This window comes from Salvelinus alpinus, chromosome 29 (assembly GCF_045679555.1).
Source record: "Salvelinus alpinus chromosome 29, SLU_Salpinus.1, whole genome shotgun sequence".
Lineage (NCBI taxonomy): Eukaryota > Metazoa > Chordata > Actinopteri > Salmoniformes > Salmonidae > Salvelinus > Salvelinus alpinus.
This window is the reverse complement of record NC_092114.1, coordinates 11640794-11712882: the sequence shown is the minus strand read 5'-3', so window position 1 is coordinate 11712882 and position 72089 is coordinate 11640794. Positions and strand designations below refer to the sequence as shown.

The window sequence follows — 72089 nt, the reverse complement described above, 5'->3', positions numbered from 1 at the left end:
AACATATCCTCCTGCCCCCTATCCATCTTTAGTGCAACCGGATTACGGATCAATTGAGCCAGGATCACCAAGATATCCTGGCTTAATCCCTTATCCTAGTTTTGTGCAACAGGCCCCTGGTCAATCAGACAGGAATCACAACACAGCCCACACCTGGTCAAACAGACAGGAATCACATCAACAACAGCCCACACCTGGTCAATCAGACAGGAATCACATCAACAACACAGCCCACACCTGGTCAATCAGACAGGAATCACAACACAGCCCACACCTGGTCAAACAGACAGGAATCACATCAACAACAACCCACACCTGGTCAAACAGACAGGAATCACAACACAGCCCACACCTGGTCAATCAGACAGGAATCACAACACAGCCCACACCTGGTCAATCAGACAGGAATCACATCAACAACACAGCCCACACCTGGTCAATCAGACAGGATTCACATCAACAACAGCCCATACCTGGTCAATCAGACAGGAATCTAATCAAATCCTGATGTATTTAACTGGGTTCAACACAGAGTCTCTGTATTAGAACTGTAGTTTTTTAAAAGAAGTAATAAAAAAATAAAAGAAAGAGTCAGCCCATACCTGAGAGCCAGGCATCGATATCACCGCTTCTGTGAAGACGATGAACGCTAACCCAGTACCAGACGCACTCTGGAGGGAGGATGGAGAGAGAAACAAGACAACCAATTAGATTATGTTATGCAGCGAGGGTAGGTTGAATAACAAGACAACTTGACTCAACCCATGTTTGCCCTGAGGTCGTTAAACTCCTGACTATGGTACCTGATCCAAGAAGGTTTGCAGGTCGCATGTCTTCAGGTTGAGATCGGATACTCTAGATGGATGTGTCCCATTTAAAGAGTCAAACCACTGCTCGTAGTTTTCAACCGTTATGTTCATGTCGCTAATATCAAACTCATTGGTCAGAGCTAAGATGTTACTGTAAGTTACAAGAGAAACATATTGGTCATTTGTTTTGGTTGAGTTTGCATCTGTTTTTTTCCAGAGGATATGAAACACACAAGGTAGAATATAAAGGTTTAACAACTTGACTGCAAACTAGTTTCATGATGTAGCAAATGTTGCCAAATAAACGTCCATTTTATCACACCTACCCATTCAGACAGGTGACATAGTTGGTGTGGGCCTTGAATCCCAGGATGGCAAAGATGGGGATGGAGGCATAGATAGATGTAGCACTGTTTATAACCCCCACTAAAACAGCATCCCTTTCACAGTTATTCCTGACCAAACACACAGACAAGAAACAAAGTGAATGCAAATGATTGGTCAATGGTGGAACAGCGAGGGAGGCTTGTCCAGGGAGGTGAACGATATGGCAAATTTAAAAGTCTTGGGGGACGAATGACATGCTGGACCCATAAAGGTTGATGTTACTAATAATGATTGACCATTGGGCTTACTTCTGGCTGTTGTAACTGGAGAATGAGATGAGTCCACCAAAGGCCACTGACAGAGAGAAGAAGATCTGAGTAGCAGCATCCAGCCATACCTGGGGGTTCTTCAGGATCTCCCACTGATGTGACGCACAGACAGAAACACATATTATAGGTTGGAATATATTTTTTACATCATTACAAATGAGGTGGATTGTCAAGACATGTCACTTTCAATCTGTCTCTCCCTCGCTCTCTCTGTCTCTCTAACAGACAGACAGACAGACAGACAGACAGACAGACAGACAGACAGACAGACAGACAGACAGACAGACAGACAGACAGACAGACAGACAGACAGACAGACAGACAGACAGACAGACAGACAGACAGACAGACAGACAGACAGACAGACAGAGACAGAGACAGACAGACAGACAGACAGACAGAGGACTCACGTCAGGTGTGAACAGGTAGATTAGACCTTCAGATGATCCAGGAAGGGTCAGGGCTCTCACCAGAAAGATGGTTAGTACCAGGTAGGGGAACGTTGCTGTGACGTACACAGCCTGTAGGAAGACAAGAAATTAAAGGGCATGTTGTTTTGAGCCGCAACAAAAAAATCCCAGAAATATCATAATTACAAAGTTGGCCGAAGTAATTCGATTTTATTTAAAGCCAGTCTGCCATAGCACAATGCCCAAAACAAAGACCAACACAATCTTATTGCCTTAATGAATTATCAAGCACGACCGTTTAATAATATTTACATTTTTTTCCTCTAAAATACTGGCACAGATCCGAGTAGCACTTTCCCCCCCAGTCCTAACTTTACCCCCCCACAGTCCTAACTTTACCCCCCCTCCCCAGTCCTAACTTTACCCCCCCAGTCCTAACTTTACCCCCCCCCCCCAGTCCTAACTTTACCCCCCCAGTCCTAACTTTACCCCCCCCCCCCAGAGGTAAAGTGCAGCACACTGTCTGCCTCTCACCTTGCCGATGGTCTCGATGCCCCTGATGAAACAGATGTAAATGATAGACCAGGCGGTAGCTAAGCTGACCACCAGCCACCATTGTAGAGAGCCACTGGTCTCCATGTTAGGAGTGATGTTCAGGGTCTGGCGGTACCAGAAGTAGTTGACCGGTGTGCTTTCTACACACTCCTTCACGTACCCTGGTTCAAATGATCACTTACTTTGGTCAAATTACATAATGTACACTTGCTGTTCATTCTTCAACTATGGTCAAATCTACAAACATGGTCCCTGACAAATGAACAAATAGCTTGAATAAACTAATAATAACAACAATAACAATAATAAGAATTGATTGGATTTATATACAGTTGAAGTCGGAAGTTTACATGCACCATAGCCAAATACATTTAAACTCACTGTTCAACAATTCCTGACATTTAATCCTACTAAAAATCCCCTGTTTTAGGTCAGTTAGGATCAACACTTTATTTTAAGAATGTATAATGTCAGAATAATAGAAGAGAGAATGATTTATTTCAGCTTTTATTTCTTTCATCACATTCCCAGTGGGTCAGAAGTTTACATACACTCACTTAGTATTTGGTAGCATTGCCTTTAAATTGTTTAACTTGGGTCAAACGTTTTGGGTAGCCTTCCTCAAGCTTCCCACAAAAAGTTGGGTGAATTTTGGCCCATTCCTCCTGACAGAGCTGGTGTAACTGAGTCAGGTTTGTAGGCCTCCTTGCTCGCACACGCTTTTCAGTTCTGCCCACAAGTTCTTTAGGATTGAGGTCAGGGCTTTGTGATGGCCACTCCAATACCTTGACTTTGTTGTCCTTAAGCCATTTTGCCACCACTTTGGAAGTATGCTTGGGGTCATTGTCCATTTGGAAGACTCATTGGCGACCAAGCTTTAACTTCCTGACTGATGTCTTGAGATGTTGCTTCAATATGTCCACATCATTTTCATTCCTCATTATGCCATCTATTTTGTGAAGTGCACCAGTCCCTCCTGCAGCAAAGCACCCCCACAACATGATGCTGCCACCCCCATGCTTCACGGTTGGGATGGTGTTCTTTGGCTTGCAAGCCTCCCCTTTTTCCTCCAAAGATAACGATGGTCATTATGCCCAAACAGTTCTATTTTTGTTTCATCAGACCAGAGGACATTTCTCCAAAAAGTACGATCTTTGTCCCCATGTGCAGTTGCAAACTGTAGTCTGGCTTTTTTATGGCGGTTTTGGAGCAGTGGCTTCTTCCTTGCTGAGCGGCCTTTCAGGTAATGTCGATATAGGACTCGTTTACCTGTGGATATAGATACTTTTGTGCCAGTTTTCTCCAGCATCTTCACAAGATCCTTTGCTGTTGTTCTGGGATTGATTTGCACTTTTCGCACCAAAGTACGTTCATCTCTAAGAGACAGAACGCGTCTTCTTCCTGAGCGGTATGACGGCTGCGTGGTCCCATGGTGTTTATACTTACGTACTATTGTTTGTACAGATGAATGTGTGTCACGCCCTGGTGTGATTTGGGGTGGGCATTCTATGTTTTTTTTTCTATGTTTCTTTATTTCTATGTTTTGGCCGGGTATGGTTCTCAATCAGGGACAGCTGTCTATCGTTGTCTCTGATTGAGAACCATACTTAGGCAGCCCTTTTCCCTCCTTTCAGTGTGGGAAGTTATCTTTGTTAGTGGCACTGTAAGCTTTACGGTTGTTTTTCGTTTGTTGTTTTGTTTGCGACATTTTAAAATTATAGAGAAATGTACGCTCACCACGCTGCGCTTTGGTCTTCCTTCAACGACGGCCGTGACAATGTGGTACCTTCAGGTGTTTGGAAATTGCTCCCAAGGATGAACCAGATTTGTGGAGGTCTACCAATTTTTTTTTTCTGAGGTCTTGGCTGATTTCATTTGATTTTCCCATGATGTCAAGCAAAGAGGCACTGAGTTTGAAGGTAGGCCTTGAAATATATCCACAGTTACACCTCCAATTGACTCAAATGATGTCAATTAGCCTATCAGAAGCTTCTAAAGCCATGACATAATTTTCTGGAATTTTCCAAGCTGTTTAAAGGCACAGTCAACTTCGTGTATGTAAACTTCTGATCCACTGGAATTGTGATACAGTGAATTATAAGTGAAATAATCTGTCTGTAAACAATTGTTGGAAAAATTACTTGTGTCACGCACAAAGCAGATGTCCTAACCGACTTGCCAAAACTATAGTTTGTTAACATGATATTTGTGGAGTGGTTGAAAAATTAGTTTTCACGACTCCAACTTAAGTGTATGTAAACTTCCGGACTTCAACCGTAGCGATTTTCTACCAACTGTTGTACTCAAAGCGCTTCATACCTGTGTTGTTGTGGTTGAGGGGACATTGGCTCCAGGGCAGGGGGTCCTGGAAGGAGTTGAAGAGGTACCAGAGGACCCAGGCCACGATAGTGTTGTAGAACAGACTCACACAGAAGGACACCACCATTGAGGCTACACCTGATGGACATGGGATAGTAGATCAGAAACATCAAACAGCAGCTAGTAGAGCATGTTCCCTGTCTGGGTGTTTAGTTTTGGCCACCCACCTACTCCTGAGAAGAAGACAAAACTGCACAATTGAATGACTCCGATGAAATAATTGATTTATACCAACGTTTCAACAGCTAAGCTGTCTCCATCAGGGTTTCATCACCTACCTACTCCTCCCAGGTAGGGTGATATGGAGTTCCAGACTCCGATGCTGCCCATGCGGAGCCTCTGTCCTATAGCCAGCTCCAAGTAGAGCAGAGGCAGACCCTGAAACACCAGGGCTATCAGATAGGGGATCAGAAACGCACCTAGAGAGAGGGGACACGGGTCAAACAATGGTTAATGTGGAATCAGGTCAGAGTAGAATGATTTTGCCCCTAGGTTTTTTTAAGTGTCCATATAGTAAACCACTTTTGACCGTTTCCCATAGGGAATAGGGTACCGTTTGGAAAGGAGCCTTTGATCTGTGATCACGGTAACATTTCCCTAAATATATGCTTGGTTTGTAAATGTTCAACTAACTGTCAACAACATTTCAACTAATTAGCCATGCCTAACCTTAACCCTAATCCTAATCCTAACCCTAAATTTAACCCTAATCCTAACCCTAACCTTAACCCTAAATTTAACCCTAATCCTAACCTTAATCCTAACCCTAAACTTAACCCTAATCCTAACCCTAACCTTAACCCTAATCCTAACCCTAATCCTAACCCTAACCTTAACCCTAACCCTAACCTTAACCCTAATCCTAACCCTAACCCTAACCTTAACCCTAATCCTAACCCTAAACTTAACCCTAATCCTAACCCTAAACTTAACCCTAATTTTGTAATTCATGGGTATCCTTGTGCCTGATACGACAACTCCGGCCCGGAACAAGGTCACTGGCTGCCACAAGTTTAAATAGAGCTTTAGTAGCATCCCTGGGATTGGACGTTTACTATTTCAGACTTTATTAAGAGCTCCAGTGTCACCAGGGAAATGTTTGATTCTGGAGCCCTGATTTACACACCGGACCCAGATCCAATACAATGTAAGATATGCAGTTCAATAGGTCACAGGTAGAAGTACTGTAGGGCAGTGCTTCCCAACCTTTTTTGGACTGCGGCACAATTAAAATGGGATACAGAATGATGTGGCACACCTACAATGAACCTATTATTTATTTAGTGGTAATGACCTCCGTCTCATCTGATCCGTGCTGCAAATAATATATGTATATTTTTTTTGTGACAAACATTCTTTATAGATTAAATAGGGTTTATTTGCACTATTTTCATAGTCGTTTACTCGCGATGATAATTTGTGTGTACCACTTTAAGAGTGTCCCGCGAATCCATTCTAGAAAGAATTGTCTTTTGCTCCACTAAAATATGTCTTTATTTTTTTCTCTCACGGTTTTGGGCTAGAGACGAGCGTTTTTCTGCATAGTAAACGTGCAACCACGGACACCAAACCATGTTCCGTTTGTTTCTATGGCAGAAGCTGTGGTACGGTTACGGTCTACCCAGACTCGCTCGTGCTAATGGTTGTGGTCCTCACAGGCGAGATAAAATGATACAAATGACTTTGATCGTGATGCGCGCCTTTCAAAATGATACAACTGTAACAGCCCGAGCGCACCTGACGTAGATACTGATGTCATCACTGCTGTCGGGAAAAGTACTGTACAAATTGTCTGCAAAGTGTCATAGTTACTATTAGTGCCCACTACAATGTATACTTCACAGAACCACACCAGATATATTTTCAAATAGAAACAGAACAATAATTAAAATAAAAAAATGGACATACACTAAAAGTGTATGGAGGTAAAATGTTATGTAAATTACGTTAAAATCGAGTAAACACAAAGCAAAAAAAATGTTAAATATTAAATAAAGTTAACATGTTGAATGGAGTTAAAATTTTAAATTGTTAATTAGGAGTTAAAATGTTCATGTTAAATAAGGATATTGTTAAATTTTAGCTTGAATAATGGTGTTAAGGTTTTTTTCTAACATGTTAGTGTTAGAGGTTAAACAATGGAATTTAGTTAAACTGAGTTAAAATGATAGAATTTCACCAAAACATACAACCACTCAGGTCTCCAGAGGACTTGTTTAAACATGAACGAAGTTGGAGGGAAAAAAGAAAAGACGCATCATTACCCCCTCCGTAAATCTGGCAGAGGTAGGGGAAGCGCCACACGTTGCCCAGACCCACTGCAAAGCCAATGCAGGTCAGCAGGTACTCTGCCTTGTTGTTCCACTTGGGTCTCTCCTCTCTCCCCTTGTTGTCCTCCATACCCTCCTCTGGCATGCTCAGATCTCAACAGTAGTTTAGCTCAGTAGTAGATCAACCTCTGGTTTTCAGTTTAGTCCAGTGTGTTTTAGCCCGAGGTTCTAGCACTCTGAACCAATGCTTATTCTGTAGAGGGAGCACAGTTATTCTGTTGTCCACTTGAATTCACTGGTTGGGTGTTGGTATCTTTACTCCAGTGTCTGATCTGAAATCCTCTCTCAGGTTTGATGCTGCTTCAGTGTAGCTCTTTAATGTGGTGATCTGAATCGCTTCTCTGTCTCATTGCAGGTTGCCGCGGAGGTCCTTCAATGATATCCTATCCTGCACTATCCAGTGCTATGATCTTCTCCCTGATTCCACCTCAGTGGATTGACTTATCTGTCTGTCTGATGCTTCCCCTCAGATGTAAGAGCCAGTATCAGGGATGTCACTTGTATATATTTTTGGGGGAGGGAGCAAAGCCAGCTAGGCACGAGGAAGAGAGTGTGAGAGTGATTTGTCATCATCATTTAACGTTCTTTGTTGTTTGCTTAGAATCAGATTGTAGAAAGCTTCCTGTCTAATGGATAACCTGGTGACGATGCCACGGCGCAGGTCGATCCCTCAGGGTAACTAACCACCGTCCCAACCTCTTTAACCTATCTACCAGTCAATAAAACAACTTCATTGTCAGAGATGGGGTCATGGGGTCACAGGCTGTAAACAATTTACAAACCATATTAGGTTTTTTATATGGAATCTGGCGTCAGTTTCAGATGGGAACACAGACAGAACCAGGCAAAGTTCAGAGGTCGTGGAAAAACAGAAAAGATTGTGAAGAGAGATACGAGGCCGAGATTGTATCACTTTTGGGGTTCGTTGCCCCTTAGACCCCAATATTTATGGAAGCAATAGTTGAACGTCATTCAGTTTGTACAATGATGGTTAAAGTTTTAGACTTTCTCAGGTTCTATTGATAATACATTGATAGTGGAGCTTTTCGTTTTACAGACAATAACATCAAAATGCTTTGCTTCTTTAGAATAAATACAGTATGTATGCCAGTATTTTATACAACGTTGTTTATGTATGTTTTGTGCGTTAGTAAAAGGGTTTTTCCTGTTGACGAGGTTTTACCTTACAATTGCCTCTTAGAGAATGTTAATGATGTGAGAGTGGTAGTTCCTTAGTAAAGTAATGTTAATCATTAAGAACTGGTAGTTCCTGAAAGAAACAAGGAAGAAATAGCTGACAATATTCTCTCATGTCTTTTCTGTGTGATAAAAGACACAAAATGTCACACTATATGACGATATAGTAATGACTCAGGCCATTGTTATTGTACAGAGAGGTTGGTCAACCCAACATCCACTGGTCCTCAGCTCTTATTTAACAGGTTGGTCAACCCAACATCCACTGGTCCTCAGCTCTTATTTAACAGGTTGGTCAACCCAACATCCACTGGTCCTCAGCTCTTATTTAACAGGTTGGTCAACCCAACATCCACTGGTCCTCAGCTCTTATTTAACAGGTTTGTCAACCTAACATCCACTGGTCCTCAGCTCTTATTTAACAGGTTGGTCAACCTAACATCCACTGGTCCTCAGCTCTTATTTAACAGGTTGGTCAAAACAACATCCACTGGTCCTCATAAAACAACAGTAGTTGCAGTAGCCTAATCATCAGTTGCTTTGTATTGTATTCAACATCACACCAATTGTAAAAATAAACAAACAGAAGACTTTTAATACCGGAATCACACAAAATCAGTATTTTTCTTCAATAAATACATTGAAACTAAATAGATAAAATATACAGTGCTTTCGGAAAGTATTCAGACCCCTTGACTTCTCCCACATTTTGTTAGGTTAGAGCCTTATTCTAAAATGTATTAAATTGTCCCCCCCCCCCCCTCATCAATCTACCCCATAATGACAAAGCAAAAACAGGGTTTGCAAAATTATATATTTTTTAAACCCTGAAATTTCCCATTTACTTAAGTATTCAGACCATTTACTCAGTACTTTGTTGAAGCACCTTTGGCAGCGATTACAGCCATGAGTCTTCTTGGGTATGACACAACAAGCTTGGCACACCTGTATTTGGGGAGTTTCTCCCATTCTTCTCTGCAGATTCTCTCAAGCTCTGTCAGGTTGGATGGGGAGAATCACTGCACAGCTATTTTCAGCTCTCCAGCGATGTTCGATCGGGTTCAAGTCCACTCGAGCAATCAAAGACTTGTTCCGAAGTCAATCCTGCATTGTCTTGGCTGTGGGCTTAGGGTCGTTGTCCTGTTGGAAGGTGAACCTTCGCCCCAGTCTGAGGTACTGATCGCTCTGGAGCAGGTTTTCATCAAGGATCTCTCTGTACTTTGCTCCGTTTATCTTTCCCTCAATCCTGACTAGTCTCCCAGTCCCTGATGCTGAAAAACATTCCCACAGCATGATGCTGCCACCAAGCTTCACCGTAGGGACGGTGCCAGGTTTCCTCCAGATGTGACGCTTGGCATTCAGTCCAAAGAGTTCAATCTTGGTTTCATCAGACCAGAGAATCTTGATTCTCATGGTCTGAGAGTCCTTTAGGTGCCTTTCGGCAAGCTCCAAGCGGGCTGTCATGTGCCTTTTACTGAGAAGTGGCTTCCTTCTGGCCACTCTACCATAAAGGTCTGATTGGTGGAGTGGTGCAGACATGGAACTCTGGAGCTCTGTCATAGTGACCATCGGGTTTCTTGGTCACCTCCCTGTCCAAGGCCCTTCTCCCCCGATTGCTCAGTTTGGTCGGGCGGCCAGCTCTAGGAAGAGTCTTGGAGGTCAAAACTTTTTCCATTTAAGAATGATGGAGGTCACCGTGTTCTTGGGGACCTTCAATGCTACAGAAATGTTTTGACACCCTTCCCCAGATCTGTGCCTCGGCACAATCGTGTCTTGGAGCTTTACGGACAATTCCTTTGACCTCATGGCTTGTGTTTTTGCTCTGACATACACTGTCAACTGTGGGACCTTATATAGACAGATGTGTGCCTTTCCAAATCATATCCAATCAATTTAATTTACCACAGGTGGACTCCAATCAAGTTGTAGAAACATCTCAAGGATGATCAATGGAAACAGGATGCACCTGAGCTCAATTTCCAGTCTCATAGCAAAGGGTCTGAGTACTTACAGTACCACTCAAAGGTTTGGACACACCTACTCCTTCAAGGGTTTTTCTTTATTTTTTACTTTCTACATTGTAAAATAATAGTGAAGACATCAAGCAATGAAATAACACATATGGAATATATTATATGTATACTGTATATATTTTATATTTGATATATATTTGATATTCTATATTTGATATTTGATATTCTTCAATGTAGCCATCCTTTGCCTTGATGACAGCTTTACACACTCTTGGCATCCTTTCAACCAGCTTCATGAGGTAGTTACCTGGAATGAATTTCAATTACCAGGTGTGCCTTCTTAAAAGTTCATTTGTGGAATTTCTTTCCTTCTTAAAACTTCTTAGCGCTAGGGGTCAGATTTTTTATTTTCTTAAAATAACGTTCCCAAGGTAAACGGACATTTTTTCAGGCCCAGATCGTAGAATATGCATATAATTTACAGATTAGGATAGAAAACACTCCAAAGTTTCCAAAACTGTCAAAATATTGTCTGTGAGTATAACTGAGGAAATCTAACCCGTAAGTGATTTTTTTATTTTTAAATCTGTGTTTCCTGGCCCGTCTTTCTTCCATTTAAAGGGGTATCAACCAGATTCCTTTTCTAATGGCTTCCTCAGGCTGTGACCAGGCTTTAGACATAGTTTCAGGCTTTTATTTAGAAAAATTAGCGAGATTTTTCAAAACTAGTCAGGTGTCCTCTAATTAGTTCCTGCGCGCCAGAGGGGTAGCTCTCCATTTTCTTTCTCTCTTTTATTGAATAGGTTACGGTCCGGTTGAAATATTATCGATTACGTTTGTTAAAAACAACCTGAGGATTGATTATAAAAAAACCTTTGACATGTTTCTACGAACATTACGGATACTTTTTGGAATTTTCGTCGAACGGAACGAGGCTTTGGTTTTCTGAACATAACGCACAAACCAAATGGCGTTATTTTGTTTTAATAGTAATATTTATCGAACAAAAAGAACATTTGTTGTGTAACTGGGAGTCTCGTGAGCGCAAACATCCAAAGATTATCAAAGGTAAGCGATTCATTTTATTGCCTTTCTGACTTTCGTGACCATGCTAATATAGGGCTAGCTGTTGTAGCATTGATTGATACACTCACAAAAGCTTGGATTGCTTTCGCTGCAAAGCATATTTTCCAAATCTGACACAATAGGTGGATTAACAACAAGCTAAGCTGTGTTTTGGTATATTTCACTTGTGATTGCATGATTATAAATATTTGTAGTAATATTTTTGAATTTGGCGCCCTGCAATTCAGCGGTTGTTTAGGAAAATGATACCGCTAACGGGATCCGTAGCGCAGTGAACTTAATGCGTTTGAGCCAATCAGTGGTGTTGTGACAAGGTAGGGGGGTATACAAAATATAGCCCTATTTGGTAAAAGACCAAGTCCATATTATGGCAAGAACAGCTCAAATAAGCAAGGAAAAACGACAGTCCATCATTACTTTAAGACATGAAGGTCAGTCAATATGGAACATTTCAAGAACTTTGAAAGTTTCTTCAAGTGCAGTCGCAAAAACCATCAAGCACTATGATGAAACTGGCTCTCATGAGGACCGCCACAGGAAGGGAAGACCCAGAGTTACCTCTGCTGCAGATGATAAATTCATTAGAGTTAACTGCACCTCAGATTGCAGCCCAAGTAAATGGTTCACAGAGTTCAAGTAACAGACACATCTCAACATCAACTGTTCAGAGGAGACTGTGTGAATCAGGCCTTCATGGTCGAATTGCTGCAAAGGAACCACTACTAAAGGACACCAATAATAAGAAGAGACTTGCTTGGGCCAAGAAACATGAGCAATGGACATTAGACCGGTGGTAATCTGTCCTGATGAGTCCAAATTAGAGATTTTTGGTTCCAACCACCATATCTTTGTGAGAAGCAGAGTAGGTGAACGGATGATCTCCGCATGTGTGGTTCCCACCGTGATGCATGGAGGAGGAGGTGTGATGTTGAGGGGGTGGTTTGGAAGTGACACTGTCAGTGATTTATATAGAATTCAAGGCACACTTAACCAGCATGGCTACCACAGCATTCTGCAGCGATACACCATCCCGTCTGGTTAGCACTTAGTGGGACAATCATTTGTTTTTCAACAGGACAATGATCCCAAACAAACCTCCAGGCTGTGTACGGGCTAAATGACCAAGGAGAGTGAATGAGTGCTGAATCAGATGACCTGGCCTCCACAATCACCCCGACCTCAACCCAATTGAGATGGTTTGGGATGAGTTGGACCCCAGCCAACAAGTGCTCAGCATATGTGGGAACTCCTTCACAAACAACAGCATCAGACAGCTGATGACCATCCAGCAGATCCTCCAGAACAGGTGTATGTTCTTTCATGAACTCCCAGTTGAACCTACGGAGACAGAAACAGTTCAGAGGAGGCTTGAAAAACAACATGTGAATGTATTCAACCATATTCAGTCCTGTGAACCAAGGCCCCAAAATAGCTGTTTTCAAGAACATGACCGAGAACTTTATCTTCAGTTGGACCATGTAGCAGTAAACACTCTATGGATTGAATCCCAGCCCACAGGCTGTAAGTCTCCATACATCATAACCCGAGGGTGTTCACAGTTGTTCAAATGTGGCTGGACATACATTTTTTTTGTATCTCAATATTGTGTTATATGTTGAAATGTCTAAGAAACAAATATATTGTAGACATTAATAATATTATTTTGTCAGAAATTCATGCCAATGATACAGGTGTGTACTCTATCGTCCGCCCTGCTGATCCTGCTCTATCTGAACTACATTATGCTTTCATCATTTTGCATAAAGTCTTTATTGATCTTAAATTATTATTGAATACATGTTAAACTAAGTATATGTTGTTTTCTCGAGTGTTATGAAAATTATTCTAATGATTGAAGTGTATGTACCTAGTATGTTGTATTAGTATAAACGTTAAGCTGACTTTGAAAAAACATATTGATGAGTTAGTTCATTAAGAAGCTAAATATAAAAAAATGTGGCTTCTGGGTCAGGCCTCTTGCTCAATAGCACACAACAGATCATTCAATAATGGGTACATGTTCAGTACACATCCCTGCATTCTCTATTATAAAGTAGGTTGTCCGTCTTTGAGGTCACGTAGGTCAATTTGTTGCTCTCTTTGCCTTTATACATCTCTTTGACCTACTGTAAACTCCCTCGGTTGTTAACATCTACAATAAAACCGGAATATGAAATGATCTTTATGATCTTTCTTACCACTATTACGTTGGGTTCTAATCCCCCATCTTTCAGAATCTCCACTGTGAACAAATCTCTAACGTTCACGATCCTTCAATATGTTTTAACCCTTAAACCTCCCGCAATAACTGTTGTTAGTCTCAATGATCTTACTGACAATATCAACGTTTTTATACATAGATAAATACATTGTTGGAGACAGTTTTCATGTCTTTCATTATGCAAACATTTGTTTATTAGATTATATTTCTCATTAAGAATAATGTTGTTTTAATTCTATATGGGTCATGCTTTGCTGTGATCCTGTGTTCTCTTATGGGTCAATGATTTTAATTACAATATAGCAATTGTGTTCTCGGCTCAATTACTTAGAAGGGCTTGTGGTCCCACCCCTCCCGTGTGTTTCCCGGGTCCTTATTTGGGAGCCCCGATACATTCAGGATGTAAGGCTTACTAGTTATGTCAAATGTTAGGAAGACCTGTTGGTTGTAACAAAAATTTAATTTGACCCCATCTTTTCACATACATTTTATTTGGGTCTTTTTAATTTAGCCTGTTGCTTGGCTCCAGCCACTTGGAAGCTCGGTGCATCTACAAACAAAAATAACACAATTCAACCGTTGATGGATGGTTGCATAAATAATGACAATGCAGTCCTGCTAAGGTTTTCAATGTTTTATTGTCTGAGTTTTATGGTTTTGCATATGACTGTGCATTATATGATGCCGTAATAGGGAAGAGGATCTGATCACGCCTATTGTTACTCTTGATCAATTATTGATCCCAAAAAGACACACACCTATTACGGGGTTAATTCCACATCTGTTTGCATGGCTCGGTAGTGTATTAGCCTGGAATGAGACAAGATAAATAATACAATTTAAGTAAAGTATAAAATAAACAGTATTATCCTAAATTGAGAGATGAATAAAACATGTGTTATCACATCAACATCCTAATCTTTCAGACTGTACCTGTTTTCAGTATAGAATGACATGTACACAGATTATATTACAACTTGTTGTGTTTTGTCTTAGTGATTGTTCTTCAGTAAATAGGAAACTCAACAGTGTGTTAGTGATTGTTCTTTAGTAAATAGGAAACTCAACAGGGTGTTAGTGATTGTTCTTTAGTAAACAGGAAACTCAACAGGGTGTTAGTGATTGTTCTTTAGTAAATAGGAAACTCAACAGGGTGTTAGTGATTGTTCTTTAGTAAACAGGAAACTCAACAGGGTGTTAGTGATTGTTCTTCAGTAAATAGGAAACTCAACAGTGTGTTAGTGATTGTTCTTTAGTAAATAGGAAACTCAACAGGGTGTTAGTGATTGTTCTTTAGTAAACAGGAAACTCAACAGGGTGTTAGTGATTGTTCTTTAGTAAATAGGAAACTCAACAGGGTGTTAGTGATTGTTCTTTAGTAAATAGGAAACTCAACAGGGTGTTAGTGATTGTTCTTTAGTAAACAGGAAACTCAACAGGGTGTTAGTGATTGTTCTTTAGTAAATAGGAAACTCAACAGTGTGTTAGTGATTGTTCTTTAGTAAACAGGAAACTCAACAGGGTGTTAGTGATTGTTCTTCAGTAAATAGGAAACTCAACAGTGTGTTAGTGATTGTTCTTTAGTAAATAGGAAACTCAACAGGGTGTTAGTGATTGTTCTTTAGTAAACAGGAAACTCAACAGGGTGTTAGTGATTGTTCTTTAGTAAATAGGAAACTCAACAGTGTGTTAGTGATTGTTCTTTAGTAAATAGGAAACTCAACAGTGTGTTAGTGATTGTTCTTTAGTAAATAGGAAACTCAACAGTGTGTTAGTGATTGTTCTTTAGTAAACAGGAAACTCAACAGGGTGTTAGTGATTGTTCTTCAGTAAATAGGAAACTCAACAGTGTGTTAGTGATTGTTCTTTAGTAAATAGGAAACTCAACAGGGTGTTAGTGATTGTTCTTTAGTAAATAGGAAACTCAACAGGGTGTTAGTGATTGTTCTTTAGTAAATAGGAAACTCAACAGTGTGTTAGTGATTGTTCTTTAGTAAATAGGAAACTCAACAGTGTGTTAGTGATTGTTCTTTAGTAAATAGGAAACTCAACAGTGTGTTAGTGATTGTTCTTTAGTAAATAGGAAACTCAACAGTGTATTAGTGATTGTTCTTTAGTAAATAGGAAACTCAACAGTGTGTTAGTGATTGTTCTTTAGTAAATTGGAAACTCAACAGTGTGTTAGTGATTGTTCTTTAGTAAACAGGAAACTCAACAGTGTGTTAGTGATTGTTCTTTAGTAAATAGGAAACTCAACAGTGTGTTAGTGATTGTTCTTTAGTAAATAGGAAACTCAACAGTGTGTTAGTGATTGTTCTTTAGTAAATAGGAAACTCAACAGTGTGTTAGTAATTGTTCTTTAGTAAACAGGAAACTCAACAGGGTGTTAGTGATTGTTCTTTAGTAAACAGGAAACTCAACAGGGTGTTAGTGATTGTTCTTTAGTAAACAGGAAACTCAACAGTGTGTTAGTGATTGTTCTTTAGTAAATAGGAAACTCAACAGTGTGTTAGTGATTGTTCTTTAGTAAATAGGAAACTCAACAGTGTGTTAGTGATTGTTCTTTAGTAAATAGGAAACTCAACAGTGTGTTAGTGATTGTTCTTTAGTAAATAGGAAACTCAACAGTGTGTTAGTGATTGTTCTTTAGTAAATAGGAAACTCAACAGTGTGTTAGTGATTGTTCTTTAGTAAACAGGAAACTCAACAGGGTGTTAGTGATTGTTCTTTAGTAAATAGGAAACTCAACAGTGTGTTAGTGATTGCTCAACCAACTAACTTTAGTAAATAGGAAACTCAACAGTGTGTTAGTGATTGTTCTTTAGTAAACAGGAAACTCAACAGTGTGTTAGTGATTGTTCTTTAGTAAATAGGAAACTCAACAGTGTGTTAGTCCGAGAAACATTATTTAGATGGTTGTTTTATTGTTGTTGAAAGCTTGAAATGTACACAATGAGAAGTGATATTGTAACAACCGTTTTTAAACGGGGGTAATTGTATCAAATATATATCTTTGCATGTTTGAATTAAGCTCCTTTAAAATGTTTTCATCACCGCCTGGTAAACACATTCTTGTCACGCCCTGACCTGAGATATCTCTGTTTTCTTTATATTTTGGTTAGGTCAGGGTGTGACTAGGGTGGATTACGCTAGTTTTTATATTGTCTAGGGGTTTTGTATTGTCTAGGGTTTTTGTATGTCTAGGGCTTTGTAGGTCTAGGTATTTGTATGTCTATGGTGGCCTGATATGGTTCCCAATCAGAGGCAGCTGTTTATCGTTGTCTCTGATTGGGGATCATATTTAGGTAGCCATTTTCCCTTTGGTGTTTGTGGGTTCTTATTCTATGTTTAGTTGCCTGTCTGCACTATTTCATATAGCTTCACTTTTCGTTTGTTTTGTTGTTTTGTTAGTTTGTTCAGTGTTCTTTCTTTAATAAAGAAGAATGTACGCATATCACGCTGCACCTTGGTCCGATTCATACGACGAACGTGACAGAAGAACCCACCATAAATGGACCAAGCAGCCTGTTCAGGAGGAATGGACCTGGGAGGAGAATTTGGATGGAGCAGGACCCTGGACGCAGGCTGGGAAGTGTCGCCTTCCGAAGGAGGAAATAGAGACAGGGAAAGCGGAACGGCGATATTACGAGGAGTTATACCAACGAGGTAGGCCACAGAAACCCCAATAATTTTTGCGGGGAGGGGGAGCGAACCAGAGCCGGTCAGGGAGTTGGATGAGGAGTTCGACGCAAGATTCCGGAGAGAGGTGCTAGCATTGAGAGCGCTGCAGAGCGGGCATGCTGAGGTGCGTGTCATCAGCCCGGTGCTGCCTGTACCGGCACCATGCATCAGGCCTCCAGTGCGCTTCCACAGTCCAGTACGGCCTGTGCGTCTTCCTCAGCCCGGTACCACCAGTTCCGGCACCACGCATCAGGCTTCCAGTGCGCTTCCATAGTCCAGAGCTTCCGGCGACAGTTCCCAGTCCAGAGCTTCCGGCGACAGTACCCAGTCCAGAGCTTCCGGCGACAGTACCCAGTCCAGAGTTTCCTGCGACAGTACCCAGTCCAGAGCTTCCGGCAACAGTACCCAGTCCAGAGCTTCCGGCGACAGTACCCAGTCCAGAGCTTCCGGCGACAGTACCCAGTCCAGAGTTTCCGGCGACAGTACCCAGTCCAGAGCTTCCGGCAACAGTACCCAGTCCAGAGCTTCCGGCGACAGTACCCAGTCCAGAGCTTCCGGCGACAGTACCCAGTCCAGAGTTTCCGGCGACAGTACCCAATCCAGAGCTTCCGGCTACAGTACCCAGTCCAGAGCTTCCGGCAACAGTACCCAGTCCAGAGCTTCCGGCAACAGTACCCAGTCCAGAGCGTCCGGCGACAGTACCCAGTCCAGAGCTTCCGGCGACAGTTCCCAGTCCAGAGCTTCCGGCGACGTTTCACAGTCCGGAACCTCCAACGACAGGCCACAGTCCGGAACCTCCAACGACGGGCCACAGTCCGGAACCTCCAACGACCGTCCACAGTCCGGAACCTCCAATGACGGTCCACATTCCGGAACCTTGTTCAGTGTTTTTTCTTTAATAAAGAAGAATGTATGCATACCATGCTGCACCTTGGTCCGATTCATACGACGAACGTGACAATTCTTGTAAGTTGTCTACGTTGACATTTCTGGGTATGTCTCGCATGTAACATAATAATAATAAAGATTATGATAATAATGTTATATTATTTTTATTATAATATATATCTGCAAACCAAATGTATTTCTGAAAACCCCTTTTTTGCATCTTCAATAGTTATAACCGTTACTGTTGGATGCCTCCAAATCAATTATTCCCGGTCTCAACTGAGCATCCTATAGACGTTTTAAATCATTGAAAGGTTAGTTGAATCTGTGTTGGTGGCTGGACAGGTAGTATGACTGACAGTGAAGGTGAACAGGTTCCAGAGGAATGGATGAGACTGTGGCCTGAATTCCTTTAACCATAAAGTGGTATATTTACTGAATAGTCTGTGCGGCCTAACAAATGAAACAGAATAACAGGTATCCTATCAAATTCGTAACATGTATCCTATCAAATTCATAATCACAAAGATCAAATCCTAACACTCATTATTAACAATCGTTATTAATATGGCTGGGATCCCGTTAACGGGATCGATATGACAACAGCCAGTGAAAGTGCAGGGCGCCAAATTCAAAACAACAGAAATCTCATAATTAAAATTCCTCAGAAATACAGGTATTTTACACCATTTTAAAGATAAACTTGTTGTTAATCCCACCTCAGTGTCCGATTTCAAAAAGGCTTTACGACAAAAGCACAACATATCATTATGTTAGGTCAGCACCTATTCACAGAAAAACACAGCCATTTTTCCAGCCAAAGAGAGGAGTCACAAAAAGCAGAAATAGAGATAAAATTAATCACTAAACTTTGATGATCTTCATCAGATGGCACTCATAGGACTTCATGTTACACAATACATGTATGTTTTGTTCGATAAAGTTCATATTCTTATCCAAAAATCTTAGTTTACATTGGCTCGTTATGTTTAGTAATGTTTTGCCTCCAAAACATCCGGTGATTTTGCAGAGAGCCACATCAATTTACAGAAATACTCATAATAAACATTGATAAAAGATACAAGTATTTACATGGAACTTTAGATAAACCTCTCCTTAATGCAACCGCTGTGTCAGATTTCAAAAAAACTTTAAGGAAAAAGCACACCGTGCTATAATCTGAGTACAGCGCTCAGAGCCCTTAACAAGCCATGAAGATATCCACCATGTTGTGGAGTCAACAGATGTCAGAACAGCATTATAAATATTCACTTACCTTTGATGATCTTCATCAGAATGCACTCCCAGGAATCCCAGTTCCACAATAAATGTTTGATTTGTTACATAAAGTCCATGTATGTCCAAATACCTCATTTTTGTTCGCGCGTTCAGTACACAATCCAAACTCACAACACGCGGGCAAATCCATGCGAAATTTCAGACGAAAAGTCATATTACAGTTCGTAGAAACATGTCAAACAAAGTATAGAATCAATCTTTAGGATGTTTTTAACATAAATCTTCAATAATGTTCCAACCGGAGAATTCCTTTGTCTGAAGAAATGCGATGGAACGCAGGTCTAACTCTCACGTGAACGTGCCTGGTCAGCTCATGGCACTCTGCCAGACCCATGACTCAAAGAGCCCTCATTCCCCCCTCCTTCACAGTAGAAGCATCAAAGAACGTTCTAAAGACTGTTGACATCTAGTGGAAGCCCTAGGAAGTGCAAGATTACCCATATCCCACTGTATATTCAATGGGGCTGAGTTTAAAAACTACAAACCACAGATTTCCCACTTCCTGTTTGGATTTTTTCTCAGGTTTTTGCCTGCCATATGAGTTATTTTATACTCACAGACATCATTCAAACAGTTTTAGAAACTTCAGAGTGTTTTATACCCAATACTAATAATAATATGCATATATTAGCATCTGGGACTAAGTAGAAGGCAGTTTACTCTGGGCACGCATTTCATCCAAATGTGAAAATGCTGCCCCCTATAGACTCCAACCACCCAATGGTCTCTCTGCTTCCGCACGGCAAGCGGTACTGCTGCATCAAGTCTGACACCAACAGGCTCTTGGACAGCTTCTATCCCCAAGCAATAAGACTAATTAATAGCTAACAAAATAGCAATGACAGATCTCGAAGAAGTTTGAAAATAATAATGTGCAAATACTGTAGGGTACAAAGCTCTTAGAGACTTACCCAGAAAGACTCACAGCTGTAATCGCTGCCAATGGTGATTCTAACATGTATTGATTCAGGTGTGTGAATAGTTCTGTAAATGTTGGTGAGAAAAATATATTTTGAATCCATTTCAAATTCAGGCTGTAACACAGCAACATGTGTAATAAGTTAAGGGGTATGAATACTTTCTGAAGGCACTGTACATATCTACCTCAATTACCTCGTTCCCCTGCCTATCGACTCAGTACTGGTACTTCCTGTATATACCCATGTTAATACCTCGTACCCCTGCATATTGACTCAGTACTGGTAATTCCTGTATATAGCCATGTTATTACCTCGTACCCCTGCTCATCGACTCAGTACTGGTACTTCCTGTATATAGCCGAGCTATCATTACTCATTGCTATCATAGATGTATTTATTCCTTGTGTTACAATTTTTTTCCCTTATTATTATTGTAATTTTTGTATTGTCTTCTGTATTGTTGGGAAGGGCTCTTTAGTCTACACATGTTGTTTACGAAGAGTGACAATTTAAATTAGATTTGATTTGATTTAAACCAAGAGAAGTAGGGCTAATGTGTAACTTTAAACACTTCCCATAAACAGAAAGACGTAGTGCTGACGTGTAACTTTAAACACTTCCCATAAACAGAAAGACGTAGTGCTGACGTGTAACAGAAAAACATAGGGCTGACGTGGTTTATTGGTTACATATTCTGTGTTCTGTAGCTGCCTGCAGCACCATGTACAGATACATATAGCTAGTATTCTAGTGCAGTGGTTCCCAACTCCAGTCCTCCAGTCCTCCCAACAGTACACAAACACACCTGATTCAACTTACCAACTAATCATCAGGTCCTCAATGAGTTGAATCAGGTATGTTTGTCCCGGGCCGCAACGAAAATGTGTGCTGTTGTGGGGTGGTGGGGGGGGGGGGGGGGGTCTGGAGGACTGGAGTTGGGAACCACTGTTCTAGTGTATATATGTTGATGATACAATGTATCCATTACATGTACTGGTATTGTGTGGTGTGCCATGCAATATACTGTTCCAATATAATATACTGCTCCAATGAAATATACTGCTCTGATGCAATATACTGCTCCAATATAATATACTGCTCCAGTGCACTATACTGCTCCAATATAATATACTGCTACAATGAAATATACTGCTCCAGTGCAATATACTGCTCCAATATAATATACTGCTCCAGTGCACTATACTGCTCCAGTGCAATATACTGCTACAATGAAATATACTGCTCCAGTGCAATATACTGCTCCAATATAATATACTGCTCCAGTGCAATATACTGCTCCAGTGCAATATACTGCTCCAATGAAATATACTGCTAAAATGAAATATACTGCTCCAATGAAATATACTACTACAATGAAATATACTGCTACAATGAAATATACTGTTACAATGAAATATACTGCTCCAGTGCAATATACTGCTCCAATGAAATATACTGCTACAATGCAATATACTGCTCCAATGAAATATACTGCTCCAATGAAATATACTGCTCCAATGCAATATACTGCTACAATGAAATATACTGCTCCAATGCAATATACTGCTCCAATGATTTTCTCACACATCCTTTGAAATATACTTATTCATGTCACTGAGGGAAAGAGGGGAATGTATAACACTCTGTCCGGATATGTTATTGTCAGACATCAGGGATCCTCTGGGAGGAGAAGAGACACAGTCTGGTACCAGTCACCATGACAACCGTGAGTTGGGGAGGAGAAGATGGGGGGGGGGGGGAGGTGGGGGGGGGGGGTACTGGAGGACTGGAGTTGGGAACCACTGTTCTAGTGTATATATGTTGATGATACAATGTATCCATTACATGTACTGGTATTGTGTGGTGTGCCATGCAATATACTGCTCCAATGCAATATACTGCTCCAATGAAATATACTGCTCTGATGCAATATACTGCTCCAATATAATATACTGCTCCAGTGCAATATACTGCTCCAATATAATATACTGCTCCAGCGCAATATACTGCTCCAGTGCAATATACTGCTCCAATATAATATACTGCTCCAGTGCAATATACTGCTCCAGTGCAATATACTGCTACAATGAAATATACTGCTCCAGTGCAATATACTGCTCCAATATAATATACTGCTCCAGTGCAATATACTGCTCCAGTGCAATATACTGCTACAATGAAATATACTACTCCAATGAAATATACTGCTACAATGAAATATACTGCTCCAATATAATATACTGCTCCAGTGCAATATACTGCTCCAATGAAATATACTGCTACAAAGAAATATACTGCTCCAATGAAATACACTGCTACAATGAAATATACTGCTACAATGAAATGTACTGCTCCAATGAAATATACTGCTCCAATGAAATATACTGCTCCAATGCAATATACTGCTCCAATGAAATATACTGCTACAATGAAATATACTGCTACAATGAAATATACTGCTCCAATGCAATATACTGCTCCAATGAAATATACTGCTCCAATGCAATATACTGCTCCAATGAAATATACTGCTCCAATGCAATATACTGCTCCAATGAAATATACTGCTCCAATGAAATATACTGCTCCAATGAAATATACTGCTCCAATGAAATATACTGCTCCAATGCAATATACTGCTCCAATGCAATATACTGCTCCAATGAAATATCCTGCTCCAATGAAATATACTGCTCCAATGCAATATACTGCTCCAATGCAATATACTACTCCAATGAAATATACTACTCCAATGAAATATACTGCTCCAATAAAATATACTGCTCCAATGAAATATACTGCTCCAATGAAATATACTGCTACAATGAAATATACTGCTCCAATGCAATATACTGCTCCAATGATTTTCACACACATCCTTTGAAATATACTTATTCATGTCACTGAGGGAAAGAGGGGAATGTATAACACTCTGTCCGGATATGTTATTGTCAGACATCAGGGATCCTCTGGGAGGAGAAGAGACACAGTCTGGTACCAGTCACCATGACAGCCGTGAGTTGGGGAGGAGAAGATGGGGGTGGGGGGGGGGGGGGGGGGTACTGGAGGACTGGAGTTGGGAACCACTGTTCTAGTGTATATATGTTGATGATACAATGTATCCATTACATGTACTGGTATTGTGTGGTGTGCCATGCAATATTCTGCTCCAATGCAATATACTGCTCCAATGAAATATACTGCTCTGATGCAATATACTGCTCCAATATAATATACTGCTCCAGTGCAATATACTGCTCCAATATAATATACTGCTCCAGTGCAATATACTGCTCCAGTGCAATATACTGCTCCAATATAATATACTGCTCCAGTGCAATATACTGCTCCAGTGCAATATACTGCTACAATGAACTATACTGCTCCAGTGCAATATACTGCTCCAATATAATATACTGCTCCAGTGCAATATACTGCTCCAGTGCAATATACTGCTACAATGAAATATACTGCTACAATGAAATATACTGCTACAATGAAATATACTGCTCCAATGAAAGATACTGCTCCAATATAATATACTGCTCCAATGAAATATACTGCTATAATGAAATATACTGCTCCAATATAATATACTGCTCCAGTGCAATATACTGCTCCAGTGCAATATACTGCTACAATGAAATATACTGCTCCAGTGCAATATACTGCTCCAATATAATATACTGCTCCAGTGCAATATACTGCTCCAGTGCAATATACTGCTACAATGAACTATACTGCTCCAGTGCAATATACTGCTCCAATATAATATACTGCTCCAGTGCAATATACTGCTCCAGTGCAATATACTGCTCCAATGAAATATACTGCTACAATTAAATATACTGCTCCAATGAAATACACTGCTACAATGAAATATACTGCTACAATGAAATGTACTGCTCCAATGAAATATACTGCTCCAATGAAATATACTGCTCCAATGAAATATACTGCTACAATGAAATATACTGCTCCAATGAAATATACTGCTCCAATGCAATATACTGCTCCAATGAAATATACTGCTCCAATGCAATATACTGCTCCAATGAAATATACTGCTCCAATGCAATATACTGCTCCAATGAAATATACTGCTCCAATGAAATATACTGCTCCAATGAAATATACTGCTCCAATGAAATATACTGCTCCAATGCCATATACTGCTCCAATGCAATATACTGCTCCAATGAAATATACTGCTCCAATGAAATATACTGCTCCAATGCAATATACTGCTCCAGTGCAATATACTACTCCAATGAAATATACTACTCCAATGAAATATACTGCTCCAATGAAATATACTGCTACAATGAAATATACTGCTCCAATGCAATATACTGCTCCAATGATTTTCTCACACATCCTTTGAAATATACTTATTCATGTCACTGAGGGAAAGAGGGGAATGTATAACACTCTGTCCAGATATGTTTTTGTCAGACATCAGGGATCCTCTGGGAGGAGAAGAGACACAGTCTGGTACCAGTCACCATGACAGCCGTGAGTTGGGGAGGAGAAGAGACACGGTCTGGTACCAGTCACCATGACAGCCGTGAGTTGGGGAGGAGAAGAGACACAGTCTGGTACCAGTCACCATGACAGCCGTGAGTTGGGGAGGAGAAGAGACACAGTCTGGTACCAGTCACCATGACAGCCGTGAGTTGGGGAGGAGAAGAGACACAGTCTGGTACCAGTCAACATGACAGCCGTGAGTTGGGGAGGAGAAGAGACACAGTCTGGTACCAGTCACCATGACAGCCGTGAGTTGGAGAGGAGAAGAGACACAGTCTGGTACCAGTCACCATGACAGCCGTGAGTTGGAGAGGAGAAGAGACACGGTCTGGTACCAGTCACCATGACAGCCGTGAGTTGGGGAGGAGAAGAGACACAGTCTGGTACCAGTCACCATGACAGCCGTGAGTTGGGGAGGAGAAGAGACACAGTCTGGTACGAGTCACCATGACAGCCGTGAGTTGGAGAGGAGAAGAGACACAGTCTGGTACCAGTCAACATGACAGCCGTGAGTTGGGGAGGAGAAGAGACACAGTCTGGTACCAGTCACCATGACAGCCGTGAGTTGGAGAGGAGAAGAGACACAGTCTGGTACCAGTCACCATGACAGCCGTGAGTTGGAGAGGAGAAGAGACACAGTCTGGTACCAGTCACCATGACAGCCGTGAGTTGGAGAGGAGAAGAGACACAGTCTGGTACCAGTCACCATGACAGCCGTGAGTTGGGGAGGAGAAGAGACACAGTCTGGTACCAGTCACCATGACAGCCGTGAGTTGGAGAGGAGAAGAGACACAGTCTGGTACCAGTCACCATGACAGCCGTGAGTTGGAGAGGAGAAGAGACACAGTCTGGTACCAGTCACCATGACAGCCGTGAGTTGGAGAGGAGAAGAGACACAGTCTGGTACCAGTCACCATGACAGCCGTGAGTTGGGGAGGAGAAGAGACACAGTCTGGTACCAGTCAACATGACAGCCGTGAGTTGGGGAGGAGAAGAGACACAGTCTGGTACCAGTCACCATGACAGCCGTGAGTTGGGGAGGAGAAGAGACACGGTCTGGTCCGAGTCAACATGACAGCCGTGAGTTGGGGAGGAGTGAGGAATTTGGGGCAGAGGTCAGGTGAAGTGAGGAAGAACATATATCACTAATCTTCTGGACAGCAACAGAGGTGTATTGGCTGTTCAGATGTGTAAGGAGGGGCTCAGCATAGGGGAAAGGGTTAAATATCAGTGCTCGTGTGAATATGTTCCTTGTCTTATGCAGCTGTATCGATCCAACTGGGGGAATAAACTTGGTTTGAGCTTAAGTAAGTTTTAATAGGTTAATTTAGAACCTAACAAATCATAGGCAAACAATGTATTTCACTTGAAAAAATGAAAGGAGACTCACACTCTAGGAGCTCAGATGCAATAATTTAATAAATTAATATCCAACGTTTTGGCAGACAAGCGGTCTTCGTCAGGGTATAATGACAAACACTGCGGGGTGACTAGTGTATATAGTGTCAAAGGACACACACAGGTGTCTGTAATCATGGCCGGGTGTGGCCTGATATCATTGGTTAATATGTTAAAATAGCATACAAAAAAACAATGTGCCAATATTTGTTCTAAATATGTTTTGATAATCTATTATAATAACACTATATTCACATGAATTAATCTGTACATTCTGCACCATAATTCATAAGAACATGTCATTCCAGAATGCAAAAATAAGACAATTCTACCATGATCTGATGTTATGTGGGTGTTTCGTTGCACCCGAAACCCAAAACAAAACAACAAAACCCCTCTCACAGAAATACCAGTGAAATTACAGATGATCACATAGAGAAATACAACTAACAGTGTCATTGCACTGGTGTGGTCTTTGTGGAATGACCAAGAGACATTGCAGACAATTTCACGGTATATTCCTGGATGTTCTTAAAACGGTTCCCTTTGCGTGTTATGTTCTCAAATAATCGTAAGGTATGCTTTCGCCGTAAATAATTTTTTAAATCTGACACCGTGGTTGGATTCACAAGAAGTTCATCTTTAAACCATGTAAAATATGTTTTGTTTTCTGAATTTTTAGAATGAGTATTTCTGTATTTGAATTTGGCGCCCAGCAGTTTCACTGGCTGTTGAAGCGGTCGGACGCTAACGTCTCACGTGCCCAAGAGAGGTTAAAACGGTTCCCTTTGCGTCATAACCTAAAAGGGTTACGGTTGATCCCATTTCAATTCGGTAAATTCAGGTGCCCATTTATAAAACGTTTTTTTTTCTTCCAATTCTTAAATTTACTGGATTGACTTAATTAAAATGGAATTGACCTCAAACCTTTTTTTGGGGGGGGGACCAATCATTTTGGATGTTTACTCTACTTTTTTAAACTCCAGTGTTGTGTCATAGTGTTGTCCCATATGATGTTGGCTGTGTGGTAATTCTACGACATTTCCGTAGTATACATCTGAACTTTGGCAGAGACCGTGTCGACTTCTGCTCCGTAGACATTTTTGTCGGAGCAACGTCTCTGTACGAGTTTGAATAGGGCCGTGCCTGGCACCACCAGACTGGGGACTCCTGCCAGGATAAAGATGATGACGTAAATCCAAGCAGGATACTCCAGCACCTCCAGAGTGGGGAAGTCCTCCTGCAGGTCACAGAGATGGGAAATAAGTCTGTGAGAAGGACGCTCTAGCATACTACACGTTGGTAGTGGATGAGGGGAGTTTCTCCTCTTAAAGCGGTTTGACATCTGAAAAAGCACTATATTAATGCTATCAGTTATTATTATTAATATCGAGAAAGAAAAAATATACTACTATATGTGACAAGTTTAGTTCCCCTTGATTCCTGTTTCAAACCAAGGGGGTGGCGTAGTCTAGCAACACCTAGTGTTCAGTTACACAATAGGTTATCATCTGGGAGGTATTAGAACTTGGGTCCATATTCATTAAGTGTCTCAAAGTTGGAGTGCAGATCTAGGATCAGCTCCTTCCTGTACATGTTATCGTGTTTGTTGTGATCTCAAAAGGTAAAACTGATCATTGACCAGTAAACCTACTCTGAGACGCTGTATCAATATGGCAAACCAGATTTGAACGTAGTGGAGAAACATTACCGAGCTTGGATTCCAGGCGATGTAGGTGACGTTGGAGCTGACTTTGGTGACGAAGTAGAAGACGAAGATTACTAAAACGATTAAAGGGCTGACGAACCTCCAGGTCACCTGCCAGAACAGATTGGGCTTGTGACCAATCATGAACTCGATGTCCTTGTTAAACCTGTAGAAGAAGACTTAATTAACTCATGGAGGAAGGACATGTGTCTCCTGCTGTACTCAACCCCTCTGATACAGACAAATGCAGACATGTTGGAGAGGCTGGGGGGCTTTAGGGGGGACGAGGAGAGACAAAACGTACGCATCAGTTTCAGACCTCTCTTGAAGCGATCACTGTTTGACACTCATCAGGAACACAAGCAATTGGGTGCAGCATTAACCTTTGGTTACTACATTTACATGCCAACTTTGTAGCCTCGTTAAACCAGCCTTATCTTGGAATCTCACATTTTGTTTCACTTCACGTTTTAAGAGAAGTGGAACAGAACATGAGCTTGCAAGATCAGGCTGGGTTAATGAGGCTACCAACTTTGGCATCATTAAGATGGACATACATTAGTTAGTTAGCTGTTGTCAAAATACACAGCTACTTGGATTGATTTCTGTGGTGGCTATTGCCTCAAAAAGGTTGTGGTGGATCAGGGAGGAAGAGGAGGCGAACACTCACCTGTCTATGCCATAGATGTAGACCACAGCTATCATCTCACAGAAGGCGATGACTAGGAGAGGGATGGAGCCGGCAAAGCTGTCGAACAGAGCCAGCCAGTAGTTACCAGAACTCTGAGCAAATATCAGGGCTATGATGAATGACACCAGACAGACAATACCTGAAACAGAAGACACAAACGCTGAGTTATTTCTTCAAGGAACATTTGACCAGTGGTCTTCATCAGAGATGGAGACCCCTTCATTGGAAATGTATATTGCGCCATGCGTCCATCGATATCCCGGGTCTCAATTGATTCGAGCAAAGTTATTTACCAGTGATCGCCTCCTTAGGCCACCGTTTAGGGAAGATGTTGAGATCCTGAAGAGGCACCACCGTTCCTTCTATGCTGCCAAACATGGTGGACAGTCCCAGACAGAAGAGCATGATGAAGAACAGGATGGACCAGAGAGGAGAGACAGGCATCTTGGTGATGGCCTCTGTGAACACGATAAAGGCCAGACCAGTTCCCTCCACACCCTATTGAAAGACAATGACTCACCATCAGGGCAAACATGACTAAAAACAGATCCATAGATAAACAGTAAAGAGTTTGGCATACTATTCTCTATGTTACTATTCTCTATGTACTATGTTGCCATGACTAACATGTGAAAGGCTTTTGATTTGTGGTGACCGACCATACATCACTGAGGAAAGTTTGACATTTCAATACCTGACTGAGGAAAGTTTGACGTTTCAATACCTGACTGAGGAAAGTTTGACATTTCAATACCTGACTGAGGAAAGTTTGACGTTTCAATACCTGACTGAGGAAAGTTTGACGTTTCAATACCTGACTGAGGAAAGTTGACGTTTCAATACCTGACTGAGGAAAGTTTGATGTTTCACTACCTGACTGAGGAAAGTTTGCAAGTCGCAGGTTTTGAGGTCCAGACTCTGGATGATCTCTGGGAAGGTGCCGTTTAGATTCTGCAGGGATTCTGCATAGTTGCCTTCTGTGATGTTGCCCTCAGGAAGGTTGAAAGTATTCAACAGGGCCAAGATGTTTCTGTATGGGACAACACACAGAGACAGTAAAGTTGAGATTGAGGTAGGTCGAGTACGAACTGTTTATCAGGTTTAACCATTTGCCCAAACAATAATACACGACACAACACTAATCAATAATACACAACAACAATAATACACAACACTAATCAATAATACACAACAACAATAATACACAACACTAATCAATAATACACAACAACAATAATACACAACACTAATACACAACAACAATAATACACCAAACCACAAGGCCACTACGTGCTAGAATTCGCTAGCAATGCACAGTGCAGAATATCAAGACAAGCAAAACAGCATAACAAAATTATCATTGTTTTGAGACAGTTCTGTTCGTCCATTCAGTGCTGTTTTTTTCCGGACACAGACTAAAACCTAGTCCTGGCCTAAAAAACAGCAAGCTCAGAGCCCCAACGTAGCCTGAATGAAAACACGTACCCTTCGAGACAGTCGTCGAACCTCTCTGTGGCCCTGAAGCCTATGATAGAGTAGATGACTGTAGCAGCGTAGACTGATGTGAAGCCATTGATGAAGGAGATGATCACGGCATCCTGCTCACAGTTGTTGCTGGAGAAACACAAGAGCGGAGTCCATTGAAGAGTCGAGATAGATGTGTCTATCATTATGTGTAAATATAGGATTGCGTCCCAAATGGGATCCTATTCCCTACTACATAGTGAACTCTTCTTGACCAGGTCTTATAGGGTTCTGGCCAAAATGCAGTGCTGTATGTAGTAGGGAATCCCATTTGGAACGAAGTCGTCGATAACTCTTTGGTCACTTACTGTACAGAGTTGTAGCTGGAGAAGGAGATGAGACCTCCAAAGGCCAAGGAGAAAGAGTAGAACACCTGGGCGCCTGCATCCAGCCAGGTAGACGGGTTCATCAGCTCATTTAGCTATGACAAGACAATCATCAAGGTATACTGCCACACAACAAAGGGATCTCATACCTGGAAACATCTGAGAAACTTTGATTTTGGGGTTGAACTATCACTTTGAGAGGAAATACGTACATCAGGTGTGAAGAGGAACTTGATTCCATCCAGAGAACCTTTGAGAGTCAGTCCTCTGATCAGGAAGATGGTGAGGACCACGTATGGCAGAGTGGATGTTACGTACACCGCCTGTGATGACAGAGAGGGTAGAATCACCTTGTCATCGACGAGGTGAACTAAGCACTACTTTCCTATCCAATAAATAACACAAAAATGTTAAATAAATACCATCTTGTGGAAAACACTTCCAACTAAGTCTAGAATCCTGTCTGAATGGAACCAGAAGAGATGGTGTATCGTACCTTTCCAGTGGTCTCAATGGGACCGGGTATCGTACCTTGCCAGTGGTCTCAATGGGACCGGGTATCGTACCTTTCCAGTGGTCTCAATGGGACCGGGTAACGTACCTTGCCAGTGGTCTCAATGGGACTGGGTATCGTACCTTTCCAGTGGTCTCAATGGGACCGGGTATCGTACCTTGCCAGTGGTCTCAATTGGACCGGGTATCGTACCTTGCCAGTGGTCTCAATGGGACTGGGTATCGTACCTTGCCAGTGGTCTCAATGGGACCGGGTATCGTACCTTGCCAGTGGTCTCAATGGGACCGGGTAACGTACCTTGCCAGTGGTCTCAATGGGACCGGGTATCGTACCTTGCCAGTGGTCTCAATGGAACCGGGTATCGTACCTTTCCAGTGGTCTCAATGGGACCGGGTATCGTACCTTGCCAGTGGTCTCAATGGGACCGGGTATCGTACCTTTCCAGTGGTCTCAATGGGACCGGGTAACGTACCTTGCCAGTGGTCTCAATGGGACCGGGAAACGTACCTTGCCAGTGGTCTCAATGGGACCGGGTATCGTACCTTGCCAGTGGTCTCAATGGGACCGGGTATCGTACCTTGCCAGTGGTCTCAATGGGACCGGGTATCGTACCTTGCCAGTGGTCTCAATGGGACCGGGTAACGTACCTTGCCAGTGGTCTCAATGGGACCGGGTATCGTACCTTGCCAGTGGTCTCAATTGGACCGGGTATCGTACCTTGCCAGTGGTCTCAATGGGACCGGGTATCGTACCTTGCCAGTGGTCTCAATGGGACCGGGTATCGTACCTTGCCAGTGGTCTCAATGGGACCGGGTAACGTACCTTGCCAGTGGTCTCAATGGGACCGGGTAACGTACCTTGCCAGTGGTCTCAATGGGACCGGGTATCGTACCTTGCCAGTGGTCTCAATGGGACCGGGTATCGTACCTTTCCAGTGGTCTCAATGGGACCGGGTATCGTACCTTGCCAGTAGTCTCAATGGGACTGGGTATCGTACCTTGCCAGTGGTCTCAATGGGACCGGGTATCGTACCTTGCCAGTGGTCTCAATGGGACCGGGTAACGTACCTTTCCAGTGGTCTCAATGGGACCGGGTAACGTACCTTTCCAGTGGTCTCAATGGGACCGGGTATCGTACCTTGCCAGTGGTCTCAATGGGACCGGGTAACGTACCTTGCCAGTGGTCTCAATGGGACTGGGTATCGTACCTTTCCAGTGGTCTCAATGGGACCGGGTATCGTACCTTGCCAGTAGTCTCAATGGGACCGGGTAACGTACCTTTCCAGTGGTCTCAATGGGACCGGGTATCGTACCTTTCCAGTGGTCTCAATTGGACCGGGTATCGTACCTTGCCAGTGGTCTCAATGGGACTGGGTATCGTACCTTGCCAGTGGTCTCAATGCCACGAAGGCAGCAGACGTACAACAGCAGCCAGGCACACAGTAGACACAACACCATCCACCACTGCAGTCCTCCAGAGTCCCCAATGGATGTGGACGTGTTGAGTGTGTCTCTGTACCAGAAATAATCCACTGGGGAACTCCGGGCGCATTCTGAGACCAAACCTACAGAGGGCAGCAAAAACACTGTTTAACCCAAAGGCCAGTCCAGCAGCATTCTGAGACCAGACCTACAGGAGGCAGCAAAAACACTGTCAAGCCCAAATGCCAGTCCAGCAGCATTAGCCTGATATTGACATCTGTAGATCCAGCTAGATGCCTCATAAGATAAGGACCCTGAACATTTCATCATTAGACCTCTTTTGAGGTCTTAAAAACATTTGAGAAAATGTGATTTTGTAGTTAACAGTGACTTTAAATCCATGCAGAATATGAACATACCTGTCAGGTTGGCATTGACAGGACACTGACTCCATGGCAGAGGGTTCTGGAAGGAGTTGAAGAAGTACCACATCACCCATGCGATTATAGTGTTGTAGTACATACCCACCAGGAAGGAGACGAACAAGGAAGCGATGCCTGTAGGACACAATCATTCCAGATATCACCACATATAAGTGGTGCCCGAGGCCAGAGGAGGCTAATCGGAGGAGCAATAGAAGAACGGGCTCATTGTAATGGATGTCATGGAATTGATGGAATGGAGTCAAACATGTGGTTTCCATTTGTTTGATTCGATCCATGTATTCCATTCCAGCCATTACAATGAGCCCATCCTCCTGGGCCTCTGGTCAAAATAGTTCACTATGTAGGGAATAGGATGCCATTTTGGACGAAGGCCATAAGAAGGAGAAGATAGATACATACTCTACAAATATGATAACGTCACTTCGAAAGACTGCAGAACTTTTCTTTTTTGACGTCGGACGTTTAACTACATACTTCTCTAACAACAGTACGCAGGGTTTTCTACTGTTTCTGTTGGACTCACCAACACCAGTCAGATATGGGTTAATGGCCGTCCACACTCCCACACTGCCACTCCTGAGGCGCTGTCCGATAGCAAACTCCAGGTGCAGCAGTGGAATCCCCTCCAGAACCAGCAGGATCAGGAACGGGATCATAAACGCTCCTGGGATTGTGAGATATAAAAATAGGAATGACAGGGATCATAAAAGCCTGATTCCAGATCTGTAAGTACTGAAGCCAACTTCTGGTATCAGGCTATTAAAGTCAGTAAAGTACACACACAAGGTCATCACGCTGCTGTTCCCCCCTTTGGCCATTCAACCCCTGAACAGTCTTTACTCTGTCTCCACGGCAACAAGCATGTTTTTATTCATCACTGCCACAGTTATTATTATACTATTTCTATTTTTTTTTAATTACCATTCTCATTTTTTTAATTTCACTAGTCCTGCAATGTTGGAGCTCGAAACCTAATATTTTCACTGTACCCTGCAATCACACCTCCAACACTGTACATGTGACTATTAAACAATCTGAACCTGAACAACATATAAGGGCATAGGGGGAGACTCAAATGCAGACACAGGAGGCAGATGGTTGAGCTCCGATATTTATTATAACAAAAGGGAGTAGGCAAACGTCAGGTCGGGGACAGGCGAGAGTTCATAAACCAGGTCCGAGTCCAAACAGTACCAGGGGATAGGTAGGCTCGAGGTCAGAACAGGCGGAGGGGTCAGGCAGGTGGATTCAGTGTCAGGACAGGCCAGGGTCAAAACCAGGAGGGCTAGGAAAGAAACAGAGACTGGGGGAAAGAAGATAGGAGCTAGGAGAAACACTGGTTGACTTGACAAAACAAGACGAACTGGCACAGAGAGACAGGAAACACAGGGATAAATACACCGGGGACTAACGGGGTAAACAGGTGACACCTGGAGGTTGGGTGGAGACAACAACAACAGAGGGAGTCCATGCAACTTATTATGTGACTTGTTAAGCACATGTTTTACTCCTGAACCTATTTAGGCTCCTTGACATCACAAAGGGGTTGAATTTGTAAAAGTTCTAGAACATCATTGCACTTTGACATTGTGGAGTATTGTGGGTAGGCCAGTGACATAAAATCTAAATTCAATCCATTTTAAATTCAGGCTGTAACACAACAAAATGTGGAAAAGGTCAAGGGGTGTGAATCCTTTGTGAAGGACCCGTAAGCACAGCAGATACAGTGGCTTGTTATCAACAACCAGTTCTGGTCGAATTGGACCGATTTACAAGTTTTCTCACTGAAAAATGTAGTTCATTTAATCTGATTGTCATCAGGTTCCATGACTTTGTCCACACAGGACATCTGAACACATAACATACATTTTGATAATTTTCATTACATTTTGGGTGTTTTATTTAACTTTTGTACACCTGTGGTGTTCCCGGTCAAAAATGACCGGTCATTAGACATCAATGGGTGAGACTACAAGTAGTGTATAAAATAGAGTTCAGGCCCATTCATCAGATGGACACACTTCCTCTCCCAGACCCCCACATGCATGTGTGTTTGAGCACACACACACACACACACACACACACACACACACACACACACACACACACACACACACACACACACACACACACACACACACACACACACACACACACACACACACACACACACACACACACACACACACACACACACACACACACACACACACCTCACTCCCCTTCTTGATTTCCATGGCAACCCCCACGGGAACCACACCTGTTGGCATTCTCACAAACAATCGCATCATTGTTTCAATAATATATAGAACTTTTCTGCAGCTCTGGTATATAAAGCTTTTTTGAGGCCTTGATCACAATTCATTCTGTGGCAGCATATTGACCAAATGATATACTGTATGTGAGGCTCTTGATCATATCTTTGATCATGACACTGGTGAGGAAGAGAGATTCCTTGTTAAACTTTGACACAAAGTAGTCTGTGATAAATAGCACAATATGTTTCATCTGAGTATTTGTTATAGTCAAAATACAATTTTTTTACTCAAAAACGAGTTGTATGAGCTCAGGTCAATGAGGCCTACAGGCCGTAAAAAGCAAATAGAAGTTCAAAACTTGTAATGTTCACAAGAACTTAAGTTGATAAAAAGATCTAACACAACATTAGGTGATAATATATGTATTATTATGGATTTATAATCAGCTATAATGGGGCGGTCATTTTGGACCGGGAACACAGAACTAATTAACATGAAACGAACACAACAGGAGGGTTAAACCAGTAGCAGTTTTTAAAATTTATCCCTGATCTGAGTTTAAATTTGTTTCTAAAACAATGGAGCAACAGCACTACATTTGATCTAGGTTAAAAGTCAAAAGTAAACTTAGCTTATCAGAATAGTTCAATTTAACTAGGATTATTCTAAAACTACGTTAAAAGTTTTGGGCAACATGATTAAAACCGCTACAGGATCGGTGTCCCCCACGGGACGGTTGAGCTAACGTGCGCTAATGCGATTAGCATGACGTTTTAAGTAACAAGAACATTTCCCAGGACATAAACATATATGATATTGGCAGAAAGCTTAAATTCTTGTTAATCTATCTGCACTGTCCAATTTACAGTAGCTATTACAGTGAAAGAATAGCATGCTATTGTTTGAAGAGAGTGCACAATTATGACCTTGAAAATGTATTAATAAACAAAATTAGGCACATTTGGGCAGTCTTGATACAACATTTTAAACAGAAAAGCAATAAATGCAATGGTTCATTGGATCAGTCTAAAACTTTGCACATGCACTGCTGCCATCTAGTGGCCAAAATATAAAATGTGCCTAAGCTGGAATAATACATTGTGATCTTTCTCAAAGATGATTGAAAAAAAAAAAAATGCATGTTTTTTTGTCTTTTGTATTATCTTTTACCAGATCTAATGTGTTATATTCTCCTACATTCATTTCACATTTCTACAAACTTCAAAGTGTTTCCTTTCAAATGGTATCAATAATATGCATATCCTTGCTTCTGGTCCTGAGCTACAGGCAGTTAGATTTTGGGGTATGTCATTTTAAGAGTTAACTCGTGTCGATGCAACCCACCCGGAGGTGTGTTTCCTTCATTGTGACATCCTGGAGTGGTCTAATTGTCTGCCACGACCTCTTTATGGACATATGAAATTATTATATGACATATTACTGCTATATGATTATAGTATCATATGATATGATGAGTGCTCATCGTTCTTTATCAATGTAACAATCATCAATGACAATAGCCCGCCAAGATGGAAAAACATGCTATTTTTACACTTTTCCCTTTTCCCACTACTTTAGACCAGAACCCTATGGCACCCTATTCCCAACATAGTGCACTACTTTAGACCAGAACCCTATGGCACCCTATTCCCTATTTAGGGCTTTACTTTTGACCAAGGCCCATAGGGCTCTGGTAGTGCACTGTGGAGAGTATAGGGTGCCACTTGGGACGCAAATCTGTGAGAGCCTGGTACAGAGAGCCTGGTACAGAGAGCCTGGTACAGAGAGCCTGGTACAGAGAGCCTATTATGGAGAGCCTGGTACAGAGAGCCTGTTATGGAGAGCCTGGTACAGAGAGCCTGGTACAGAGAGCCTGGTACAGAGAGCCTGGTACAGAGAGCCTGTTACAGAGAGCCTGGTACAGAGAGCCTGTTACAGAGAACCTGGTACAGAGAGCCTGGTACAGAGAGCCTGGTACAGAGAGCCTGGTACAGAGAGCCTGGTACAGAGAGCCTGGTACAGAGAGCCTGGTACAGAGAGCCTGTTACAGAGAGCCTGGTACAGAGAGCCTGGTATAGAGAGCCTGGTACAGAGAGCCTGTTACAGAGAGCCTGGTACAGAGAGCCTGGTACAGAGAGCCTGTTACGGAGAGCCTGGTACAGAGAGCCTGGTACAGAGAGCCTGTTACAGAGAGCCTGGTACAGAGAGCCTGGTACAGAGAGCCTGTTACAGAGAGCCTGGTACAGAGAGCCTGGTATAGAGAGCCTGGTACAGAGAGCCTGTTACAGAGAGCCTGGTACAGAGAGCCTGGTACAGAGAGCCTGTTACGGAGAGCCTGGTACAGAGAGCCTGGTACAGAGAGCCTGTTACAGAGAGCCTGGTACAGAGAGCCTGGTACAGAGAGCCTGTTACGGAGAGCCTGGTACAGAGAGCCTGGTACAGAGAGCCTGTTACAGAGAGCCTGGCACAGAGAGCCTGGCACAGAGAGCCTGGTACAGAGAGCCTGGTACAGAGAGCCTGGTACAGAGAGCCTGTTACAGAGAGCCTGTTACAGAGAGCCTGTTACAGAGAGCCTGGTACAGAGAGCCTGGTACAGAGAGCCTGGTACAGAGAGCCTGGTACAGAGAGCCTGGTCCAGAGAGCCTGGTACAGAGAGCCTGGTACAGAGAGCCTGTTACAGAGAGCCTGTTACAGAGAGCCTGGTACAGAGAGCCTGGTACGGAGAGCCTGGTACGGAGAGCCTGGTACGGAGAGCCTGGTACAGAGAGCCTGGTACAGAGAGCCTGGTACAGAGAGCCTGGCCGGGGGCTGGGAGTAACCTCTGAAAGTCCAGTCCCCCATCAAGAGTATCCATGTGACAGCAGCTAAACAGAGCTAGATAAGGTGGTGGTTGTAAACGGAGTGGTGGTTGTAAACGGAGTGGGGGGTGTAAACGGAGTGGGGGGTGTAAACGGAGTGGGGGGTGAAAACTGGGTGAGGGGTGTAAACTGGGTGAGGGGTGTAAACGGAGTGGGGGGTGTAAACGGAGTGGGGGGTGTAAACGGAGTGGGGGGTGAAAACGGAGTGGGGGGTGAAAACTGGGTGGGGGGTGAAAACTGGGTGAGGGTGTAAACGGAGTGGGGGGTGTAAACGGAGTGGGGGGTGTAAACGGAGTGCGGGGTGAAAACTGGAGTGGGGGGTGTAAACTGGAGTGAGGGGTGTAAACGGAGTGGGGGGTGTAAACGGAGTGGGGGGTGAAAACTGGGTGGGGGGTGTAAAACTGGGTGAGGGTGTAAACGGAGTGGGGGGTGTAAACGGAGTGGGGGGGTGTAAACGGAGTGGGGGGTGTAAACGGAGTGGGGGGTGTAAACGGAGTGCGGGGTGTAAACGGAGTGGGGGGTGAAAATGGAGTGGGGGGTGAAAACGGAGTGGGGGGTGAAAACTGGGTGAGGGGTGTAAACTGGGTGGGGGGTGTAAACGGAGTGGGGGGTGTAAACTGGGTGAGGGTGTAAACGGAGTGGGGGGTGTAAACGGAGTGGGAGGTGTAAACGGAGTGGGGGGTGTAAACGGAGTGGGGGGTGTAAACTGGGTGAGGGGTGTAAACGGAGTGGGGGGTGTAAACTGGGTGAGGGTATAAACGGAGTGGGGGGTGTAAACGGAGTGGGAGGTGTAAACGGAGTGGGGGGTGTAAACGGAGTGGGGGGTGAAAATGGGGTGAGGGTGTAAACGCAGTGGGGGGTGTAAACTGGGTGGGGGGTGTAAACGGAGTGGGGGGTGTAAACGGAATGGGGGGTGTAAACTGGGTGAGGGGTGAAAATGCGTAAGGGGAGATCAACGGAGTGTTAACAAGACAATACTATCTAAACGTATACTGTAGGCCCATTACAATTTCCACATCTATCTAAACGTATACTGTAGGCCCATTACAATTTCCACATCTATCTAAACATTTAGGCCCATTTACAATTTCCACATCTATCTAAACGTTTAGTCTCATTTATAATTTCCACATCTATCTAAACGTTTAGTCTCATTTATAATTTCCACATCTATCTAAACATTTAGGCCCATTTACAATTTCCACATCTATCTAAACGTTTAGTCTCATTTATAATTTCCACATCTATCTAAACATTTAGTCTCATTTATAATTTCCACATCTATCTAAACGTTTAGTCCCATTTATAATTTCCACATCTATCTAAACATTTAGTCCCATTTATAATTTCCACTTCTATCTAAACGTTTAGTCTCATTTATAATTTCCACATCTATCTAAACATTTAGGCCCATTACAATTTCCACATCTATCTAAACATTTAGGCCCATTTATAATTTCCACATCTATCTAAACATTTAGGCCCATTTATAATTTCCACATCTATCTAAACGTTTAGTCTCATTTATAATTTCCACATCTTTCTGGTTTTGACCTGGAGTGTTCAACCCAGGTGTTCCCAAACTTTTTCTGACCTGCGACCCCATTTGAAACATTCAGTTTTAATAGTGCAGATTAGGTTGTAGATTCCATCAATGTAATTGTCTGCATCATTTCCAATCCCTTATATATATATTTGTATATATACACTGGGTAAAAGATACATACAGTGAGGGAAAAAAGTATTTGATCCCCTGCTGATTTTGTACGTTTGCCCACTGACAAAGAAATTATCAGTCTATAATTTTAATGGTAGGTTTATTTGAACAGTGAGAGACAGAATAACAACAAAAATATCCAGAAAAATGCATGTCAAAAATGTTATAAATTGATTTGCATTTTAATGAGGGAAATAAGTATTTGACCCCTTCTCAATCAAAAAGATTTCTGGCTCCCAGGTGTCTTTCATACAGGTAACGAACGGAGATTAGGAGCACACTCTTAAAGGGAGTGCTCCTAATCTCAGTTTCTTACCTGTATAAAAGATACCTGTCCACAGAAGCAATCAATCAATCAGATTCCAAACTCTCCACCATGGCCAAGACCAAAGAGCTCTCCAAGGATGTCAGGGACAAGATTGTAGACCTACACAAGGCTGGAATGGGCTACAAGACCATCGCCAAGCAGCTTGGTGAGAAGGTGACAACAGTTTCTGTGATTATTCGCAAATGGAAGAAACACAAAAGAACTGTCAATCTCCCTCAGCCTGGGGCTCCATGCAAGATCTCACCTCGTGGAGTTGCAATGATCATGAGAACGGTGAGGAATCAGCCCAGAACTACACAGGAGGATCTTGTCAATGATCTCAAGGCAGCTGGGACCATAGTCATCAAGAAAACAATTGGTAACACACTATGCCGTGAAGGACTGAAATCCTGCAGCGCCCGCAAGGTCCCCCTGCTCAAGAAAGCACATATACATGCCCGTCTGAAGTTTGCCAATGAACATCTGAATGATTCAGAGGACAACTGGGTGAACGTGTTGTGGTCAGATGAGACCAAAATGGAGTTCTTTGGCATCAACCCAACTTGCCGTGTTTGGAGGAGGAGGAATGCTGCCTATGACCCCAAGAAACCATCCCCACCGTCAAACATGGAGGTGGAAACATTATGCTTTGGGGGTGTTTTTCTGCTAAAGGGACAGGACAACTTCACAGCATCAAAGGGACGATGGACGGGGCCATGTACCGTCAAATCTTGGGTGAAAACCTCCTTCCCTCAGCCAGGGTATTGAAAATGGGTCGTGGATGGGTATTCCAGCATGACAATGACCCAAAACACACGGCCAAGGCAACAAAGGAGTGGCTCAAGAAGAAGCACATTAAGGTCCTGGAGTGGCCTAGCCAGTCTCCAGACCTTAATCCCATAGAAAATCTGTGGAGGGAGCTGAAGGTTCGAGTTGCCAAACGTCAGCCTCGAAACCTTAATGACTTGAAGAAGATCTGCAAAGAGGAGTGGGACAAAATCCCTCCTGAGATGTGTGCAAACCTGGTGGCCAACTACAAGAAACGTCTGACCTCTGTGATTGCCAACAAGGGTTTTGCCACCAAGTACTAAGTCATGTTTTGCAGAGGGGTCAAATACTTATTTCCCTCATTAAAATGCAAATCAATTCATAACATTTTTCACATGCGTTTTTCTGGATTTTTTTGTTGATATTCTGTCTCTCACTGTTCAAATAAACCTACCATTAAAATTATAGACTGATCATTTCTTTGTCAGTGGGCAAACGTACAAAATCAGCAGGGGATCAAATACTTTTTTCCCTCACTGTACATATCTTTTAAAAATATATTTTCCTTTATTATTTTCTCCTAACCCTACCCACCCCTCTCCTAATTGGAGTAAACTAATGGACAGCAACACTTAGGCTTCTACTTCCAGTTTATACATACTATATACATGTTACGGACACAGTATATTTTACATTCGTTTTTGGCTAAGAATATTATTATATTATTGTTTAATTGACTATGACATTTCAAATCACCCAGCAGTGCTATTTGCAGAGTTAGCTCCAGGTAAATGTTGTCCTTCTTCAACCATTCCTGAACCTGCGTCCAGAAACAAGCTACATATGGACAGTACCAAAACAAGTTACATATGGACAGTACCAAAACAAGCTACATATGGACAGTACCAAAACAAGCTACATATGGACAGTACCAAAACAAGTTACAAATGGACAGTACCAAAACAAGCTACATATGGACAGTACCAAAACAAGCTACATATAGACAGTACCAAAACAAGCTACATATAGACAGTACCAAAACAAGCTACATATAGACAGTACCAAAACAAGCTACATATAGACAGTACCAAAACAAGCTACATATGGACAGTACCAAAACAAGCTACATATAGACAGTACCAAAACAAGCTACATATAGACAGTACCAAAACAAGCTACATATAGACAGTACCAAAACAAGTTACATATGGACAGTACCAAAACAAGCTACATATAGACAGTACCAAAATAAGCTACATATGGATAGTACCAAAACAAGCTACATGTGGACAGTACCAAAACAAATGATCTAATGATTCTGTCTCTTCGCAGCAAAATCTGCAGAGCTGGGATGGTTGTATCCCCCATATATATATACAATTTTATTGGCTGCAAGATTTTGTCCTAATGTCAAATGTCCTATATCCTCGCCCACGTGGAAATTCTGTAAGAGTAATGTATATGCCAATTATTTGATGATTTTTCATCTTTTTAAGTTGTTACATTTGAAATGGATTATGATTGAAACGATCTCACAACCGAACCTGAAGATTTGAGGGATAAAGGTAAATCCAAAGTGCATATTTATCACAATGCACTAGCCTTGACCTAAAGGTGGGTCCTCACCCACTGATTAGGAAACACTAGTGTTGACTAAGGTTGATTAACTATGGTGTTTGGAGCGACTGTCGTAGATTAATCAGAATTAGTTGGGTAACATAGATAAGATGTGTTATTCTCATCATATGCTTGTGAGATACTTGTCATTAGAATGTTTCCCTTTGGACTATAGGGTTGGCAGTTGCATTTTCCTTCTCAGCTAGGGCTTAGTCACATTGGGGCGCAGAGAGGGGAGAGGTCAGGCTTGTCTTCACATGTGAATGTGTCTGTAACTATTCCTAAACCATGTGAAGGGATGGCGTGATTAATGGGGAACCAGTTAGTTGTCTCCACAATGTCTGTACGCCAGTCACTCCCTCCTTTTCCCATTGGGGGGAGGAGGATGGCAGTGTCTGGAACCATTATACCACACCTCTGATGTGTTGAACTTATCTTTCATAGTATATGACCTAGAGGTTCACTCCCCTTAGTGAGCTTCTCCAGGAGTGGGGAGAAGAGGGGGTGTATTTGAGATGGGAGTATCTAGAATTGACAATTGATATATGCCATTGGATGAGGTAATGAGGACCTCGTCCAAGAGACCAAACTGAACGATAATTTATAGCTAATGCTATCTGGCTATGGGATACTCCTCTTTCAAGTAAAAGGTTCTTTGTAATGTCCCTAAGATCTGTGGTTCGTCATGTGAGTTGAGAGGGGTGTATCTTGGCTATAAAAGATACTAAGAATTATTTTGTAGGCACTCTAAGAGAAATCATTTTATAGACACTGAATTGATCTGAGAGTCAAAAAGGGCTATGGTGAAGCTCATATAATTAAAGATGGACTTTAAAATATAACTCTGACTTGTGTGTGGTTTGCTCTCTCATATTTGGTAACACAGGAAATTACCACGACAGGACACAGGGATGATTAACTCTGGTGTTGAGGGACACAGGGTTGATTAACTCTGGTGTTGGAGGGACACAGGGTTGATTAACTCTGGTGTTGGAGGGACACAGGGTGTGTGCAGGCCTTTGTGATCACAGACACTACTGCAGATTTGTTTGATCAGTTGGGTTAGAGCTGGGTTGTAACAAAAGCCTGCACATCCTCAGCTCTCAAGGACTGGAGTCGCCGAATGTGCTGTACTGTATGTTGGAGAAATGTCGTTGTTTTACTCTATGCTTCTATCTGTGGGTCTTGAAATGAACAGTTCCCCCTGCAGGGGTCATATTCATTACAACACACTGTAGAAACTTTTTGCAACCGTCCACAAAACAAGCATTTCTTATTGGACATGTTTAGGTGGTCTCTCCCTGTTTCAAGCCATTTTCTTCCCTTCGCTGTGTAATTAACTTGACCACCTGTGAACCACAACATACCCAGTATGAAATGACCAATAGTCGAAGTGAGATTCACTATATTTCTATTAGGTAATAACTCTGTGCCTCAGTGGCATTAAGTCAGTGCTTTGATGTTTATTTGGCAGTACGTCCAACCGGCCTCCAAACCGCAGACCACATGGTAACCACGCCAGCCCCAGGACGTCCAACCGGCCTCCAAACCGCAGACCACATGGTAACCACGCCAGCCCCAGGACGTCCAACCGGCCTCCAAACCGCAGACCACATGGTAACCACGCCAGCTCCAGTACGTCCAACCGGCCTCCAAACCGCAGACCACATGGTAACCACGCCAGCCCCAGGACCTCCAACCGGCCTCCAAACCTCAGACCACATGGTAACCACGCCAGCCCCAGGACGTCCAACCGGCCTCCAAACCTCAGACCACATGGTAACCACGCCAGCCCCAGGACGTCCAACCGGCCTCCAAACCTCAGACCACATGGTAACCACGCCAGCCCCAGGACGTCCAACCGGCCTCCAAACCGCAGACCACATGGTAACCACGCCAGCCCCAGGACGTCCAACCGGCCTCCAAACCTCAGACCACATGGTAACCACGCCAGCCCCAGGACGTCCACATCCGTCTTCTTCACCTGATGGTGTGAGACGAGTCACCCAGACAGCGGATGGAAACGGTGGGTTTATTGCACAACTGAATCATTTCTACATGAACTGTTGATGCTATAAAATACTGTGTGTTTAGTCACAACGTCTGTTCACTATTCACACATACAGTACAAGAGTGTTAGATCATAGTTCACCCAAAATCACCCTAAATGGTGGTAGTAAACTCATCATAACGCTTTCTGTTTTTATGAGGGGTGTTTTTAACTGGGCGCTTTTCCCTGTCTCCTCTCCCAGAGAGATAATGTACTTCACTGTAAGACTATCCTCTCAAATGTATTTTGAGGGATAAAACTTGCCAAACGAGATCAACGAGGACTTAAATGTTTTTGCATAGCCAGCTGTGAGATATATTTGTATTTTTTTAAATATATACAGTGGGGAGAACAAGTATTTGATACACTGCCGATTTTGCAGGTTTTCCTACTTACAAAGCATGTAGAGGTCTGTAATTTTTATCATAGGTACACTTCAACTGTGAGAGACGGAATCTAAAACAAAAATCCAGAAAATCACATTGTATGATTTTTAAGTAATTAATTTGCATTTTATTGCAAGACATAAGTATTTGATCACCTTCCAACCAGTAAGAATTCCGGCTCTCACAGACCTGTTAGTTTTTCTTTAAGAAGCCCTCCTGTTCTCCACTCATTACCTGTATTAACTGCACCTGTTTGAACTCGTTACCTGTATAAAAGACACCTGTCCACACACTCAATCAAACAGACTCCAACCTCTCCACAATGGCCAAGACCAGAGAGCTGTGTAAGGACATCAGGGATAAAATTGTAGACCTGCACAAGGCTGGGATGGGCTACAGGACAATAGGCAAGCAGCTTGGTGAGAAGGCAACAACTGTTGGCGCAATTATTAGTAAATGGAAGAAGTTCAAGATGACGGTCAATCACCCTCGGTCTGGGGCTCCATGCAAGATCTCACCTCGTGGGGCATCAATGATCATGAGGAAGGTGAGGGATCAGCCCAGAACTACACGGCAGGACCTGGTCAATGACCTGAAGAGAGCTGGGACCACAGTCTCAAAGAAAACCATTAGTAACACACTATGCCGTCATGGATTAAAATACTGCAGCGCACGCAAGGTCCTCCTGCTCAAGCCAGGGCATGTCCAGGCCCGTCTGAAGTTTGCCAATGACCATCTGGATGATCCAGAGGAAGAATGGGAGAAGGTCATGTGGTCTGATGAGACAAAAATTTAGCTTTTTGGTCTAAACTCCACTCGACGTGTTTGGAGGAAGAAGAAGGATGAGTACAACCCCAAGAACACCATCCCAACCGTGAAGCATGGAGGTGGAAACATCATTCTTTGGGGATGCTTTTCTGCAAAGGGGACAGGGCGACTGCACCGTATTGAGGGGAGGATGGATGGGGCCATGTATCGCGAGATCTTGGCCAACAACCTCCTTCCCTCAGTAAGAGCATTGAAGATGGGTCGTGGCTGGGTCTTCCAGCATGACAACGACCCGAAACACACAGCCAGGGAAACTAAGGAGTGAGAAGCATCTTATCTTCTTACGGAGATGCTCCGTAAGAAGCATCTCAAGGTTCTGGAGTGGCCTAGCCAGTCTCCAGACCTGAACCCAATAGAAAATCTTTGGAGGGCGCTGAAAGTCCGTATTGCCCAGCGACAGCCCCGAAACCTGAAGGATCTGGAGAAGGTCTGTATGGAGGAGTGGGACAAAATCCCTGCTGCAGTGTGTGCAAACCTGGTCAAGAACTCCAGGAAACGTATGATCTCTGTAATTGCAAACAAAGGTTTCTGTACCAAATATTAAGTTCTGCTTTTCTGATGTATCAAATACTTATGTCATGCAATAAAATGCAAATTAATTACTTAAAAATCATACAATGTGATTTTCTGGATTTTTGTTTTAGATTCCGTCTCTCACAGTTGAAGTGTACCTATGATAAATATTACAGACCTCTACATGCTTTGTAAGTAGGAAAACCTGCAAAATCGGCAGTGTATCAAATACTTGTTCTCCCCACTGTATATATTTTTTTTAAACAATCTGTAATTTAATTTCACATTTTTAGAATGAGTGTTCTTAGCTAGAATCATTGGTAATAATCTACACAACATCTGTCCCTTTTATCCTTTAACTGAAATCTCTGAATTTCCATGACTGAATAACTATCTGTTTATATGGATCAACTAGTGTTAGCGTACGGGCACGTTCGTCTCTTTTAAGATATTGTTTTAAAGCTCTATGTGATTTCTACAGTTCCAATATGAGAAAGCTCCAGAAATGTAGTTATTGACACATTTCACGCTCTTGAAATGAATCGCTCTGTTACAGTTACCTGAACCATTCCTACAGTAGGAGTCATTACAGTAGGCAATATGTAGGAGGCATTACAGTAGGGTCTATGTAGGAGTCATTACAATAGTCCTATGTAGGAGTCATTACAGTAGTCATGTGTAGGAGTCATTACAGTAGGTCCTATGTAGGAGTCATTACAGTAGACCTATGTAGGAGGCATTACAGTAGGGTCTATGTAGGAGACATTACAATAGTCGTATGTAGGAGTCATTACAGTAGTCATATGTACGAGTCATTACAGTAGGTCATATGTCGGAGTCATTACAGCATGTCATATGTAGGAGTCATTACAGTAGACCTATGTAGTAGTCATTACAGTAGGTCCTATGTAGGAGTCATTACAGTAGGCAATATGTAGGAGTGATTACAGCAGTCCTATGTAGGAGTGAATACAGTAGGCAATATGTAGGAGTCATTACAGTAGAGCCTATGTAGGAGTCATTACAGTAGACCTATGTAGGAGTCATTACAGTAGGCATATGTAAGAGTCATTACTGTAGACCTATGTAGGAGTCATTACAGTAGTCCTATGTAGGAGCCATTACAGTAGACCTATGTAGGAGTCATTACAGTAGGCAATATGTAGGAGTCATTACAGTAGACCTATGTAGCAGTCATTACAGTAGGACTATGTAGGAGTCATTACAGTAGTTCTATGTAGGAGTCATAACAGTAGGGCCTTTGTAGGAGTCATTACAGTAGGCCTATGTAGGAGTCATTACAGTAGTCATATGTAGGGTGTCATTACAGTAGGTCTATGTAGGAGTCATAACAGTAGGGCCTTTGTAGGAGTCATTACAGTAGGCCTATGTAGGAGTCATTACAGTAGTCATATGTAGGGTGTCATTACAGTAGGTCTATGTAGGAGTCATAACAGTAGGGCCTTTGTAGGAGTCATTACAGTAGGTCTATGTAGGAGTCATTACAGTAGTCATATGTAGGGTGTCATTACAGTAGGTCTATGTAGGAGTCAAAACAGTAGGGCCTTTGTAGGAGTCATTACAGTAGGCCTATGTAGGAGTCATTACAGTAGGCCTATGTAGGAGTCATTACAGTAGTCCTATGTAGGAGTCATTACAGTAGTCTTGTGTAAGAGTCATTACAGTAGGCCTATGTAGGAGTCATTACAGTAGTCCTATGTAGGAGTCATTACAGTAGTCTTGTGTAAGAGTCATTACAGTAGACCTATGTAGTAGTCATTACAGTAGGACCTGTGTAGAAGTCATTACAGTAGGCCTATGTAGGAGTCATTACAGTAGTCCTGTGTAAGAGTCATTGCAGTAGGTCTATGTAGGAGCTATTACAGTAGTCCTATGTAGGAGTCATTATTGTGCAGACCTAAGTGTAATCAACCAACCACAATAAAATACAGTGGATCCACATAAAAATGTATTACTTTCAGCGTTCGTTCTTCTACTCACCCTTAACCCACACAACTCTCCAAGGGCTGGTTTCCCAGACACAAAATAAACCTAGTCTTGGACTAAAAAGCACTGTCAATTAAAATGCCCCATTAAACATGTTATATAGTCCAGGACTGGGCTTAATCTGTGTCCGGGAAACCAGCCCCAACTGTATAGCATAACCTACCTCCTCCATGGCTCTGACACAGGTAAGGGAACCTCCACACGTTCCCCAGCCCCACACAGAAGCCCACACAGGTCAGCATGTACTGGGTCTTGTTGTCCCATTTGGGCCTGTCCCCAGCCTCCTCTTTCTCCATCCTTTCCAGCTCCTGGTGGGACGGGATCCGGTCATCCAGACCTGGGTTGGGCAGCTTGGGGAATCTCATGGTGGCCGGCTGGCAGGCTGTGGGGATCAGGAGGAGATCAGGTATCAGCCTAGAGAAAGCAGGTAATATCCACTAGGTATCTGCTGCTCATCAGGTATCAGCCTAGAGAAAGCAGGTAATATCCACTAGGTATCTGCTGCTCCCACAACAAGAGATGTTTCCTGAGTGGGTAGTCGTCAGTCACAGAAAGAGACAGCAGAGGTGTGTGACAGTCACTTGTGCCCTTTAGTCTCTCTTTGTCTCTCTCTCTCTCTCTCTCTGTCTCTCTCTGTCTCTCTCTGTCTCTCTCTCTCCCTCTCTCTCTCTCTGTTTCTCTCTCTGTCTCTCTCTCTCTCTCTCTTTCTCTCTCTCTCTCATGCTCTCTCTCTGGTGCTGTCACTCTTTGTGTGGCGGGAATGAGTGGTACTGGCAAGCTCACCTTTTACCCATTGGTATCTGTGGTGCCATCTCTTGACCTGGTGATAACTATCCTCTATCAGCAAATAGATAGACATGGGAGATGGCGAGCAACGGGAGAACGTGTGTGTGGGCCATGTGTGTGTATTTATTGGGTGGAATAGGATTTGGTGAGGCTGCCTTCCCAAATTAATGAATGACTGCCTTTTGAATCATTTACCTAAACATGATACGATTATCAAATATATGGCCAATTTGAGATGTTCTCTACAAAGTACAGATAAGGTTGAAAAGATAACCTTCAGATGATAAAGACTGAACACAAACGGATAATCTTTGAATACTTCTAAATCAACAACGCAAATCCCTAACTGTTTTACAGAAAGTTTATGCAGTTCCACATACAGACGTTTTTAGTTGCCACACAATTATTCATATATATATATTTTTTTTTTCATCACTGGTTAATCTTGATATTTCAGAAAATATACTGAATCTGTTTGAAAAATTCATGTTTTATTATTGAAGTATTACAATTGAACTGTTATTGTTGATGTTGTTATCTCACTTTTCTTTAGCAACAGCGGCTTTGTCCTTCATTATAATGAAGCTTATTTATATTGGATATGAATATGCAAGTTATTGACAAACAAATCTTCACAACTGAAAAAAACGCATATGGTAATTAAATAAACCTTTAGCTTTTGAATATCAATTTACAAGATCAGGAAATAGAGAATGGACAATTCCTTGTTATACAAATGGTCAGTACCTTTATGGTTTTGTCAACAAGTGGACGTTTCCTAGTCCAAGCTGAAGTAGGATAAGAGCCTTAGAGAATATGTTGTTATCACTAACCCAAGCTAAAGCATGGAACACACAGAGAACCTCACTGCCGACAGACTGCCGATAGGTCGGCGTACATATCAGTGGGGGGGTGTTCCTTTTCTTGCTAGAACAAGTGCCGACCCGTTAGTGACGAACCTACAGATTCTACTTGTAGAATCGCAATGCTCGTCAGGGGCCAACAACTCGTCAGTGGTCAACAACTCGTCAGGGGCCAACAACTCGTCAGTGGCCAACAACTCGTCAGTGGCCAACAACTCGTCAGGGGCCAACAACTCGTCAGTGGCCAACAACTTGTCAGGGGCCAACAACTTGTCAGGGGCCAACAACTCGTCAGTGGCCAACAACTCGTCAGGGGCCAACAACTCGTCAGTGGCCAACAACTCGTCAGGGGCCAACAACTCGTCAGTGGCCAACAACTCGTCAGGGGCCAACAACTCGTCAGTGGCCAACAACTTGTCAATGGCCAACAACTCGTCAGTGGCCAACAACTAGTCAGGGGCCAACAACTCGTCAGGGGCCAACAACTTGTCAGTGGTCAACAACTCGTCAGTGGCCAACAACTCGTCAGTGGCCAACAACTCGTCAGGGGCCAACAACTAGTCAGTGGCCAACAACTCGTCAGGGGCCAACAACTAGTCAGTGGCCAACAACTCGTCAGGGGCCAACAACTCGTCAGTGGCCAACAACTCGTCAGGGGCCAACAACTCGTCAGGGGCCAACAACTCGTCAGTGGCCAACAACTCGTCAGTGGCCAACAACTCGTCAGGGGCCAACAACTCGTCAGGGGCCAACAACTCGTCAGGGGCCAACAACTCGTCAGGGGCCAACAACTCGTCAGTGGCCAACAACTCGTCAGGGGCCAACAACTCGTCAGGGGCCAACAACTCGTCAGGGGCCAACAACTCGTCAGGGGCCAACAACTCGTCAGGGGCCAACAACTCGTCAGTGGCCAACAACTCGTCAGGGGCCAACAACTAGTCAGTGGCCAACACGTGGGGGAACCCCCTACAGCCTACGGGTAGCCAGTCACACTACAGACAGTACAGTATGAAGATACAGTACCAATCAAAAGTTTGGACACACCTACTCATTACATTTTTTTGTGTGTTTTTTTACTATTTTCAAAACTATAAAATGGACTTGGTCTTTTACCAAATAGGGCAATCTTCTGTTACAACCTGATCTGCTTCACCTGTTTTTGTGCCTGTCTCCACCCCCCATCATGTGTCTTCCATCTCCCCTCATTATCCCCTGTGTATGTATACTGGTGTTCTCTGTTTGTCTGTTGCCAGTTCGTTTTGTTCGTCAAGTCTACCAGCGTTTTTCTCCTTGCTCCTGTCTTTTCTAAAGTTCCTGTTTTTCTAGTTTTCCTGACCCTGACCTCTGCCTGCCCTGACCCAGACCTCGGCCTGCCCTGACCCAGACCTCTGCCTGCCCTGACCTCTGCCTGCCCTGACCCTGACCTCTGCCTACCCTGACCCTGAGCCTGCCTGCCCTGACCCTGACCTCTGCCTGCCCTGACCCAGACCTCTGCCTACCCTGACCCTGAGCCTGCCTGCCCTGACCTCTGCCTACCCTGACCCTGAGCCTGCCTGCCCTGACCCAGACCTCTGCCTACCCTGACCCAGACCTCTGCCTACCCTGACCCAGACCTCTGCCTACCCTGACCCAGACCTCTGCCTACCCTGACCCAGACCTCTGCCTACCCTGACCCAGACCTCTGCCTACCCTGACCCAGACCTCTGCCTACCCTGACCCTGAGCCTGCCTGCCCTGACCCTGACCTCTGCCTGCCCTGACCCAGACCTCTGCCTACCCTGACCCTGAGCCTGCCTGCCCTGACCTCTGCCTACCCTGACCCTGAGCCTGCCTGCCCTGACCCAGACCTCTGCCTACCCTGACCCAGACCTCTGCCTACCCTGACCCAGACCTCTGCCTGCCCTGACCCAGACCTCTGCCTACCCTGACACAGACCTCTGCCTACCCTGACCCAGACCTCTGCCTACCCTGACCCAGACCTCTGCCTACCCTGACCCAGACCTCTGCCTACCCTGACCCAGACCTCTGCCTACCCTGACCCAGACCTCTGCCTACCCTGACCCAGACCTCTGCCTACCCTGACCCAGACCTCTACCCTGACCCAGACCTCTGCCTACCCTGACCCAGACCTCTGCCTACCCTGACCCTGAGCCTGCCTGCCCTCCTGTACCTTTTGGATTCTGACCTGTCATTTTGCCCCCCGTTCTAGTAATAGACTTTTGTTACTTTGACACTGTCTGCATCTGGGTCTTTCCTAAAACGTGATAGTATACCTCCCCTACCTTGTTCTGGATTTCACAACTGTCTCAATTCATTTATCAGGAGTTGGTTGCGCTATTTTAATAATGCATTTTATTTACCTGTTATTTGTCCGGCTGAAAGAGCTGAGTGGTTCTGTTGGTTAGATGTATGATGTTACCACAGTTCTCTGCCCTCTTATTCTCTCTCAGTCACCCTGTCTCCCAGACAACTCAGATGCAACAGAGGATAACCCTGGGGTTGTAAAGGAATTAGTGAATAATTGTGTCTTTATTAGAGGACATGCCGTGCTTGAAGCTAGAGGACATTTGAAAGAAGCCCAATGTCCAGCCACTACTATACAATCTGTTTCTTACTGTAGGGCTGATTGAGATGTTCTGTCCTCTTTTGTTAAATATTTGAACCTGTCTTCTGCCAGTCGGACCATTCAGGAGAGTGTGCGTCCCAAATGACACACTAGTTCCTATATAGAGCACTCACTTTTAACCAGGATGCTATAGAGCACTACTTTTAACCAGAGTTCTATAGAGCACTACTTTTAACCAGGGTTCTATAGAGCACTACTTTTAACCAGAGTTCTATAGAGCACTACTTTTAACCAGAGTTTTATAGAGCACTACTTTTAACCAGAGTTCTATAGAGCACTACTTTTAACCAAGGTTCTATAGAGCACTCACTTTTAACCAGAGTTTTATAAAGCACTACTTTTAACCAGAGTTCTATAGAGCACTTCTTTTAACCAGAGTTCTATAGAGTACTTCTTTTAACCAGAGTTCTATAGAGCACTACTTTTAAGCAGAGTTCTATAGAGCACTCACTTTTAACCAGAGTTCTATAGAGCACTCACTTTTAACCAGAGTTCTATAGAGCACTCACTTTTAACCAGAGTTCTATAGAGCACTCACTTTTAACCAGACTTCTATAGAGCACTCACTTTTAACCAGACTTCTATAGAGCACTACTTTTAACCAGAGTTCTATAGAGCACTCACTTTTAACCAGAGTTTTATAGAGCACTCACTTTTAACCAGAGTTCTATAGAGCACTCACTTTTAACCAGAGTTCTATAGAGCACTCACTTTTAACCAGAGTTCTATAGAGCACTCACTTTTAACCAGACTTCTATAGAGCACTCACTTTTAACCAGAGTTCTATAGAGCACTACTTTTAACCAGAGTTCTATAGAGCACTCACTTTTAACCAGAGTTTTATAGAGCACTCACTTTTAACCAGAGTTCTATAGAGCACTCACTTTTAACCAGAGTTCTATAGAGCACTCACTTTTAACCAGACTTCTATAGAGCACTCACTTTTAACCAGAGTTCTATAGAGCACTCACTTTTAACCAGACTTCTATAGAGCACTCACTTTTAACCAGAGTTCTATAGAGCACTCACTTTTAACCAGAGTTCTATAGAGCACTACTTTTAACCAGAGTTCTATAGAGCACTACTTTTAACCAGAGTTCTATAGAGCACTACTTTTAACCAGAGTTCTATAGAGAACTACTTTTAACCAGAGTTCTATAGAGCACTACCTCTAACCAGAGTTCTATAGAGCACTACCTCTAACCAGAGTTCTATAGAGCACTCACTTTTAACCAGAGTTCTATAGAGCACTCACTTTTAACCAGAGTTCTATAGAACACTACTTTTAACCAGAGTTCTATAGAACACTACTTTTAACCAGAGTTCTATAGAACACTACTATTAACCAGAGTTCTATAGAGCACTCACTTTTAACCAGAGTTCTATAGAACACTCACTTTTAACCAGAGTTCTATAGAGCACTCACTTTTAACCAGAGTTCTATAGAACACTACTATTAACCAGAGTTCTATAGAGCACTCACTTTTAACCAGAGTTCTATAGAGCACTCACTTTTAACCAGAGTTCTATAGAGCACTCACTTTTAACCAGAGTTCTATAGAACACTACTATTAACCAGAGTTCTATAGAACACTACTATTAACCAGAGTTCTATAGAGCACTCACTTTTAACCAGAGTTCTATAGAGCACTCACTTTTAACCAGAGTTCTATAGAACACTACTATTAACCAGAGTTCTATAGAGCACTCACTTTTAACCAGAGTTCTATAGAGCACTCACTTTTAACCAGAGTTCTATAGAGCACTCACTTTTAACCAGAGTTCTATAGAACACTACTATTAACCAGAGTTCTATAGAGCACTCACTTTTAACCAGAGTTCTATAGAACACTCACTTTTAACCAGAGTTCTATAGAGCACTCACTTTTAACCAGAGTTCTATAGAGCACTCACTTTTAACCAGAGTTCTATAGAGCACTCACTTTTAACCAGAGTTCTATAGAGCACTCACTTTTAACCAGAGTTCTATAGAGCACTCAATTTTAACCAGAGTTCTATAGAGCACTATTTTTAACCAGAGTTCTATAGAGCACTACTTTTAACCAGAGTTCTATAGAGCACTACTTTTAACCAGAGTTCTATAGAGCACTACTTTTAACCAGAGTTCTATAGAGCACTACTTTTAACCAGAGTTCTATAGAGCACTACTTTTAACCAGAGTTCTATAGAGCACTACTTTTAACCAGAGTTCTATAGAGCACTCACTTTTAACCAGGGTTCTATAGAGCACTACTTTTAACCAGGGTTCTATAGAGCACTACTTTTAACCAGAGTTCTATAGAGCACTACTTTTAACCAGAGTTCTATAGAGCACTACTTTTAACCAGAGTTCTATAGAGCACTCACTTTTAACCAGGGTTCTATAGAGCACTACTTTTAACCAGAGTTCTATAGAGCACTACTTTTAACCAGAGTTCTATGGAGACCTACTTTTAACCAGAGTTCTATAGAGCACTCACTTTTAACCAGGGTTCTATAGAGCACTACTTTTAACCAGAGTTCTATAGAGCAGTACTTTTAACCAGAGTTCTATAGAGCACTCACTTTTAACCAGAGTTCTATAGAGCAGTACTTTTAACCAGAGTTCTATAGAGCACTACTTTTAACCAGGGTTCTATAGAGCACTACTTTTAACCAGGGTTCTATAGAGCACTACTTTTAACCAGAGTAGGTTCCAGGTAGAACTCTTTTGGGTTCCATGTAGAACCCTCTGTATAAAGGGAACTCAAAAGGGTTCTACCTGGAATCAAAAAGAGTTCGTCAAAGTGTTCTCCTACTGGGACAGCTGAAGAACCCTCTTTAGGTTCTAGATAGCTCCCTTCTTCTAAGAGTGTAGTGCACTATAATAGGAAATAGGATTCCATTTGGGATGCTACCAGTGGGAACACATTACAGTGTGATGGTTGTGTTCACCCAGTGAGAACACATTACAGCGTGATGGTCGTTTTAACGCAGTGAGAACACATTACAGCGTGATGGTCATTTTAACCCAGTGAGAACACATTACAGTGTGATGGTTGTTTTAACCCAGTGAGAACACATTACAGTGTGATGGTTGTTTTCACCCAGTGAGAACACATTACAGCGTGATGGTTGTGTTCACCCAGTGAGAACACATTACAGCGTGATGGTCGTTTTAACGCAGTGAGAACACATTACAGCGTGATGGTCATTTTAACCCAGTGAGAACACATTACAGTGTGATGGTCGTTTTAACCCAGTGAGAACACATTACAGTGTGATGGTCGTTTTCACCCAGTGAGAACACATTACAGCGTGATGGTTGTGTTCACCCAGTGAGAACACATTACAGTGTGATGGTCGTTTTCACCCAGTGAGAACACATTACAGTGTGATGGATGTTTTAACCCAGTGAGAACACATTACAGTGTGATGGATGTTTTAACCCAGTGAGAACACATTACAGCGTGATGGTTGTTTTAACCCAGTGAGAACACATTACAGCGTGATGGTTGTGTTCACCCAGTGAGAACACATTACAGCGTGATGGTCGTTTTCACCCAGTGAGAACACATTACAGTGTGATGGATGTTTTCACCCAGTGAGAACACATTACGGTGTGATGGTTGTTTTAACCCCGTGAGAACACATTACAGTGTGATGGATGTTTTAACCCAGTGAGAACACATTACAGTGTGATGGATGTTTTAACCCAGTGAGAACACATTACAGCGTGATGGTTGTTTTAACCCAGTGAGAACACATTACAGTGTGATGGATGTTTTAACCCAGTGAGAACACATTACAGTGTGATGGATGTTTTAACCCAGTGAGAACACATTACGGCGTGATGGTTGTTTTAACCCAGTGAGAACACATTACAGTGTGATGGATGTTTTCACCCAGTGAGAACACATTACGGCGTGATGGTTGTTTTAACCCAGTGAGAACACATTACAGTGTGATGGATGTTTTCACCCAGTGAGAACACATTACGGCGTGATGGTTGTTTTAACCCAGTGAGAACACATTACAGTGTGATGGATGTTTTCACCCAGTGAGAACACATTACGGCGTGATGGTTGTTTTAACCCAGTGAGAACACATTACAGTGTGATGGATGTGTTCACCCAGTGAGAACACATTACAGCGTGATGGTTGTTTTAACCCAGTGGGAACACATTACAGTGTGATGGTTGTTTTAACCCAGTGAGAACACATTACAGTGTGATGGTCGTTTTCACCCAGTGAGAACACATTACAGTGTGATGGATGTTTTCACCCAGTGAGAACACATTACAGTGTGATGGATGTTTTCACCCAGTGAGAACACATTACAGCGTGATGGTTGTTTTAACCCAGTGAGAACACATTACAGTGTGATGGTTGTGTTCACCCAGTGAGAACACATTACAGTGTGATGGATGTTTTCACCCAGTGAGAACACATTACAGTGTGATGGTCGTTTTCACCCAGTGAGAACACATTACAGTGTGATGGATGTTTTCACCCAGTGAGAACACATTACAGTGTGATGGATGTTTTCACCCAGTGAGAACACATTACAGCGTGATGGTTGTTTTAACCCAGTGAGAACACATTACAGTGTGATGGTTGTGTTCACCCAGTGAGAACACATTACAGCGTGATGGTTGTTTTAACCCAGTGAGAACACATTACAGTGTGATGGATGTTTTAACCCAGTGAGAACACATTACAGTGTGATGGATGTTTTCACCCAGTGAGAACACATTACGGCGTGATGGTTGTTTTAACCCAGTGAGAACACATTACAGCGTGATGGATGTGTTCACCCAGTGAGAACACATTACGGCGTGATGGTCGTTTTCACCCAGTGAGAACACATTACGGCGTGATCATGGTTGGATTCAAGGCATTAGGACTATGCTGTATGCAGAAATACTCAGACACTGGAATTCAATCAAACTGACCACTCCAACGTTTGTAGAACTTAGGTAACAAACTACTTAAACTTCTTGAAAACTGTAACCTCCTTTGAGCTTCTTCAGCGGCAACGTAAATATACTCCCCCATTGCAAGTTAGATTGAATTACAACTTCTACGATGCTGGTGAATGAGCAACAGTATGCCAGAAGAGTTCACCATTTTCTTTGAAATCAGACGCAGTCCTCGCTGTTGCGTTAATACCAAAGAGAGGGCGGGACGGATGTTCTCTACCTCTAAACGAGACACCAGCTGCCCCATGCAGACTGATCCACCGGCTGCCCCATGCAGACTGATCCACCGGCTGCCCCTTGCAGACTGATCCACCGGCTGCCCCATGCAGACTGATACACCGGCTGCCCTATGCAGACTGATCCACCGGCTGTCCTATGCAGACTGATCTACCGGCTGCCCCATGCAGACTGATACACCGGCTGCCCCATGCAGACTGATACACCGGCTGCCCCATGCAGACTGATCCACCTGCTGCCCCATGCAGACTGATCCACCGGCTGCCCCATGTAGACTGATCCACCGGCTGCCCCATGCAGACTGATCCACCTGCTGCCCCATGCAGACTGATCTACCGGCTGCCCCATGCAGACTGATCTACCGGCTGCCCCATGCAGACTGATCCACCGGCTGCCCCATGTAGACTGATACACCGGCTGCCCCATGCAGACTGATCTACCTGCTGCCCCATGCAGACTGATCTACCGGCTGCCCCATGCAGACTGATCTACCGGCTGCCCCATGCAGACTGATCTACCGGCTGCCCCATGCAGACTGATCTACCTGCTGCCCCATGCAGACTGATCCACTGGCTGCCCCATGCAGACTGATCCACCGGCTGCCCCATGCAGACTGATCCACCGGCTGCCCCATGCAGACTGATCCACCGGCTGCCCCATGCAGACTGATCCACCTGCTGCCCCATGCAGACTGATCCACCGGCTGCCCCATGTAGACTGATCCACCGGCTGCCCCATGCAGACTGATCCACCTGCTGCCCCATGCAGACTGATCTACCGGCTGCCCCATGCAGACTGATCTACCGGCTGCCCCATGCAGACTGATCCACCGGCTGCCCCATGTAGACTGATACACCGGCTGCCCCATGCAGACTGATCTACCTGCTGCCCCATGCAGACTGATCTACCGGCTGCCCCATGCAGACTGATCTACCGGCTGCCCCATGCAGACTGATCTACCGGCTGCCCCATGCAGACTGATCTACCGGCTGCCCCATGCAGACTGATCTACCGGCTGTCCTATGCAGACTGATCCACCGGCTGCCCTATGCAGACTGATCCACAGGCTGTCCTATGCAGACTGATCCACCGGCTGCCCCATGCAGACTGATCCACCGGCTGCCCCATGCAGACTGATACACCGGCTGCCCCATGCAGACTGATCCACCTGCTGCCCCATGCAGACTGATCCACCGGCTGCCCCATGCAGACTGATCTACCGGCTGCCCCATGCAGACTGATCCACCGGCTGCCCCATGTAGACTGATCCACCGGCTGCCCCATGCAGACTGATCCACCGGCTGCCCCATGCAGACTGATTCACCGGCTGCCCCATGCAGACTGATCCACCTGCTGCCCCATGCAGACTGATCCACCGGCAACCCCATGCAGACTGATACACCGGCTGCCCCATGCAGACTGATCCACCTGCTGCCCCATGCCGACTGATCCACCGGCTGCCCAATGCAGATTGATCCACCAGCTGCCCCATGCAGACTGATCCACCGGCTGCCCCATGCAGACTGATCCACCGGCTGCCCCATGCAGACTGATCCACCGGCTGCCCCATTTAAACTGATCCACCGGCTGCCCCATGCAGACTGATCCACCTGCTGCCCCATGCAGACTGATCCACCAGCTGCCCCATGCAGACTGATCTACCAGCTGCCCCATGCAGACTGATCCACCGGCTGCACCATGCAGACTGATCCACCAGCTGCCCCATGCAGACTGATCCACCAGCTGCCCCATGCAGACTGATCCACCAGCTGCCCCATGCAGACTGATCCACCAGCTGCCCCATGCAGACTGATCCACCGGCTGCCCTATGCAGACTGATCTCTCGCTCAATTCAATTCAAAGGGCTTTATTGACATGGGCAACATATGTTTGCCAAAGCAAGTGAAGTAGAAAATAAACAAAGGTGAAATAAACAATAAAAAATGAACAGTAAACATTACACTGACAAAAGTTTCAAAGGAATAGAGACATTTAAAATGTTATATTAGGGCTATGCACAGTGCTGTAGCACAAAAAGGGAAAATAAATCAACATAAATATGGATTGTATTTACACTGAACAAAAACATGCAACAATTTCAACAAGTTAAAGTTCATATAAGGAAATCAGTCAATTTAAATACATGAATTAAGTACTAATCTATGGATTTCACATGACTGGGCAGGGGCGTAGCCATGGGTGGGTCTGGGAGGGCATATGCCCACCCACTGGGGAGCCAGGCACAGCCAATCAGAATGAGTTTTTCCCCACAAAAGGGCTTTATTACAAACAGAAATACTCCTCAGTTTCATCAGCAGTCTGAGTGGCTGGTCTCAGACAATCCCGCAGGTGAAGAAGCCAGATGTTGAGGTCCTGGGCTGGCGTTTACACGTGGTCTGCAGTTGTGAGGCCGGTTGGACATACTGCCAAATTCTCTAAAACGACGTTGGAGAGAAATGAACATTCAATTCTCTGGCGGCAACAGCTCTGGTGGACATTCCTGCAGTCAGCATGCCAATTGCACACCTCCCTAAAATATTATGACATATATGGCATTGTGTTGTGTGACAAAACGGCACATTTTAGAATGGCCTTTTATTGTCCCCCAGCACAAGGTGCACCTGTGTAATGATCATGCTGTTTAATCAGCTTCTTGATATGTCACACCTGTCAGGTGGATGGATTATCTTAGCAAAGGAGTAATGCTCACTAACAGATGTAATCAAATTTGTGCACAACATTTGAGAGAAATAAGCTTTTTGTACGTATGGAACATTTCTGGGATATTTCATTTCAGCTCATGAAACACTTTACATGTTACCTTAATATTTTTGTTCGTTGTACAATGGTGTTTGTTCTTCACTGGTTGCCCTTTTTCTAGTGGCAACCGGTCACACATCTCTCCCCCTCTCTAGCAGCTTGCTTGTTGTCATTGGCCACCTGCTGTGGCAAGGGACAGCAGCAACCATACATTAACACGGTCTCAAAACAGAGTACCGTGACTAATCGGTCCTCCCTCCCGCACTAACCAACCGGCGGAACCAAAACAGTTTCTTGTCCTGGTACAACCAGAGAAGTTGTGAGACTTCATGAGAAGTCGCCTACATGACAAGGAGTCTGCTTACATTAGCTCAACCAACCATAACGGTTGCGAACGACTGATCAAACTTTGCAGCCTGCTGTTTTTGTTACGGGCAGCAGGAGACAGACGGGGAGTGCTCCTTGCTAGGCGACGGGTCTAATCATTAACCCGGGTTAGTTGCCCCTCGTTGGAGGAACTTCTTGCATGGATACATCATGGCTACGTTTGTCTGAGGGTTCAGTTCTTAGATTTGCAATGTTTTAATTTGGCCACCCCTATTTTAGTGTTGGATTATTACATTTCAATGTTATTTTTGTTTACTCATATATAAACTTGGCAATGTCGTGCCAGTCACACACCTTACCAGGTAGGGTATGTATAAGACCAGCCGCGCCATCAATTGTAACATTTTTCAAGCAAGGATAATTGCAAGGCTACACACAGCAAGGCAATGTCAACAACCTTTCACACCGTTGTCAAACAGTATTAGTGTGTCTATATTAGCACATTGCGGGCGATGATACACCGGAGCGCCATTCGTTTTCAATGAAGGGAAGCGAAGTGCGCGGGTACCGTTGGTTGACGCAAGCATGAGTGTGAGGGAGCATGAACAGGGCGGGAGCATGAACAGGGAGGGAGCATGAACAGGGAGGGAGCATGAACAGGGAGGGAGCATGAACAGGGAGGGAGCATGAACAGGGCGGGAGCATGAACAGGGAGGGAGCATGAACAGGGCGGGAGCATGAACAGGGAGGGAGCATGAACAGGGCGGGAGCATGAACAGGGAGGGAGCATGAACAGGGAGGGAGCATGAACAGGGAGGGAGCATGAACAGGGAGGGAGCATGATCAGGGCGGGAGCATGAACAGGGAGGGAGCATGAACAGGGAGGGAGCATGAGTGGGAGGGAGCATGAACAGGGCGGGAGCATGAACAGGGAGGGAGCATGAGTGGGAGGGAGCATGAACAGGGAGGGAGCATGAACAGGGAGGGAGCATGAACAGGGCGGGAGCATGAACAGGGAGGGAGCATGAACAGGGAGGGAGCATGAACAGGGAGGGAGCATGAACAGGGAGGGAGCATGAACAGGGAGGGAGCATGAACAGGGAGGGAGCATGAACAGGGAGGGAGCATGAACAGGGCGGGAGAATGAACAGGGCGGGAGCATGAACAGGGAGGGATCATGAACAGGGAGGGAGCATGAACAGGGAGGGAGCATGAACAGGGAGGGAGCATGAACAGGGAGGGAGCATGAACAGGGCGGGAGCATGAACAGGGAGGGAGCATGAACAGGGAGGGAGCATGAACAGGGAGGGAGCATGAACAGGAAGGGAGCATGAACAGGGCGGGAGCATGAACAGGGAGGGAGCATGAACAGGGAGGGAGCATGAGTGGGAGGGAGCATGAACAGGGCGGGAGCATGAACAGGGAGGGAGCATGAGTGGGAGGGAGCATGAACAGGGAGGGAGCATGAACAGGGAGGGAGCATGAACAGGGCGGGAGCATGAACAGGGAGGGAGCATGAACAGGGAGGGAGCATGAACAGGGAGGGAGCATGAACAGGGCGGGAGCATGAACAGGGAGGGAGCATGAACAGGGAGGGAGCATGAACAGGGAGGGAGCATGAACAGGGAGGGAGCATGAACAGGGCGGGAGCATGAACAGGGAGGGAGCATGAACAGGGAGGGAGCATGAGTGGGAGGGAGCATGAACAGGGCGGGAGCATGAACAGGGAGGGAGCATGAGTGGGAGGGAGCATGAACAGGGAGGGAGCATGAACAGGGAGGGAGCATGAACAGGGCGGGAGCATGAACAGGGAGGGAGCATGAACAGGGAGGGAGCATGAACAGGGAGGGAGCATGAACAGGGCGGGAGCATGAACAGGGAGGGAGCATGAACAGGGAGGGAGCATGAACAGGGAGGGAGCATGAACAGGGCGGGAGCATGAACAGGGAGGGAGCATGAACAGGGAGGGAGCATGAACAGGGAGGGAGCATGAACAGGGAGGGAGCATGAACAGGGCGGGAGCATGAACAGGGAGGGAGCATGAACAGGGAGGGAGCATGAGTGGGAGGGAGCATGAACAGGGCGGGAGCATGAACAGGGAGGGAGCATGAGTGGGAGGGAGCATGAACAGGGAGGGAGCATGAACAGGGCGGGAGCATGAACAGGGAGGGAGCATGAACAGGGAGGGAGCATGAACAGGGAGGGAGCATGAACAGGGCGGGAGCATGAACAGGGAGGGAGCATGAACAGGGAGGGAGCATGAACAGGGAGGGAGCATGAACAGGGAGGGAGCATGAACAGGGAGGGAGCATGAACAGAGAGGGAGCATGAACAGGGCGGGAGCATGAACAGGGAGGGAGCATGAGTGGGAGGGAGCATGAACAGGGAGGGAGCATGAACAGGGAGGGAGCATGAACAGGGCGGGAGCATGAACAGGGCGGGAGCATGAACAGGGAGGGAGCATGAACAGGGAGGGAGCATGAACAGGGCGGGAGCATGAACAGGGAGGGAGCATGAACAGGGAGGGAGCATGAACAGGGCGGGAGCATGAACAGGGAGGGAGCATGAACAGGGAGGGAGCATGAACAGGGAGGGAGCATGAACAGGGAGGGAGCATGAACAGGGCGGGAGCATGAACAGGGCGGGACCAAAGTTGGGGAAATATTCTGTCTGCAACATCACATTGCTATTGACCAATGGCTGCTCACTATACACTAATAAAACACGTCACTCTCACACAATATCCAGAAAATGCATTCTTTTATTTATTTATTTTATTTATTTCACCTTTATTTAACCAGGTAGGCAAGTTGAGAACAAGTTCTCATTTACAATTGCGACCTGGCCAAGATAAAGCAAAGCAGTTCGACACATACAACAACACAGTTACACATGGAGTAAAACAAACATACAGTCAATAATACAGTAGAAAAATAAGTCTATATACAATGTGAGCAAATGAGGTGAGATAAGGGAGGTAAAGGCAAAAAAAGGCCATGGTGGCGAAGTAAATACAATATAGCAAGTGTCACGGCTCCTCCTCTGCATTGCAGGGGCGGTTCCTCCTGCAGGCAGAGGAGGGTCGTTAGTGATTGGAGCCACCTGGGCTCAGGGTATAAAGCTGTCACTAATCACTTTTCTCTCTCTCTCTCTGCTCCTCCAGGTATGCTCATGATTTGTTTGTTCCTTTGAAGTTTTGCATAGTTTTCACTCAGTCATGTTCACACACACATATTCACACATCCATGCACTTTACATACACCTTACATCATGATACTTCCACACCTCATACCTTTTTCTTAGTTTAAGTTAATAGTTTGTTTATAATAAAGAACACTTTTAAATTGGCCTATACCTGTTGTTCGTGTCCCCTCATTTTTGTCACAGGCTATGAGCCGGCTTGTGACAAGTGGGGGCTCATCCGGGATAGTAGTTAATTTGGGTTAGTTTAGTTTAGTTTGCCAAATGTTTTTTTGTTTGAGTGGATGTTTTGGTTGGGCCAATTTTTGTTGAAGAGAGCGTTGAGAGCCATGTGTTCTTTTGGTTCAGTTAGCTTGGTAGCTAAGCAATTCACTCTGTGTTTTTCTGGGTTTTGTTCAGGTGGGAGTCCTCTCCTGTTCAGGCTTATCAGCAAGTGTCCATAGGAGGCTTGTGGTGTTTTTGTTTTAGGTGGCAGTGAACGTGGGTAGAGCATCCCTTTCCCTTTTCCCCTACATCGGCTCGGGAGCACCTCCGTGGTTATGGGAGGGCCGCCAGTTTCTGGTTGTCTTTTCCACTCCACTGGTTTTGTGTGCATAAAACCCCACCACATGTGACTGCACGAAGACCAGGGCCAGTTAGTTAGTAGTTTTGGAGGATAGTGGGGTGTGGCTCCTGTCCTTGAACCCAGATTGACAGCAGGTGAGTTGTGTTTTTTTGAGCATTTGTAAGAGTTGTATTGGTTGAGGAAAATGTCTTCCATTTTGAGTAGTTTTGTTCAAGCTCCTTCAGAGGTAGCCTTAGAGTTGTGTACTAAGGAGCAGTTAATTGAAATTGCTGAACATTATCAGATTGAGATTGTTGATAAAAAAATTAAAGAGACCGTTAAGACTAGATTAAAGCAGGGTCTTAGGGAAATGGGTGTTTTTGACGGTCAGTCTACTAGTAGTGAGGGTGCAAGTTTTCAGTCTAGCCCTTCATTAACTTTTGAGCAGCAGAGGGAACTGTTGCAAATGCAGTTGGAGATAGAGCGATTGAGAAATGCTAATAGACCAGAAAGACTACCACAGTTTGATGTTTCACAGAATCTTCATTTGTTGCCTAAATTTGATGAGTCAGATCTAGACACATACTTTACTTTATTTGAGCGTATTGCGGAAGCTAGAGCTTGGTCAGATTTGGACATGACTATGTTGTTGCAATGTGTACTTACAGGTAAAGCACGTGAGGCTTTTGCAGCACTGAGTGTAGCTGACAGTAAAGTTTTTGCTAAAGTTAAATCAGCAGTTCTGAAGGTCTACGAGCTTGTGCCAGAGGCATATCGTCAACGTTTTCGTTACAGGAGAAAGTTAGATTCACAAACCTATTCTGAGTTTGTTTGTGATTTGACTTCTGCATTTAATTGTTGGTGTACAGCTTCTGAAGTTAGTACTTTTGAGGGTCTGTCTAATTTGATTGTGTTAGAACAGTTCAAAAATTCTGTGTCTGACCAGGTTGCTACATATATGAATGAACGTAAAGTTAAGTCTCCAAGTGATGCAGCAATCCTTGCAGATGAGTACAGGCTAACACATAAAAGACATTTTGAGTCAAACAGTGACATGTACCATAAAACTAACTTTACTCCTAGGAATAGTAAGTCACCTTTTTTGGGGGCTTCTTTCCAAAGGCCTCAGCAGACGTTTGGGTCTGGAGGATTTAAAGCACCGGTTAATGCTAATACCTGTCGCTACTGCTTAGTTGAAGGACATTGGAAGAAAAATTGTCCTCTGCTTAAATCAAAACAGTCAGTTCAAGTTAAACCTGTTGTGATGGCAAGTCCTGTTACAGCCTCTGACCACCAGGGTGAGCTGTTTCAGCCACTAGTTGAGTTTGATTCTCAGTGTTCCCGCTGTGATTTTTCAGCCTTTATTTCAGATGGTGTAGTGTCTCTGGTAGATGGCAACCAGAATGTTAAAATCAAGATCCTAAGAGACACTGGAGCTTTAGATTCTTTTATTCTGGAATCTGTTTTGCCGTTCTCTAAAGAGTCTGATACTGGCCGTTGTGTAATGGTATGTGGTATGGGTTTAGTTCCATTCTCTTGTCCTTTACATGAAGTTACCCTAAAATGTGGTCTGGTAGAGGGTGATGTAGATGTTGGGGTTAGACCTCAGTTGCCAGTAGAGGGAGTGCACATGATTTTGGGGAATGACTTGGCAGGTAGTAAGGTGTGGGCAGATGGCAAACTAAACATCTGTAAGAAGCAACCTTCAGTGTCACCTGCAAGGGAATCTCCGGATCAAAATTGTGTGTCTCCTGAGATATTTCCAGTCTGTGCGGTTACCCGCGCAGCCTCTCGTAAGGAGATTGAGAGTAAGCCAGAAAGTCTTGAGTTGCCAGTCAAACTCCAGACAGAACAGTTGACTAGTTCTAGAGATTCATTGATGACTGAGCAAAAGGCCGATACTACTTTAGCTGATCTGTTTGATAAAGTGGTTCCTGATTCAGTGGTGAGGAATAGTGCTCAGTGTTATTTTCTTCTTGATGGGCTGTTGGTCAGGAAATGGGTTCCACACTATGATCAGGGTTTAGGAGATCCAGTCTTTCAAATAGTTGTACCTACTAGTTTGCGAAAGAAAGTGTTGCAAACTTCACATGGTGATGTGGCAGGTCATATGGGTGTTCGTAAAACTTATGATCGCATACTTCGTTTTTTTTTCTGGCCACGTTTAAAGCGGGATGTATCTCAGTTTATTAAAACTTGTCATACGTGTCAGTGTACAAGTAAGCCAAACCAGGTCTTACAAGGTCGGTTGAAAAACTCCCAGACTTTGCAAAACCTTGGGGTTTTGGTAGATCATTTAGACTCTGAGAAACGTGATGAATTGGTAGCTCTTATTAGAAACTACCCTGTTTTGTTTTCTGACACTCCATCACAAACCCACTTAATTGAACATGATATAGACATCGGAGATGCTAAGCCTATCAAACACAGATTTTATCGTGTATCTGAGGAGAAGAGACTAAAACTGGAAACAGAGATGCAGTCTATAGGAAACAGAGATGCAGTCTTTGCCAAAGCTACAGTCACATACCTAGGCAAGGTTGTTGGTCAGGGATTTGTCTGTCCCGTAGAAGCCAAGGTTCAGGCTGTGAAGCAGTTCCCACAGCCCTCTACAAAGAAAGAACTGATGCGCTTCCTGGAAATGGCGGGGTACTACCGTGCTTTTTGTAAAAACTTTTCGGTAGTAGTGTCCCCACTGACCAATCTGTTGAAGGCTAAGGCTGAATTTATCTGGTCCACCCAGTGTCAAGAGGCATTTGATGCAGTTAAGACTCTTTTGTGTTTGGCACCTGTGTTGGCAGCACCAAATTTTGGGAAACCTTTCAAATTGCAGGTAGACGCCAGTCAAATCGGTGCTGGGGCTGTGCTTCTCCAGGAGAATGACGACAAGGTTGAGTGTCCAGTCAGTTTCTTCTCCCGAAAATTTAATAAGTATCAGAAAAACTATTCTGTAATTGAAAAGGAGGCTTTAGGTCTCATTTGGGCTTTACAGCACTTCGAGGTCTATGTTGGTTCTGGTTTGACCCCTTTAACTGTGTTCACTGACCACAACCCACTTGTTTTTCTGAGGTCCCTGCAAAACCCAAACCAGCGCCTGATGCGTTGGGCTTTGTTCTTGCAACCTTTCAACCTTGATATTAGACACATTAGTGGTAAGGATAATATCATTGCTGATGCTCTGTCCCGTGCTCCTTTAACCTAGCTTGTATCTCTTCTCTGCTGACCCTACGGGCTGTCTGCGCCTCTTTCCTCTTAAATTGCTCCCCAGGTACCAGGGCTGCTGAGTTTGAGGGGCGGACAGTCAGCTGGGGGACACGGGGCTGCTGCTAGGAGCCGGGATTGGTATCTTTTTTTTGTTTATTTGGTTTTTGTTGGATTATTTTGAATATGTTGGAGGAAGTTGGGTTGAGGGTGGGACCCTCATTTTAAGGAGGGGGGTGTCACGGCTCCTCCTCTGCATTGCAGGGGCGGTTCCTCCTGCAGGCAGAGGAGGGTCGTTAGTGATTGGAGCCACCTGGGCTCAGGGTATAAAGCTGTCACTAATCACTTTTCTCTCTCTCTCTCTCTCTCTCTGCTCCTCCAGGTATGCTCATGATTTGTTTGTTCCTTTGAAGTTTTGCATAGTTTTCACTCAGTCATGTTCACACACACATATTCACACATCCATGCACTTTACATACACCTTACATCATGATACTTCCACACCTCATACCTTTTTCTTAGTTTAAGTTAATAGTTTGTTTATAATAAAGAACACTTTTAAATTGGCCTATACCTGTTGTTCGTGTCCCCTCATTTTTGTCACAGGCTATGAGCCGGCTTGTGACACAAGTAAAACACTGGAATGGTTGATTTGCAGTGGAAGAATGTGCAAAGTAGAAATAGAAATAATGGGGTGCAAAGGAGCAAAATAAATAAATAAATACAGTAGGGGGAGAGGTAGTTGTTTGGGCTAAATTATAGATGGGCTATGTACAGGTGCAGTTATCTGTGAGCTGCTCTGACAGCTGGTGCTTAAAGCTAGTGAGGGAGATAAGTGTTTCCAGTTTCAGAGATTTTTGTAGTTCGTTCCAGTCATTGGCAGCAGAGAACTGGAAGGAGAGGCGGCCAAAGGAGGAATTGGGGGTGGCCAGTGAAATATACCTGCTGGAGCGCGTGCTACAGGTGGGTGCTGCTATGGTGACCAGTGAGCTGAGATAAGGCGGGGCTTTACATAGCAAAGACTTATAGATAACCTGGAGCCAGTGGGTTTGGCGACGAGTATGAAGCGAGGGCCAGCCAACGAGAGCGTACAGGTCGCAGTGGTGGGTAGTATATGGGGCTTTGGTGACAAAACGGATTGCACTGTGATAGACTGCATCCAATTTATTGAATAGGGTATTGGAGGCTATTTTGTAAATGACATCGCCGAAGTCGAGGATCGGTAGGATGGTCAGTTTTACGAGGGTATGTTTGGCAGCATGAGTGAAGGATGCTTTGTTGCGAAATAGGAAGCCAATTCTAGATTTACCTTTGGATTGGAGATGTTTGATGTGAGTCTGGAAGGAGAGTTTACAGTCTAAACAGACACCTAGGTATTTGTAGTTGTCCACATATTCTAAGTCAGAACCGTCCAGAGTAGTGATGCTGGACGTGCGGGCAGGTGCAGGCAGCGATCGGTTGAGGAGCATGCATTTAGTTTTACTTGTATTTAAGAGCAGTTGGAGGCCACGGAAGGAGAGTTGTATGGCATTAAAGCTCGTCTGGAGGGTTGTTAACACAGTGTCCAAAGAAGGGCCAGAAGTATACAGAATGGTGTTGTCTGCGTAGAGGTGGATCAGAGACTCACCAGCAGCAAGAGCGACATCATTGATGTATACAGAGAAGAGAGTCGGCCCAATAATTGAACCCTGTGGCACCCCCATAGAGACTGCCAGAGGCCCAGACAACAGGCCTTCCGATTTGACACACTGAACTCTATCAGAGAAGTAGTTGGTGAACCAGGCGAGGCAATAGTTTGAGAAACCAAGGCTATTGAGTCTGCCGATGAGGATGTGGTGATTGACAGAGTCAAAAGCCTTGGCCAGGTCAATGAATACAGCTGCACAGTATTGTTTCTTATCGATGGCGGTTAAGATATCGTTTAGGACCTTGAGCGTGGCTGAGGTGCACCCATGACCAGCTCTGAAACCAGATTGCATAGCGGAGAAGGTGCGGTGGGATTCGAAATAGTCGGTAATCTGTTTGTTGACTTGGCTTTCGAAGACCTTAGAAAGGCAGGGTAGGATAGATATAGGTCTGTAGCAGTTTGGGTCAAGAGTGTCCCCCCCTTTGAAGAGTGGGATGACCGCAGCTGCTTTCCAATCTTTGGGAATCTCAGACGACACGAAAGAGAGGTTGAACAGGCTAGTGATAGGGGTTGCAACAATTTCGGCAGATAATTTTAGAAAGAAAGGGTCCAGATTGTCTAGCCCGGCTGACTTGTAGGGGTCCAGATTTTGCAGCTCTTTCAGAACATCAGCTGACTGGATTTGGTTGAAGGAGAAATGGGGAAGGTTTGGGCGAGTTGCTGTGGGGGGTGCAGTGCTGTTGACCGGGGTAGGGGTAGCCAGGTGGAAAGCATGGCCAGCCGTAGAAAAATGCTTATTGAAATTCTCAATTATAGTGGATTTATCAGTGGTGACAGAGTTTCCTATCTTCAGTGCAGTGGGCAGCTGGGAGGAGGTGCTCTTATTCTCCATAGACTTTACAGTGTCCCAGAACTTTTTTGAGTTTGTGTTGCAGGAAGCAAATTTCTGCTTGAAAAAGCTTGCCTTGGCTTTTCTAACTGCCATTTGTATATTGATTTCTAACTTCCCTGAAAAGTTGCATATCACGGGGGCTGTTCGATGCTAATGCAGAACGCCACAGGATGTTTTTCTGTTGGTTAAGGGCAGTCAGGTCTGGAGAGAACCAAGGGCTATATCTGTTCCTGGTTCTACATTTCTTGAATGGGGCATGCTTATTTAAGATGGTGAGGAAGGCATTTAAAAAAAATAACCAGGCATCCTCTACTGACGGGATGAGGTCAATATCCTTCCAGGATACCCGGGCCAGGTCGATTAGAAAGGCCTGCTCGCTGAAGTGTTTCAGGGAGCGTTTGACAGTGATGAATGGAGGTCGTTTGACCGCTGACCCATTACCGATGCAGGCAATGAGGCAGTAATCGCTGAGATCTTGGTTGAAAACAGCAGAGGTGTATTTAGAGGGCAAGTTGGTTAGGATGATATCTATGAGGGTGCCTGTGTTTACGGATTTGGGGTTGTACCTGGTAGGTTCATTGATAATTTGTGTGAGATTGAGGGCATCAAGCTTAGATTGTAGGATGGCTGGGGTGTTAAGCATGTTCCAGTTTAGGTCACCTATCAGCACGAGCTCTGAAGATAGATGGGGGGCCATCAGTTCACATATGGTGTCCAGAGCACAGCTGGGGGCAGAGGGTGGTCTATAGCAAGCGGCAACGGTAAGAGACTTGTTTTTAGAGGGGTGGATTTTTAAAAGTAGAAGTTCAAATTGTTTGGGCACAGACCTGGATAGTAGGACAGAACTCTGCAGGCTATCTCTACAGTAGATTGCAACACCGCCCCCTTTGGCCTTTCTATCTTGTCTGAAAATGTTGTAGTTAGGGATGGAGATTTCTGAGTTTTTGGTGGTCTTCCTAAGCCAGGATTCAGACACGGCTAGGAAATCCGGGTTGGCAGAGTGTGCTAAAGCAGTGAATAAAACAAACTTAGGGAGGACGCTTCTGATGTTAACATGCATGAAACCAAGGCTATTACGGTTACAGAAGTCATCAAAAGAGAGCGCCTGGGGAATAGGAGTGGAGCTAGGCACTGCAGGGCCTGGATTCACCTCTACATCACCAGAGGAACAGAGAAGGAGTAGGATAAGGGTACGGCTAAAAGCTATGAGAATTGGTCGTCTAGGACGTCTGGAACAGAGAGTAAAAGGAGCAGGTTTCTGGGGGCGATAAAATAGCTTCAAGGTATAATGTACAGACAAAGGTATGGTAGGATGTGAATACAGTGAAGGTAAACCTAGACATTGAGTGAAGATGAGAGAGATATTGTCTCTAGAAACATCATTGAAACCAGGTGATGTCATCGCATGTGTGGGTGGTGGAACTGAAAGGTTGGATAAGGTATAATGAGCAGGGCTAGAGGCTCTACAGTGAAATTAGCCAATAAACACTAACCAGAACAGCAATGGACAAGGCATATTGACATTAAGGAGAGGCATGCTTAGCCGAGTGATCATAAGAGTCCAGTGAGTAGTGAGGTTGGTTGTGGTCACGGCGATTCAGACAGCTAGCCGGGCCAAGGGTAGCAAGCTGGCAGAAGATTGAGGTCTGACCCCTATACATATCTACCTCCATCACTCCAGTATCCCTGCACATTGTTAATATGGTACTGACCCTGTATATAGTCACCTTCCCCCTATACATATCTACCTCCATCACTCCAGTATCCCTGCACATTGTTAATATGGCACTGACCATG

General features: G+C 44.0%; 3 protein-coding genes across 3 annotated transcripts in view; 1 reads left to right on the top strand and 2 right to left on the bottom strand.

Moving 5' to 3' along the window:
- Positions 1-7548, bottom strand: part of slc6a18 (solute carrier family 6 member 18) — a 16464-nt gene extending 8916 nt beyond the window's left edge. Inside the window, exons 1-9 of the mRNA XM_071374443.1 lie at positions 7074-7548; positions 5088-5228; positions 4750-4887; positions 2410-2591; positions 1876-1986; positions 1445-1557; positions 1136-1264; positions 804-960; positions 603-671 (exon numbers count right to left, since the gene is read on the bottom strand). Of these exons, the coding sequence (XP_071230544.1) occupies positions 603-671; positions 804-960; positions 1136-1264; positions 1445-1557; positions 1876-1986; positions 2410-2591; positions 4750-4887; positions 5088-5228; positions 7074-7224 (1191 nt within the window). The 5' untranslated portion in view covers positions 7225-7548. The remainder of the gene's footprint in view (positions 1-602; positions 672-803; positions 961-1135; positions 1265-1444; positions 1558-1875; positions 1987-2409; positions 2592-4749; positions 4888-5087; positions 5229-7073) is intronic.
- Positions 7549-27268: 19720 nt separating this feature from the next.
- LOC139558932 (sodium-dependent neutral amino acid transporter B(0)AT1-like) lies at positions 27269-49187 on the bottom strand. Its single transcript, XM_071374437.1, has 13 exons — positions 49052-49187; positions 48432-48650; positions 33483-33623; positions 32933-33070; positions 32475-32656; positions 30791-30901; positions 30561-30673; positions 30214-30342; positions 29602-29758; positions 29022-29226; positions 28708-28867; positions 28041-28203; positions 27269-27569 (listed from the first exon to the last, which is right to left on the bottom strand). Exons 1-13 carry the CDS (start codon positions 49125-49127, stop codon positions 27363-27365), a joined length of 2001 nt encoding a protein of 666 aa, XP_071230538.1. The 5' UTR covers positions 49128-49187; the 3' UTR covers positions 27269-27362.
- A 712-nt stretch (positions 49188-49899) lies between these two features.
- LOC139558506 (sericin-2-like) lies at positions 49900-50856 on the top strand. The gene is made up of 2 exons (XM_071373668.1): positions 49900-50355; positions 50515-50856. The coding sequence occupies exons 1-2, from the start codon at positions 49900-49902 to the stop codon at positions 50854-50856; spliced, it is 798 nt and encodes a 265-aa protein (XP_071229769.1).
- Positions 50857-72089: the final 21233 nt, after the last annotated feature.

Bases quoted from the DNA above. Each gene is read 5' to 3' on its own strand.
- LOC139558506 (XM_071373668.1), top strand. From the start codon at position 49,900: ATGGAACACACAGAGAACCTCACTGCCGACAGACTGCCGATAGGTCGG. The intron at 50,356-50,514 runs GTGGCCAACAAC...GCCAACAACTAG, and splicing joins CAATGGCCAACAACTCGTCA to TCAGTGGCCAACAACTCGTC.
- LOC139558932 (XM_071374437.1), bottom strand. From the start codon at position 49,127: ATGTCTATCTATTTGCTGATAGAGGATAGTTATCACCAGGTCAAGAGA. The intron at 30,674-30,790 runs GTACGTATTTCC...GTCTTGTCATAG, and splicing joins AGTTCCTCTTCACACCTGAT to CTAAATGAGCTGATGAACCC. The intron at 29,227-29,601 runs GTAGTGAAACAT...GTCTTTCAATAG, and splicing joins TGCAAACTTTCCTCAGTCAG to GGTGTGGAGGGAACTGGTCT.